The sequence below is a fragment of the Mustela lutreola genome, chromosome 15 (assembly GCF_030435805.1).
Source record: "Mustela lutreola isolate mMusLut2 chromosome 15, mMusLut2.pri, whole genome shotgun sequence".
Classification (NCBI taxonomy): Eukaryota; Metazoa; Chordata; class Mammalia; order Carnivora; family Mustelidae; genus Mustela; species Mustela lutreola.
In genome coordinates this window covers 63939495-64011583 of record NC_081304.1, presented here as the reverse complement: position 1 = coordinate 64011583, position 72089 = coordinate 63939495, and positions in this window count along the sequence as shown.

The window sequence follows — 72089 nt, the reverse complement described above, 5'->3', positions numbered from 1 at the left end:
CCGCCAAGTCCTCTGCGAGCTCACTTCCAGATTCCGCAATTAGCAAAGCCCCTTCTCCGGGCCTCCCCAGCCCCCCGGCCCTCCCCCTCCGTCCTGGGCGCGGGCCCAGTGCACGGGCGCCCACGAAGCCCCGGGTGCCTGCGCCGGCGCTGAGCGACCTCCTAGCCTGGCTCCCCGAGCGGGTGTCCGCGTGCTGCCTGGCTGCAAAAAGATCATCAGCCTTAAACCCTGGCTGCACTCTTGGGTCACTTCGCTGCCTTCCTCATTGTGCCCAAAGCCGGGAACCAGCTTCCCCAGCACAGGCCTGGGCTGAGATGCCTGCCCGCGATCTGTTTGAGCAGTCTCCTAGTCTCCAGGCAGGGTCCGCCATTGCATGATGGCACCCGCGAATCACTTCGACCTGGATGTTTGGGTTTTTTGTTTGTTTTTTGGTTATTGGTTATTACATGACCTCCATGGTAGGTGCTCCACAAAGGGAGTGAAAAGAGGACGCCTGATACATACACATATGGCCATTCTAGAAAAAGAGCTTGGGGTTCTCTCGGAAGCGTGGCATTGGTCCTTGCACTATGGTTTAATAGAAAAGGGATTATGCACCAACTTACTTAAATGAGTATAGTTTGAAATCGTTTACTGAGAATAAATATTTAAAACAGTAATATTTTAACTAAATCTATCATCAATCATAAATCTATTACACGAAGGTTACAGGCAATTTAAATGCAATAGCACTCTCTTCAGGGTTTTAAATAATCCGTGTCTGTCTTGGCACATGAGAATGCAAAGATAGGAAATGGTATCAGCAATTTATCCTAAAGGAGTGGCCTCCAGCTAAAAACTCAGCTTTGAAAAATGCAGAAAAGCAGCAAACGTTTACGTAACCTCTTGGTGACCAGAGGCGTGCTTTTTGCCCCTCATCATCTCTTTCGTGGTTCTGCGGCCCTTGGCGCTCAGTAGTTTAGTGTCTTATTCTCTGGAATAGGCCATTGAAGAAATACCAGGTCCAGAGAAGAAGGTCCTGCTGGGTGTCTGAAGAAAGTACAACCTTTTAGATGAAGCTTTCTGGGGAATTTGTTAGTGGTTTGGTCTGCTTCTGATAGGAAGGGAAATTTTAGTTTTAAAGATTTTATTTATTTATTTGATAGAGATCACAAGTAGGAAGAGAGGCAGGCAGAGAGAGAGGAAGAAACAGGCTCCCTGCTGAGGAGTGAGCCTGATGTGGGGCTCGATCCCAGGACCCTGGAATCATGACCTGAGCCGAAGGCAGAGGCTTTAATTCACTCTGCCACCCAGGTGCCCAAGGTAAATTTTTTTTAAAGATTTTGTTTATTTATTTGACAAACAGAGATCACAAGTAGGCAGAGAGCAGGCAGAGAGAGAAGTGGAAGCAGGCTCCCTGCTGAGCAGAGAGCTAGACATGGAGCTCAATCCCAGGACCCTTGGATCATGACCTGAGCCGAACGCAAAGGCCCAGTGAGCCAAACTCACTGAGCCACTCGGGTGCCCCAGGAAGGAAATTTTTATAAGAGTATTTTCTCTTTTAATCTATTTTGAGTTTTGGTTTGTGGTTCTTTCTGACTTCCATTGAAGATGGAATTACTTCTGAGGTTGGTTGTCAGGAACCGCATATCAAATCGACTTATCTTTTTAGCAATAAATAAATAAATAAATAAATAAATAAATAAAAGCTCAAGTGTTGGTATAAAGCTATTATGCTTTTCAAAATCCCGAACTATAATTCATGTATCGTGGTCATTCTTTATCACATCAAACAGGAGAGAGGTGGCAGAAACACACTTTCAGGTTAATATTTTTACAAAGAAGATTGACTTATGAACCTACTTTGTTATTCCCTTTCATTCAATTTCCCTGTACCTCCTTTTCTATGAATTGTAATGGTAAACCATCATTATTTTTATTGTTGGCACGTGAGAATTAGAGATCAATGCCCAAAGTGAAAGCAGAAGGCAGGTTTATTAAAGCAACAGCACACTATCTAAGGGAGAGCAGGTGGTATTCCATGAGGTGGAGCTGGCCCTTACTTTCTTTTGGGATTGGATGAAGAATATTTTAATCAGCAGTGAAGGTCAAAATGACAAACTTCCAGGATCAGAGTAAACATATGGGATTAAAAAATAAAAAATAAAAAAAAGATTTTTTTGAAAGGACTTTTTTTTAAAAGTACTTTAAACAAGTCCTTTTTAAGAGACAGTTGGCTGCTTAAACCAAAAGTACAACTCACTGAGAGAATCGCCGCATTATTTATTGGGGTAGAAAGGACCTGGAATGTAGAAAGACCCATTCTGCAGAGGAAAAAAGAGAATCACTAACAGGCCTCATGCCTTGCACAGCTAGTGGCTAGAATCCCTGCCTCATGAGACCCTGTGCTAGAAGGCCGCTAGAACCATCTCAACTATGTTAGTCTATCTTGGAAGCCAACAAGTGTTTGCCCAATTAAGAGCACGGTAACAATCAGTCACATTATGTTATAATGATTGTCAATATCTTTAAAAGCCTTGTCAAATTCCTTTTTGAGTAACCCTCACCCCACCCTTAGAGAAATTTATCTGTGGTTCACCTCTTTGAAATACCTCATTGTTGTTCCACATTTACCATAGCCAAAGGAAAAAAAAAAAAGCTTTTTATTAACAAAGTGTTCAGAAAGGGGCGCCACTGTAAACAATGAGAGTTTTCGCTGCTGGGACAACTTTGTTGCAGAAACAGATGAAAGCAACCAGGTCAGACAGAGCCAAGGGCTGGAGGGATTTTTAAAATTACAAAAACCGAACCAAATCAAACCAAAACAAAAATCAAAACCAATGGCCAAGATTTCAAGTTTGGTACTAAAGGTATGATATTCTCCTAACACATGCGCGTGACTTGATCAATATATATATATATTTATATTTAAAGAAGAAGGAACTATTTGATGCAGCAAATCCACGTTGATTATAAATTACCAGATATGGGGATCCTGGGTGGCTCAGTGTTTTGGCCTCTGCCTTCGGCTCATGTCATGATTTCAGGGTCCTGGGATGGAGCGCCACATCGGGCTCTCTGCTCAGCGGGGAGCCTGCATTTCCCCCCCCCCCTCTATCTTTCTCTCTACCTCCTTGTGATCTGTCAAATGGGTAAAAAAGATCTTTAAAAAAAGAATTACTAGGTGTGAAATACATCGAGGGTATGGGAAGGAAAATGATTTCACCTGATCTACTAGGAAGTGGTTGAAGCCTGAATTAAAGTGCTATAAAAAGAGTAAAGACCTGGGAAATATATGGGGAAAAAATCCCTAGAAAAACAGCAATAATAACTGGCTGCTCTTTATTGATCCAGATCCTGCAGTAGGCAAAGAAGAGCTGGTTTTAGCCAGAGGATGATCTCCGTTTGTCTTCATGATCTGGCATTTCCTGAAAGCCAGGCATGGGGCTCTGCACTAGAGCTGCAAATGCTGGGGGGCCCTCACTGTCCCTTTTCTCTTCTCAGAGGGACAACGGGCATGTCCATGGTGCAGTGAGACAGGCTTTACCACAGGGAGATAAAAGACTGCCAAAGGAGGTTGGAGCTGGGAAAAGCCACTTAGGAACAGATTTTCAGGGGAGGTGATAGACAAGGGCAAAGCAAAGAGTGAGGATGATTGTGTCAAGTTTCAAAGTGCCAGGAGGCAGCACAGTGCATTCGGGAAACTACAGCAAGTTCATGACAACCGAGAGCTGATCTCTCAGCATCACCTGGGGATGGAGGCTGAGCCCAGGGGTTAAAAGTGGGGCTGAGATGGTTTGTATAGTATGCTGAGGAGGTGAGGTACTACACTGTATGGGCACAGGGAACTACCGGAGGATTTCAAATATCAGAATCGTAACCATAGTAGAGTATTTAATTGCATCCTAGCTTTCATCAAGGGTAAGATGCACTATAGTTTATGTTCGACTAAGAAAGTGAAATGCTGTCAGTTAAACTAAGATATATCCTCAAGTGCAAGTTGAATGCCACGTTAAGACATATTAAATTGGGGGGGGGGGACCAATATTAGAACAAGTAAATAGTGGAACTAGAATAATTAAGAAAGGTCGAACACTTCGATCAACTTTAAAAGTGATTATTGCTTACCATGTGCCCAAAACTATATTAAGTCTTAGAACAAGAGACGTTCTCATCTTGATTCCCTGCAGCTGCTAGACCCAGGTACAGAGGGCAGTAGCCAACTACCAGCAGGCCCCAAGTGCCATGTGCAGACTCTAAGAGCAACTGCCTTTGAGAGAGGAAACAGTTGAGAGTGGGCTTTCTGAGGTAGAGAATTATTAGCTGGGAAAATAGGAAAATTTACACAGAATCGGAATTGATGCCCCTACATGACAGAGTTGGTGAAACTTCCCTTCTCAGAGATCTTGAGTCTTCTCAGAAATGTATTTTTCATTTTGGACAGAACATTGGATAAACATGATCTGTTCGAGTTCCTGGTTCTCTCATGAGGACTGTTTCCTAGGCTTCAGGGGCACAAGAAAAGGGTTTTGAAAGTCCAGGGTAAATCCTGACAAAAGCAAAGCTCGGTATCTATGAAAAACTAACCACTCAGAAGAGAATAACAGATAAAAGCCCAGGCCGACCTGACCCTGCAGGATAGGTAAGGTAAGTCCGGAAACACGGGTAGAGGGGAAGTGCCCATCTCCTGCTAGAAGAGCTAGAGAAGACCCCTTCCCGAGAGACCACCAGGAGAGGAGAGCAGTAGGTGCTGATGATGAAGAATATTTTAATCAGCAGAGAAGGTCAAAATGACAAAGTTCCAGATTCAGAGTAAACATATGGGATTAAAAAAAAAAAAAACATTTTTTTGAAAGTGATGAAGTTCCAGAACCTAAGTCATGTTTGGTGGGGTGAGGTTCGGAGTTGACGACTAAAGAAAGAATTCTTAAGCCATCTTTGGTGCAAAATGGTGGTTTATTAAAGCACGGGAACAGGACCCATGGGCAGGAAGAGCTGCTGCCCCGGGCATGTGAGGAGTGGCTGGTTATATACACAGGAGTTGGGTAGGTGAGGACAAAGGGTTGTTCAGAAGGGCTATTGGGATAAAGAAGACTGTCAGGATATGGAAGGCCTGGTTACTATCTCACCAAGGCCACTTTCCCTCTAATGAGGCACTAACATAAAGACAATTGGGAGTCTCCTGGTGGAATGTTACATTCCTGCTATCAAACATTCTTGTTAGTGAGATTTAGGTCTTAAAAGAAATTTAACTTTATTTACTTTTCCTTCTACCTGCATCTCCTTCGGTTTTTTTATGGAGGGGAGGGTGACTTTAGGGCTTGAGGAACTGAGTTATGTATCTTTGGAAATTGGGCTATTGATAAGGCAACTTCTTTGTTATAAATCTCAAGGACATTTGTAAACCAAGAGAGACTCCTGCCTTGCAGGACTGTGATCTCTGCAAGATAACCATTTGCTCTTCTTTTAGGGCAGTCAGGGGTGCCTGTGAAATGTCACATATATTACCAAGGGGAGTGGGTGGAGAAGGGGTGCAAGGCGCCAGCCCCTGCTCTGTTCTCAGCCAGCCTCCTGCTCCCTCATCAAAAGGACGTTTTTTTTAAAGGACTTTAAACAAAAGTCCTTTTTAAGAGACAGTTGGCTGCTTAAACCAAAAGTACAACTCACTGAGAGAATCGCCACATTATTTATTGGGGTAGAAAGGACCTGGAATGTAGAAAGACCCATTCTGCAGAGGAAAAAAGAGAATCACTAACAGGCCTCATGCCTTGCACAGCCAGTGGCTAGAATCCCTGCCTCATGAGACCCTGTGCTAGAAGGCCGCTAGAACCATCTCAACTATGTTAGTCTATCTTGGAAGCCAACAAGTGTTTGCCCAATTAAGAGCACGGTAACAATCAGTCACATTATGTTATAATGACTGTCGATATCTTTAAAAGCCTTGTCAAGTTCCTTTTTGAGTAACCCTCACCCCACCCTTAGAGAAATTTATCTGTGGTTCACCTCTTTGAAATACCTCATTGTTGTTCCACATTTACCATAGCCAAAGGGGAAAAAAAAAAAGCTTTTTATTAACAAAGTGTTCAGAAAGGGGCGCCACTGTAAACAATGAGAGTTTTCGCTGCTGGGACAACTTTGTTGCAGAAAGAGCTGAAAGCAATCAGGTCAGACAGAGCCAAGGGCTGGAGCGATTTTTAAAATTACAAAAACCAAACCAAATCAAACCAAAACAAAAATCAAAACCAATGGCCAAGATTTCAAGTTTGCTACTAAAGGTATGACATTCTCCTAAGACATGCGCGTGACTTGATCAATATATTTATATATTTATATTTGAAGAAGAAGGAACTATTTGATGCAGCAAATCCACGTTGATTAAAAATTACCAGATATGGGGCTCCTGGGTGGCTCAGTGGTTTAGGCCTCTGCCTTGGCTCAGGTCATGGTTTCAGGGTCCTGGGATGGAGCCCCATATCAGGCTCTCTGCTCTGCGGGGAGCCTGCTTCTTCCTCTCTCTCTGCCTGCCTCTCTACCTACTTGTGATCTGTCAAATGGGTAAATAAGATCTTTAAAAAAAGAATTACTAGGTGTGAAATACATCGAGGGTATGGGAAGGAAAATGATTTCACCTGATCAGACTAGGAAGTGGTTGAAGCCTGAATTAAAGTGCTATAAAAAGAGTAAAGACCTGGGAAATGTATGGGGAAAAAATCCCTAGAAAAACAGCAATAATCACTGGCTGCTCTTTATTGATCCAGATCCTGCGGTAGGCAAAGAAGAGCTGGTTTTAGCCAGAGGATGATCTCTGTTTGTCTTCATGATCTGGCATTTCCTGCAAGCCAGGCATGGGGCTCTGCACTAGAGCTGCAAATGCTGGGGGGCCCTCACTGTCCCTTTTCGCTTCTCAGTGGGACAACGGATATGTCCATGGTGCAGTGAGACAGGCTTTACCACGGGGATATAAAAGACTGCCAAGGGAGGTTGGAGCTGGGAAAAGCCACTTAGGAACAGATTTTCAGGGGAGGTGATAGACAAGGGCAAAGCAAAGAGTGAGGATGATTGTGTCAAGTTTCAAAGTGCCAGGAGGCAGCACAGTGCATTCGGGAAACTACAGCAAGTTCATGACAACCGAGAGCTGATCTCTCAGCATCACTTGGGGATGGAGGCTGAGCCCAGGGGTTAAAAGTGGGGCTGAGATGGTTTGTATAGTATGCCGAGGAGGTGAGGTACTACACTGTATGGGCACAGGGAACTACCGGAGGATTTCAAATATCAGAATCGTAACCATAGTAGAGTATTTAATTGCATCCTAGCTTTCATCAAGGGTAAGATGCACTATAGTTTATGTTCGACTAAAAAAGTGAAATGCTGTCAGTTAAACTAAGATATATCCTCAAGTGCAAGTTGAATGCCACGTTAAGACATATTAAACTGGGGGGGGGACCAATATTAGAACAAGTAAATAGTGGAACTAGAATAATTAAGAAAGGTCGAACACTTCGATCAACTTTAAAAGTGATTATTGCTTACCATGTGCCCAAAACTATATTAAGTCTTAGAACAAGAGACGTTCTCATCTTGATTCCCTGCAGCTGCTAGACCCAGGTACAGAGGGCAGTAGCCAACTACCAGCAGGCCCCAAGTGCCATGTGCAGACTCTAAGAGCAACTGCCTTTGAGAGAGGAAACAGTTGAGAGTGGGCTTTCTGAGGTAGAGAATTATTAGCTGGGAAAATGGGAAAATTTACACAGAATCGGAATTGATGCCCCTACATGACAGAGTTGGTGAAACTACCCTTCTCAGAGATCTTGAGGCTCCTCAGAAATGTATTTTTCATTTTGGACCAAACATTCATGATAAATATGATCTGTTTGAGTTCCTGGTTCTCTCATCAGGACTGTTTCTTAGGGTTCAGTGGAACAAGAAAAGGGTTTTGATAGTCCAGAGTAAATCCTGACAAAAGCAAAACACAGTATCTATGAATAACTAACCACTCAGAAGAGAACAACAGATAAAAGGCCTGGCCAACTGACCCTGCACGATAGGTAAGGTTGGTCCGCCAACAGGGGTAGAGGGGTTATGCCCATCTCCTGCTAGAAGAGCTAGAGAAGACCCCTTCCCGAGAGACCACCAGGAGAGGAGAGCAGTAGGTGCTGCTGATGAAGAATATTTTAATCAGCAGAGAAGGTCAAAATGACAAAGTTCCAGGATCAGAGTAAACCTATGGGATTAAAAAATAAAAAATTAAAAAAAAGATTTTTTTTAAAGGTTTTTTTTTTTAAAGGACTTTAAACAAAAGTCCTTTTTAAGAGACAGTTGGCTGCTTAAACCAAAAGTACAACTCACTGAGAGAATCGCTGCATTATTTATTGGGGTAGAAATGACCTGGAATGTAGAAAGACCCATTCTGCAGAGGAAAAAATAGAATCACTAACAGGCCTCATGCCTTGCGCAGCCAATGGCTAGAATCCCTGCTTCATGAGACCATTTTAAAAGCTGTACTCATAATGGAACGGAATGTGTCCTTTCCCTATAATTTTATATATGTCATTAATTTGCTTCAAAGCCCAGTAGCACTGGGAGCAGAAACTGGGACCAAAGAGTGAGCACCCTGTTTGACAAGAGGGACCAGCCACCTCTTCTTCAGATGCAGGGGGAGCCCTGGCGTGCTGACTCCTCCCTTCTTCCTTTCCCCTTTCCTCCCTCCCTCCTTCTTCTCTTCCCCTCTCTCCTTCCCTGGTGGTGCCCTTTCCCGATGCCCACTTCATCCCTTTTCCTTTCTTACATGCCTGTCTTCTAGAGTTTCTTCTCTCCTGCCAATTACTTCCCTTCGTCTGAATCTCCTCTTTGGTCCCTTTGTCCCCGCTCTCTGCTCCTCCTCCCCTTCCCTGGCCCCTGTTCAGCTCCATCCAGACTGCAGGCAGAGCTGGACTAACACGCTCACTCGCTAGCTCAGCCACCCTCCAGAAAAGTCACTCTTCGGTGGCCACCTTCCTGACCCCCTGGTCCTTTCTCCACTTATTCAGCTATTGCTCTGAAGTCTGAGGAGGACAGAGCGGGGCTGCCACAGAATCAGGCCAGAGGAGAAACCAAACCATGTGTCCACACTGTCCCCCAGTACTGCTGCTCTGAGAGCTTTCTGAGTCCTCAACAGGGTTAGGATTTAGGGGCTTCTTCAGAACCGGGAGTGAAAACAGCCATAGGTCAAAAGAAAAGCTATGGCCCCCACAGAAAAATAATAATCACAAATGAAAACTAAGTTAGCTCTGAAGTCCCAAAGTCAAAAAATTGCCTTGAATCTGTCACTATCAAGCACCCAAGGCCTCACTCTCTGGGTTCTGCGTGCCCTGGGAATGGCAGGAGGCTTTGACCCCCTTCCCTCTTCATCAACTCCCAAAGAACGTCCTCTGAGGTGGTCTTCAAACTTCCTCTGAGAAACTGTCTCTGGGAACTCTAGGCCCTTGGCTGATGGGACGAATGAGGGTGATGTCAGGACCTGATGGGAAGCTTTACCAGGAGATGGTGGCTTCTGGATGCAGTCCTCAGGTCCCATGGTCTGGGTGAGATCTGGGTCTTTGAGTGGAGGAGGACAGATGAGATTTCAGATTTTGAGTTGATTCTGGGATGATTAGTGCTTTGGAGGGCATTGGGTGAAGGTATTTTGCACACGGGAAGGACACGAATTTGGGGAGCCAGAGAGTGGACTGTTAAGAGCTGACCTGCATTTCCCCCAGAAACCTTGCTGCTGTCCTTATCTCTGGTACCACAGAACGTGACCTTATTTGGAACTAGAGTCCTTACAGATGCAATCACATTACAGTGAGGTCCTTAGAGTGGGCCCTAATCTCCTGTAACTGACCTCCTTATGTAAAGGGAAAATCTGGACAGAGAGATTCCCCTACTGTCAGTGGTGGGCAGTGCATGAACTTCTAGAACCCTGACAGTAGTGGAAAAAAGACTCAGGCTGGGCACTAGGTAAATGGGAGCTCTAGTGGAATTTCAGATGAAGATGCTGTGGACCTCGGCTTCCCAGGTCATAGTGACGTTAGGATTTCAAATTCAAGTCAGAGATGAAAGAAACATCTGGACTCGGTCCTCAGGTACACGCAGTATTCTGAACTGAGGCTAGAACCAGAGACCATTCTAATGAAAGGCCTCCACAGGTGGGCTCCGACTCAGTTTCCTGTATATTCATTCATGAAACCGCTCTGCGGGTCAACATGCAGAACAAAACCATTTAATAAACGTGACAATGAGGAGAGGAAAGGGACGCCAGAAGGCATGTAAATGTGGAGAGAGGAAGAGCCAGGGTGGAAAAACCGAGAATCCCTCCCTGTGCTCCTTGCTGCCAGGGAGGTCTGAGGGACTAGTTTCCACCTGGGATCCCAAGTCCAGAACAAAAGTGGTGGGGCCACACCACGGGATGAGGGAAGGGGGTCCTCGGCACCCGCGTGTGCGGGTGCCAAACGATGGGGGCTATTGCGCTCGCTGGCGGGGGGCACCTCGCGTGGCTCCGTCCCCTGCCCCACCCCATGGCTGCCCCGGTACGGCGCGGCATCCGGGGTGATCCCGCTGCCCCGGGGGGTCGCGGTAGGCTGGGTCCCGAGACCCCAGCAAGCTCGCGGCCCGCGCTTTCTGCTCCAGGTAAGGGCGCGGCGCAGTGTAACTTTACCTGCTCGCAAAGGGTAGTCCAGAGAAGCCATCGGGCGGGGCGGGGCAGCGGGCCTCGGGAGCAGAACAGAGCGGCCACAGGGGCTGGGCTGGGTGCGGGAGTGCAGGGGCGGCGAGTCTGGGAGGGTCCTGCAGTCCCGGCTGGGCCGCAGCACAGCACCGGGGCGCTTCGCGCCCCTCTTCCGCCAGCCTCTCCACCTCCTCTCAGACTCTCTGCCGCATCCTTTGCGAGCTCACTTCCCGCTTCCGGAATTAGCAAAGCCCCTTCTCCGGGCCGCCCCCCCCGCCCCCGCCCCCCTCCTTCCTGAGGCGGAGGCCCGGGCCTGGGCACCGGGTGAAGCCCTGGGGGCCTTTGAGTGTGGCCAGCAGCGGCGCTCAGCAGCCTCCTAGCCTGGCTTCCTGAGCAGGTGTCTGTGCGATGCCTGGCTGCAAAAAGATCATCAGCCCTAAACCCCGGCTGCACTCTCCGGTCACTTCGCTGACTTCCTAATTGTGCCCAAAGCCGGGAACCAGCTTCCCCAGCACAGGCCTGGGCTGAGATGCCTGCCCGCAATCTGTTTGAGCAGTCTCCTAGTCTCCAGGCAGGGTCCGCCATTGCATGATGGCATGCGCAAATCACTTCGATCTGGATGTTTGGGTTTTTTGTTTGTTTTTTGGTTATTGGTTATTACATGACCTCCATGGTAGGTGCTCCACAAAGGGAGTGAAAAGAGGAAGCCTGATATGTACGCATATGGCCATTCTAGAAAAAGAGCTTGGGGTTCTCTCGGAAGCGTGGCATTGGTCCTTGCACTATGGTTTAATAGAAAAGGGATTATGCACCAACTTACTTAAATGAGCATAGTTTGAAATCGTTTACTGAGAATAAATATTTAAAATAGTTATATTTTAACTAAATCGATCATCAATCAAATCTATTGCACGAAGGTTACAGGCAATTTAAATGCAATAGCACTCTCTTCAGGGTTTTAAATAATCCGTGTCTGTCTTGGCACATGAGATTGCAAAGATAGGAAATGGTTTGTAAAAGATCATATAACAGCTTTTATTATACGGTATCAGCAATTTATCCTAAAGGAGCTGCCACCAGCTAAAAACTCAGCTTTGAAAAATGCAGAAAAGCAGCAAACATTTACGTACCCTCTTGGTGACCAGAGGCGTGCTTTGTCCCCCTCATCATCTCTTTCGTGGTTCTGAGGCCCATGGCGCTCAGTAGTTTAGTGTCTTATTCTCTGGAATAGGCCATTGAAGAAATACCAGGCCCAGAGAAGAAGGTCCTGCTGGGTGTCTGAAGAAAGTACAACCTTTTAGATGAAGCTTTCTGGGGAATTTGTTAGTGGTTTGGTCTGCTTCTGATAGGAAGGGAAATTTTATTTTTAAAGATTTTATTTATTTATTTGATAGAGATCACAAGTAGGAAGAGAGGCAGGCAGAGAGAGAGGAAGAAACAGGCTCCCTGCTGAGGAGTGAGCCTGATGTGGGGCTCGATCCCAGGACCCTGGAATCATGACCTGAGCCGAAGGCAGAGGCTTTAACTCACTCTGCCACCCAGGTGCCCAAGGGAATTTTTTTTTTAAAGGTTTTATTTATTTATTTGACAGACAGAGATCACAAGTAGGCATAGAGCAGGCAGAGAGAGAAGTGGAAGCAGGCTCCCTGCTGAGCAGAGAGCCAGACATGGGGCTCAATCCCAGGACCCTAGGATCATGACCTGAGCCGAACGCAAAGGCCCAGTGAGCCAAACTCACTGAGCCACTCGGGTGCCCCAGGAAGGGAAATTTTTTTAAGAGTATTTTCTCTTTGAATCTATTTAGAGGTTTGGTTTGTGGTTCTTTCTGACTTCTCATGAAGATGGAATTACTTATAAGGTTGTTTGTCAGGAACCGCATATCAAATCGAGCTATCTTGTTAGCAATAAATACATAAATATAAAAGCTCAAGTGTTGGTATAAAGCTATTATGCTTTTAAAAACCCTGAACTATAATTCATGTATCGTGGTCATTCTTTATCATATCAAACAGGAGAGAGGTGGCAGAAACGCACTTTCAGGTTAATTTTTTTACAAGGAAAATTGACTAATGAACCTACTTTGTTATTCCCTTTCATTCAATTTCCCTGTACCTCCTTTTCTATGCATTGTAATGGTAAACCATCATTATTTTTATTGTTGGCCCGTGAGAATTAGAGATCAATGCCCAAAGTGAAAGCAGAAGGCAGGTTTATTAAAGCAACAGGCTTTAATTAACAGGCTTACCCAACCCTCTGCCCCTTACCCTCAAAACTCTCAGTTTGTTTCTCAGAGTCTCTCATCGTTTGTCTCCCCCTCCAATTTCCCCCCACTCACTTCTCCTCTTGATCACCCAGTGTCTTCTGTGTTATTCTTTATGCTCCACAATTAAGTGAAACCATATGAAAATTGACAATCTCTGCTTGAATTATTTCACTCAGGATTATCTCCTCCAGTCCCGTCCATGTTGATACAAAAGTTGGGTATCCTTCCTTTCAGAAGGAAGTATAATACTCCATTGTAAAAATGGATCATATCTTCTTTATCCGTTCATCCATTGAAGGTCATCTTGGTTCTTTCCAAAGTTTAATGACTGTGGCCATTGCTGCTATAAACATTAGGGTACAGATGTCCATTCTTTTCACTGCATCTGTATCTTAGGGGTAAATACTCAGTAGTGCAATTGCAGGGTCATAGGGTAGCTCTAATTTTAATTTCTTAAGGAGTCTCCGCACTGTATCCCAAATTAGCTGCACCAACTGGCATTCTCACCAATAGTGTAAGAGGGTTCCCCATTCTCCACATCCTCTCCAACACTTGTTGTTTATTGCCTTCTTAATTTTGGCCCTTCTAACTGTGTAAGGTGGTATCCCAATGTGCTTTTGATTTGAATCTCCCTGATGGCTAATGATGATGAACATTTTCTCATGCATCTGTTTGCCATTTGTATGTCTTCTTTGGAGAAGTGTCTGTTCATGTCTTCTGCCCATTTTTTGACATGATTATCTGTTTTGTGTGTGTTGAGTTTGAGGATTTCTTTATAGATCTTGGATATCAGCCCTTTATCTGTAATGTCCTTTGTGAAAATCTCCCATTCAGTGGGTTGTCTCTTCATTTTGTTGACTGTTTCCTTTGCTGTGCAGAAACTTTTGATCTTGATGAAGTCCCAAAAGTTCATTTTTGCTTTTGTTTCCTTTGTCTTTGGGGACATGTCTTGAAAGAATTTGCTGTGGCCAGTGTCCAAGAGGTTACTGCCTATGTTCTCCTCTACGATTTTGATAGATTCCTGCCTCACGTTGAGGTCTTTTGTCCATTTCGAATTTATCTTTATGTATGGTATAAGAGAATGGTTGAGTGTCATTCTTCCATACATAGCTGTCCAATTTTTCCAGCACCATTGATTGAAGAGGCTGTCTTTTTTCCACTGTATAATTTTCTCTGCTTTGTCAAAGATTTTTTGACCATAGAGTTGATGGTCCATATCTGGGCACTCTACTCTGTTCCGCTGGTCTGCATGTCTGTTTTTATGGCAGTGTCATGCTGTCTTGGTGAACACAGCTTTGTAGTAAAGCTTGAAATTAGGCAACATGAAGCCCCCAGTTTTGCTTTTTCTTTTTCAACATTCCCTTAGCATTTCAGGGTCTCTTCTGGTTCCATACAAATTGTTTGGAATTGTTTGTTGTTGTTTGTTCCAGCTCTTTGAAAAGTTCCAGTGGAATTTTGATCAGGATAGCACTGAAAGTGTAGATGGCTCTAGGCAGTATAGACATTTTCACAATGTTTATTCTTCCAATCCATGCATGTGGATTGTGTCTTCTTCAGTTTCTTTCATGAGTATTCTGTAGTTCCTCAAGTACATTTACCTCTTTGGTTACGTTTATTCCAAGGTATTTTATGGTTCTTGGTGCTATAGGAAATGGAATCAATTCTCTAATTTCCCTTTCTATGGAAATCAACTGATTTCTGTACATTAATTATGTATCCTGCCACATTACTGAATTGCTGTTATGACTTCTAGTAGCTGGGGGGTGGAGTCTTTTGGGTTTTCTATATAAAGTATCATGTCATCTTCAAAGAGAGAGAGTTTGACTTATTTTTTGCCAATTTGAATACCTTTTATTTCTTTGTGTTGTCTGATTGTAGTTTCTAGGACTTTTAGTACTGTGTTGAATAACAGGGTTTAGAGTGGACATCCTTGTCGTGTTCCTGATTTCAGTTGGTAGGCTGTCAGCTTTTCCCGTTTGAGGATGGTATTCACTGTGGGTTTTTCATAGATAGATTTTATGAAGTTGAGGAATGTTCCCTGTATCCCTGTACTTTGAAGTGTTTTAATCAGGAGTGGATGCTGTATCTTGCCAAATGCTTTTTCTGCATCAATTGAGAGGACCATGTGGTTATTCTCTCTTCTTTTATTGATTTGTTCTATCACATTTACTGATTTGTGAATGTTTAACTACCCTTGTATCCCATGGATAAATCCAACCTGGTCATGGTGGATAATCTTTTTAGTGTACTGTTGGATCCTATTAGCTAGGATCTTGTTGAGAATCTTGGCATCCATATTCATCAGGGGTATTGGTCTGAAATTCTCCTTTGGGTGGGTGTCTTTGCCTGGTTTGGCCTTCTGTTTCTATTTTTGGAAGCAGCTTCAGAAGAATAGGTGTTATTTCTTCTTTGAAAGTTTAGTAGAATTCTCCAGGGAATTCACCAGGTCCTGGGCTCTTGTTTTTTGGGAGGTCTTTGATGACTGCTTCGATCTTCTAACTAGATATTGGTCTATTCAAGTTGTCAATTTCTTCCTGATTCAGTTTTGGAAGTTTATAGGTTCCTAGGAATGCATCTATTTTGTCTAGGTTGCCTAACTTATTGGCATATAACTGTTACAACTGTTGATAATAATTTCTGATGATTGTTTCTATTTCCTTGCTATTGGTCATGATCTTTCCCTTTTCATTCATAATTTTATTAATTTGGGTATTCTCTCTTTTCCTTTGGATTAGTTTGGCCAGTAGTTTATTAATCTTATTGATTCTTTCAAAATTCAGCTTCTAGTTTCATTGATGTGTTCTACTGTATCTCTAGGTTCTATCTCATTGATCTCTGCATTAATCTTGATTATTTCCCTTCTTGCATGTGTGTTTGGCTTAATTTGTTGTTGATTCTCCTGGTCTTTAAGGTGTAAAGAGAGATGGTTTATTCTGGAGTTTTCGATTTTTTTGAGGGAGCCTGGTGGGAAGAGTTGTTTTTTACCTTAAAAGGTTTGTTCTGGAACCATCATGGCAACTCTTTTCCATGGGAATGGCAATGCAAATGCATTATGATAGATCTAGGGGTTATTCTGGGGTAGAGGTAGAAGAGGAGAGAACATTTTAAGTACCAGTGTCTCCTGGTTTGTTAGGCCCAGGGTCTCAGAAGTCACAAATTCAGGAGGTTGTGCCCTCAGTCTTCTAATGTGTAACCCATTTTTCACCATCCTTGCCTCCAACTCATCTCTCACTGCCCACACATTCAGATATAGGGGAATATTGATTGACAAAATATTAATTGCCAAATAACAGTAGTTGGAGAATAAGAAAAATGCAGGCACCTGATTATATAATATTACTTAAATAAAATATGTTTTTATAAGTGCTATTGGAAGTAAATTCCTCAATACTTTAATCACACAGAATGATGGAATCCTAGATTTTTTTTCTTGTATTTACTAAGAAAATGATCATGCCTCAAGTATATTAAAATGGAATAGGGAAAATTAAAAAATTGTTTTAAGTTGATTTGAGTGTGCTGTGCGTATGTGAGAGAGAAAGAGAAAGAGAGAAAAAGAGAAAGGGAAAGACAGAGAGGTGGCTGCAGGGAATTGATGAGTTGCAGGATAGATTTTAAAGTTTTGTCTTTTGCTTTCTACATTTTCTTTTCCTTAGGTTCAAGAGAACAATCAGTAATATCTCAGATGCCTGCTGGTAACATCAGCAGAAAGAGTGAGAGGTTCCCAGAAAATTAAAGATGAGATATAGTTTTCCTGACATAAGAAAAGTCATTTTTTGTCCCCAGCTATTTTCAATGATCTCTACCCCACCTGTGTACTTGCCCAAGCACACTTCTTCCAAACCTTCCTGGGAGGTTCTTACAAAGAAATGCAAAAACCTCACTAGTTAAGGATTTTGAGGGAACAAGGCAATGGGAAAACTAACAGTCACCACCAGACCAGGAAATAGCCTAAGCTATTGAGACAATAAATCAGTGGTAAAACTCCTAGTGCTATTTCAGAAGTAATCAAGGCCTTGTATTCCTTGTCCCAGAAAATGAGCCCAAGACCCCATCTAGTTTATATCTGCTCTTGAAGCCTGCAGAGTCCCTTTCCCTTGTCCAACATTTACCTCTGCTTTATTCTAACGTTGAAGTCTCTGCCCTCGGTGGAATACAAGCTTCATTCAGGTGAACATGCAATACATATTGCACAAATACATATGTGGATGTGCATGCATCCACAACCTTATGACCAACCATACACGGGATAATAAAACTCTCCCTTCTGAGTATTCATCTTAAATATTAAATAAAAATCTCTCTCCTGTTCAAACAGTCAAGGCTTTGGAACTTATTCCCTGTGATCTCCTTGTATGTTGTAAACAAAGATTCCTTTGTTTGACAACTCCACCTGTTTCTGTGATTCACCAAAGACTGACCTCAGTTAGTTCAGTTACTCTAATGGCTTTCACTCCTCTGATTCTACCTCTGCAAGTCTCCAAATTTAACTATTTTTTTTCTCCCAATTCTGTATGTTCTTGTCTTTAAACTGCAACTCTGAACAGATGATTTGCTTGTTTAAAAAAAAAATCAAGAAAAGGGAGTAGTAGTCAACATTGTTACTTTGAACTTCCTGCCCTAAGGGGCTCTCCTGTTGTTTCTCTTTGACTTCCTGGAGTAAAACGACAGAAATTTGCCAATACATCACTCCCCAATCCAGATTACTGACAGAACAGTTTATACTCTTAGAAAAATATTAGTTTAAAAGATCATATAATTAAATACTTAAGCATGTAGTGTAATATAGTGGTTTACAAGAAATATATTTTGGTCATCTGAATATTTGGTTTTCAACCATGGCTACTGACTCACAGCTCCTAAAACTCTTGGAATTTACTGTGATAATGGTGAGAGAGGTGTGTTTTGTTATGTTAATGAAGTGACCTTCAGACCTCACTCAAGGCAAGGGCTGTTTGCCTGAAGGACCAACCACTTGGTGAAAGCCTTCATAACTTTTTGCCCAACATGCCTCCCCTTCCCCCCAATTCATCATTATCTGGGGAGGGAAGAGGAGCTGGAGATTAGATCAGCAAATGACAATGATTTAGTCAGTCATGACTATGTCATGAAGCCTCCACAGAAAACCTGAAAGGACTGGGTTCAGAAAGCTTTTAGTTTGTTAAATGTATGAAAAGGCAGGAAGAGTGGCAGTCTTACAGAAGGTAATAGAAGCTCTGTGCCCATTCTCCATACCTTGCCCTGTGCACTTCTTTATCTATCTATTGATTTAAATCTTCCATTATATCTTTTAATAAGCTGGCAAACATAAATTAAGTATTTTTCTGAATTTTGTGAGTCCCTGTAGCAAATTAAAAGAACGTAAGAAGTAGGCCCCTGGGACCTCCAACCTGTAGTTGCTCAGTCACAAGCACAGGTAATAATCTGGAGCCTACAGTGAGACTGGCATCTGAGGTGGGGTTGGAGATAGTCTTGGAGGACTGATCCCGTAACTGATGAAATCTTACGCTATGTTCAGGTAGATAGTGTCAGAATTTAGTTGAATTCTTGGAGATCCTGCTGTTGTCTGAAAATTATTTGGCATTGTTGGTATGATGTCCTAAAACCCAAAAAGATATAGCTACCTCAAAATAAGAATAAGGTTGACAGCTTATATATAATAAGTGAGTATATCAGGGATTTAAAATATACCCAATAAATAATATAAGGAAGTAAGGAAAGAGTTTGAAATAAAAACAAGAATAAGAACCTAGTGGTACTAATAGATTAAATATATGTAATCTAGTTGAATTAAGAATACAATAGATAGAATACATAATGGATTCAATAGAGATAAGAAGTCACTTAAGGATATAGTCATCTGGATACCAGCAAAGCATTAAAATTATCAATATAAAAGAGGTGTAAGATGTAGGGGATGTGTGTGGAACAAAAGCTAGAGAAAAAATTAGATTTCCTTACTACTCAGGGCCTGTTGACAAGTCCTTGATGTTCCTCTGGGGACTCAGCTGCTTCAATGTGGACACGTCCACTCAGGGCAAAAAGCATTCTTAGTCCACCCCCCAGCATACTGAAAATCTACTTTCACATGTAAAAATTACTTTGGAAACTTATTTATCTCTACTTCCCACCCATGCCCTCAAGATATACATTGGCAATCATCTCCCAAGCATATACCCACTGATACACATCGGAAGAGTCTCTTCCCTAAGTTTTTACTAAATAGTAATAAATGACCTTTCCCTAACAATAGCTAGCCCCCTCAAAGTCCTGGAAACCTTGTTTATAAAATACCTTGGAGGCTTGTGCTATCCCTAACCTCCTCCCAAATTGAAAGTATATAATCAGCCACTCTTCATGACCCCCCCCTCTCTCTCTCTACTCCAAATAAATAAATAAGTATTTTTTAAATAAAATAAAATAAATGACCTTTTTTAAATGAAAGAAGAAAAAAGGAAAGAAATATTTGAATATTAATGTACATCTATTTCTCAAGCATAAAATAGTCAAGACACTGGATTAAAACTTACATACAGGAAAAGAAAGAAAATATTCATAACTATAGTTGACTCTATGAATCCCACACTAGGACATGCATACCAAAGACAAAAAAAAATCATAAGTGTTAGAGAGGAAAAAAGAATTCATTAATAAAGAAACAAGAATCAGACTGACAGAAAATTTTTAAATAGCATCAGATATAAAAAAGAATGAAGTAATAGCTTTATTATCTTGAAAAAAATAATCACAAATGTAAACTTTTAGATCCTTATAAAATGTCATTGGAATAGGAAGGCATAATAAAAAAATTTTTTCAGGAATACAGACCACAGATAATTTGCCTTAATTTGTGTAGGCAGCACTTAAATACTAATATTATTTTAACAATTAAAATGTACTCTATGACCTATGGGGTGGGGGAAAAGAGGATGACCAAGTCATCTTGAAATAATTTAGTTTTATGAAAAAAGTAAAAAGATCGAAAAAAAGACTTGAAGAAAAGAGAGATAAAACATATGCATAATAAAAATAAATAAATAAATAAACAACTGGTGTGCCTGGGTGACTTAGTCGGTTCAAGTGTCTGCCTTTAGCTCAGGTCATGATCCCAGGGTCCTGGTATTGAACCCTGCATCAGGCTCCCTGCTCAGTGGAAGGTCTGCTTCTCCCTCCCATTGAGAAAAGAAATTTGACTTATTTATTTGAGAGAGATAATCTTTAAATTTTACTTATTTATTTGAGAGAGATTGAGAAAAGAAAAACATGCACACAGCAGGGGGAATAACAGAGGGAGAGGGAGAAGCACCCCCACTGAGCAGGGAACCCCCTGTGGGGCTCTATCCACGGACCCGGGTATTATCACCTGAGTTATAGTTAGACACTTAACTGACTGAGCCACTCAGGTACCCCAATGAATACAATCTTTAAAATAATAATAATAATAATAATAAAGAAATAATATTTCAGATAGTATGATTTTTTAATGTAAGACTTGGTATAAAAACAGGATGACATACTTGTCTAATTATAGCAAAAGACTTTGATAAGTTTAGATGCAGTAGTACATAAAAAATTTAACTTCTTTCATTAACTGATAATTTAATTAGATTAAATTAAGAGACATCAAAATTTAGAGAATCTAATAGTCCTGATCGATTAATAAATGTAGCCATCCTGACCCCAAAACAATAGTCTTCAGTAAGTATATAAGCATAAGTTGAACATTTACACAAACAGGCCATTATTTAGGCCAGAAGTATACGCTAATAAATTCCTAGAGTTAACTATCAGGCTATATTTTCCAAGAATAAGGCAATAAAATTAGAAAGCAATGACCAAAATATTAAATTCATATAATTGGAAGTTAAGTTCATACCTACAAAGAAATAGTACAGCTAATTCAGAAATTTTTAGAATTACAGTACTTTGGTAATATCAACTCTCAAAATGAGTAACGGACAGGTGGGGCTATGGAGGAAGAGATCCATAGGGAACTTTGTGAACAGGCTCTCAGAAATCCCCAAAATGTGGTGTGGGAAAACCAGAGTAAAGAGATAAATTGGACCACCCTACCCCAGGGAAGACCACCCTGATCTAGGCATGTGGGATGGAGGACCACCCTGCCCTAGGTGTATGGGGTGGGTCATGTGGGGTGGGTGTCTCTATGATAATCACCTGTAACCAAAAAAGAATAATCAGACCCGAAAAAGGAGGTAAGCCACTGAAGGAGTTATTGATAGAGATGTTAAAAGGATTAAAGTTGCCTGGTTACCTTTTTATAAAAAATAAACCCTGGAGGCACTCATTGTTAACTGTGTGGGGACCTCTCTTAGTTGTGAGAGCTTTTTCTATATATTCACTTGATAAACTTCTGTCACTTACTCACTCTCCATTGCCCACGAGATTCCTTCTTTGACTCCAAGAGACAAGAACCTAGCTCTCCCACATCATTCCCTAGAGTTAAGTATCAGGCTATATTTTCCAATGATAAGGCAATAAAACTAGAATATAATGACCAAAATATTAAGTCCATGTAACTGGAAGTTAACTTGATACCTAAAAAGAAATAATACAGCTAATTCAGAAATATTTAGAATTACTGTACTATGGTAATATCATTTGTGAAAATAAGTGACAATAATTAAAGGTATGAAGGAAATCTAAAGGTTTAATTGTATTAATTCAAAAGAAAAACAAAACAATACAACAAAAACACCAAAGCATAAAACAACAAAACAAAACAAAAAGACTATAAAGGCAAAACCTAAGAATGACAGCAGTAATAACAAAATGTTATAGAAACAAACAAATTTTTGGAATAGATTAATAAAAAAGATTTGACCAATGAGTACTGGTCAGGAATACTCAGAGATGATGAAGATAAAATAAAATACTAAATGAAATGTATAAAAACTAAATTATAGACCTAAGAGACTGATTAAAAATGCTTCTAGAAAAAGAGTCTAATTTTAAGACAATAAAATTAATAGCACCATAGAGAAAACTGTATTTGTGACATAGGGGATCAATTAGAGATGATAAAGTATTTCCTTAAATATCAAAGGTAACAATTAGACGCAGTGGCTCAGTCAGCTAAGCCTCTGCCTTCACCTCATATCATGATCCCAAGGCCCTGAGACTGAGCTTGACTCCCTGCTTGGTGGGGAACCTGCTTCTTCTTTTCCCTCTCCCTCTGCAGCTTCCCCTGCTTGCGCTTGTTCTCTCTCTCTCTCTCTCTCTAAATAAAATTTTAAAAGTTAAAAAAATTAAGAAATAAGCATCAAAGATTAATCCATAAGGTAAACATATTTATTAAAGTGATTAATTAATTTATATTAAAATTAAATATTTCCTTGCAATTAAGTACAGTGTGGAGAAAAAGTTAATAGACAACTGACATAGGAATGAACAATACTTAAAATATTTAAAACTGACAAGGAATTATTAGATTTAGGCTCCATGATGATCTCTATGTATGTGCATATAAAACACCTTAAAATACTTTGTAGGAATGTGCTACAGGAAATTAAAGAGACAGGGAGATAAAGGGGGAAAAAATAGCTCAACTTGAAATGACTAGTTGGTTGCCACTGTGTTTTATTTACATTTTCCACCACTTTTTTGGTCAATGAAATTATTTTACATGTATCTATTATTATCTTGTAGGACATGTTATACTAATATCATTATTAATGAATATGAGAATAAGAATATGATGCCTCATTTCATCATAATTGTTAAAAATGATCCCTGAAGCTGGTAAATGCAGGAAGCCAGAAACAGAAATAATAATTACCACCAGTTCAAAAGCTTGTCCACCTGGAACCCGTAAGAAAATCCAACTAGATCCTGAAAATAATGAGTGATTTGAGGAAAATGGACAGGGATATAGATTTCCAGGTGCTTTTTACTTATAATGGCAATAGCAACTTAGACAATGTAATGGAAAAAAAATCTATTAATTGGCAGTAGGAAAATTATTAAAAAAATATAAACCATAAGCCAATGAACTTGGGAAAATTATGAAGAATCTACATCAACATAAAAAGAAACAATATGAATTTGCCAAGGCACATTCACATTTTTAAAAATAAGTTAAAGGGGGAACAATATGCCATAATACATATATCAATGTTTTTCATAGAAGTTTAGTATAAAAAATAAACATTTTAAATAATTTATTTGGAAAATGATATCACATATCTGAAAAACTTGGAAGAAGAAATGGATAACCATGACTAAACAAATGTAGCAGGAAAATGATTTACAATAATAGATAAAAGCTATTCAAAAATGCAGTGAATATTGGCCAAAGCTTAGAAAAATCAATAAAATATAAAATATAAAATGAATTCATAAGTGAAAAATAGAATCCTATTAAATCTAATTTGGAAAGAACTAATAATTTTTTTTTGCCTGAATCTGCTCTGCCTTTCACTAGGTGGGACACTGACCAAGCCCACTCAGCTCCTCTCTCATGCCCAGTAATAGTAAAGTCAGGGACATTAATTACTTCTGGGATGAATTTTAACCACTGTGGATAGGATGCAGAAGCCAGTGGGTTAAACAGATTCTTTCTTGTTTCAGGAAAATAATTCTGAGATGTATTCTGTGCATTAGGATTGATGCTCAGTTGTCTACAATCATAATCCGCTCAGTCTGAACTCATATATGTTTCTCCTGGACCACTTAGCTCTTCTCATTCTCTCCTCTTCCACGTGATCAAATACCAAAATAATTATTTAGGTTGTGTATGCAAGTCCTGATTTTGAAGGGAAACTCAGTTACAGAAAGAGATGAAAATAAAGATACAGGGAAAAAAATGATGCACTTGGGTGACTCAATTAGATAAGCACCTGACTCTTGATTTCAGCTCAGGTTGTTATCTCAGGGCGATGAGACGAAGCCCCTATAGGCTCTGTGCTGGGCAAGGAGGTTGCTTAAGATTCTCTCTTCTTATCCCTTTCCTTCCACCCCTCACCTCCCATGCTGTCTTTCTCTTAAATAATAAGCACTGCTGAACTATCTTAGATTCTGTACCTTCTCTCCAGACATGAACCTATCACTGGCTTTAACTCTTGAAAAATTCATTAGACAAATTAATGTGGTGAAGAAAGCAATATGAGAAAGCCTATTAATCTGATGAGCATGGAACTGAACAAACCCTATAGATACTTTCCCTTTGACTTCTAGCCTATCGATACCTACAGTGAGTCACATACACTCAAGATTATTGTTTTTATTGTATACTTCATATATTCATTAATTTTTGACTCGTTAAAATTTGTTGAAGTGTTAAACTATGGTAATAAACAAACTTTTAATTAACTTTTCCTCCTATGATACAAATATAACTTGCACTTGAACTTTAGCTAATTTTATGTTCTAAAATTGTCAAAACAAAATGATCAAGGTTTCTAGATTATTTACTGTATTTTCTACTATGTAATATTGTTCTATCTCTTCTGTATAAAGAAAATGAATGCTTGGGGCTCTTGGGTGTCTCAGTGCGTTAAAGCCTCTACCTTCTGCTCAGGTCATGATCCCAGAGTCCTGGGATAGAGCCCCACATCAGGCTCTCTGCTCAGCAGGGACCCTGCTTCCCTTCCTTTCTCTCTGCCTGCCTCTCTGTCTACTTGTGATCTCTGTCTGTCAAATAAATAAATAAAATCTTAAAAAAAAAGAAAATGAATGCTTGTTAACTAAATGAATGCTTTACTGAACAAATTAAATATGGCAGTAGCATTTTATTTTATCATGCTTTACATAGTAAACTATAATATTATATCACTGGTCTACAAATATTCTACTCACATAGTGAGTTGGAAGCTTTTAGCAAAAGAATTCTTCCTCCTGATTGTAGTATAAAAGCCACAGAAATATACAGAAGACTCCTAGGATAGAAAGTTAAATCCAGTTATCCGTGATGCCTTGAGTAGGACCTGACCTATGTATGTCCTGGGATGCACTAGTAACTGTTACATGTGATAGGATTATATTTAATATATACAGTTTCATTTACTTCACAAAGGAGATATAAACTTGAGAATAAAATATTTGATGAATCTATAAAGTCTATATCTATTTGTAACCAATGTGGTAGAATTAAGATGTTAATTTGAAAAAAAAAATTCATTGAACACATACACATATTCAATTGTTTTTATATATATAAACAGCATTATTTATTTATGTAAATAAATGCATTGTCAGTAAAATCCATTTACTTATCAATCATAAGGGTAATTTTAAGTACTAAGAATAAGAAATATGTGAAAAGATAAGTGTTCAAGAGTGCAGTTTGTGGTAATTAATACAATATGATAGGCTCATAAATAAAGATATATTACTTGAACTTAAAAGCTTCTATAATTAAGCGATGCCCACTTGAAATTTGTAATTAGTCTTGCTGCAGTTTTTCCTTGCACTTACTGCCCTTCCCCAGAAGTTCATTAAGAATTTCTGTGAATGTCCTTATGTTTAATCACATTCATGGATTCCACTGCTGCTCACAAAACAAAGTCAAAAAGAGAAGTAACTCTATGTGGCACTCCATCCACAAGCAATACATTCATAAATAATTAAAAAGCTCTCTACTTCATTTGTTACCCATTTAGCTGATAATTTAAATGAGTAACTGAGGCCATTTTATCATCATTTTTAATAGAATGCGACTCAGAAACTTCACAGTGTTATTTAAGAAGAAATGTTCCTGTGTTAAGGTTTTTATTTTTTTTAAATCAACAAAATAATTTTCAAGTATTAAAAGCAAATGTCTCCTTTTCCTCCAAGTTTCCTTGCTATGTCCAAGTTATAAATAAATACATTACAATCGTATTTTGAGTAGTAGATAAAAACAAATGGTTTGAAACTGTCTGTGGGTTGAGTGTCTGGGTTAACTTGTATAAATATCTGAACTCAATGTATTTAGACTTTATTAGATGGTTTATTTTAGACTATTTAAAAATACATGCTCAGATAATGACTTAACATTATTTTATTCATTTTAATAAATAATTTTATTTAATTATGTTTAGATATTTATTTATTAAATTAATGATTTAATATTTAATACTCTAAATTTGAAATATTTTAAATTATAAAAAATATTTATTTAATTAAATTGATATATTTAATATAAATATTTAGTAAATTATTTAATCATTATTATAATTATGCAATACATTATGTATTGTGTAATAATTGCATTTTAATAAATAAATAAATGTATTATTTACATTATTTTATTTTATTTTATTTAGTTGACAAAGAGAGGGAGAACACAAGCAAAGGGAGCTGCAGGCAGAGGGAGAGGGAGAAGTAGGCTCCCAGCTGAGCAGAAAGATCACCCTGGGGTTCCATCCCACGACCCTGGGATCACCACCTGAGTCGAAGGCAGATGCTTAACTGACTGAGCCATCCAGATGCCCAAGGCTTTGTATTCTTAGCTTCTAAATATTGATGCTGCTTCATCTCTGGAGTTAGTAAATTGATGTTGAGAATTCATATCAAAGAATTGATAGTAGCTGTTAAACAGAAACATGTAATTTAGGGGAAAAAAAAGAACAGAAGGAAGAGAAAGGCCAAAAGTCAAAAGCACATTAATATAAAATTTAATTAGATAAATAAAGCTGATATTCCTAAAGGGGCCTAATAAAAGAGCTGCAAAGAGCTGATAGGATTAGGAAAATTGTCCACTCCTGGTCATTTCATAATTTTAAACTATTCCTTATTAATAAATATACTTAGTTCCAGAAACACAACCACATAAGGACATTTCCACCAAGTTTCCTCTAACAGCATTTAAAAATTAGATGTTCAAACAATGTAGTTCATTATATGTTGCATCTGTATCTTAAAGTTTAAACACTTTCTGTGACACATTTTCTAACTATTAAAATTAATATATATATATATATATATACACCTTATCACTAAATGGAAATATATATATATATATATATATATATATATATAAACATTATCCCTAAATGAAACCTTTCTTTGTTTATTAGCTTAAATAGGTAAATTAGCAACAACAACAACAACAAACAGCTAATATTATAGAGATAGGAACAATTTACCTTTTCATTCATTGCTATTTTCTAAAAATTCCTATTTTATTTTTTTCTCAAGTCTGTTATAACAATTTTCTAAATCTCCTACCTTATTCAACTTTTTTCTTTTAGTGGAAATCTCTATTTCATATTTATTTTCTCTTCCTCCACTCTTTGCTCTAATAATTCAATGTATTATTAGATTTTCTGTTTTTCTCTTTATCCAGATATATCTTTTCTTTCTTTCTTTCTTTTTTAAATAATTTGATTTGCTGGCATTTTACATCAGTACATGCTTTCTTATGGATGTTAGAAATGTCTGTGGAACTACTAGAAGAATAAACTTTTTACCTTTAAGAAGTTTATAGTCTAGAGTGCCTGGGTGGCTCAGTTGGTTAAGTGTCTTCCTTCAGCTTAGGTCATGATGCCAGGGTACTAGGATCCAGTCCTGCATCAGCTGCCTGCTCAACGAGGAGTCTGGTTCTTCCTCTCCCTCTGCCCCTTCCCGCCCACTCTCTCTCTCTCTCTAATAAATAAATAAAATCTTTAAAAAAAGACTGAAATCTGAGACTGAATTACTAAATTCAGTCTTAATATAAGACAGCTAAACAAAGCAATGATCACAACTGGAAAATTTAGTCAGATCATGGTTTAACATTTTTGGTTGACACAGGACTTCTTTCAGTAACACCTTTCCCTAAATATCAATTTCTATTTAAGGCAAAATTTTTGACAAGAAATTCAGATCCTTCTCATCATTTTCATATCAATTTAATGTGACATCCTCGGAGTATATAATCAAATATGTAATTATTCTATCTGTTGCCTTGTATATTGCCTGTATCTTTTTCAGACTCAAAGTTCCATTGAGGTAGAGCTTTTTTGTTTTGTTTTTTTTTAAAGCAGAGATTTTTAAAATGTTTGATATATACAAGATGCTTAATAAGTGTTTACAAAACCTATGTATTTCAGAAGCCTTAAACAGGCTTTAAAATAATGTAGGTGATATTAGTAGTCATATCAAACAATTTGTAGGTTTCAGTCATGTAAATAACTACATTTCTCAGAGACAGAGAAACATACAAATGATCTGGGTCCAGTAGGATAATGCTAGCATGTGTTGTAAATTCTCTTATATGACCCTATTCTTGCAAGAATTGGTGATGTGGCAGAAAAAAAGGTATCACTATCTTATACTTTATTATTTAAAGAGATTTATGGAAGTTGTTAATTTCTTACATTACCCCTTTGTTTCAGTGGACCCAATTTCCGTGGTAATGGTGAGAGGAAAGTAGGCACTTTAGGCAGCAGCAAAAATCTCATACAAGGCACTATAAAATAAGGCTTGTTCTAAATCATGGGTCTGTCCAAAGGGGAATGTTAAGGGGGAGGATGGATAATGGATGCATTGTGGACTTATAACTATAAGATTAATATTGTTATGCCCCAATAATGGGTCTATGATTATAGGAGCGAGACTGATGTAAAGCGAAGGTCAAGCAAAGCTTTATTTCATGCCAAGCATCAAGAATCTAACCGAACATTCAGGGCCACACCTCTTACAAGAGAAAGCAACCCTTCTCTGTTTCACAGTCTAGCTGTTAAGGGCAAAGGCCATGCAGTCAGGCCTGGCCACGCACAGGTGACCAATGAGATTTTAACACACACAGGAAACTCCACAGTGAGGCTAGGTGACCAATTGAGGTTCAATTTACCCTTGTATAGACATTTGACCCAGCCTATTACACCTTGATTAGGATTGGTGCCAAAAAGGTTCCCAAAGGGTGGAGGAGTGGGGCATACTCCTTAGTATCTAGGGAGACAAAATGCAAACACCGCCACCCCCCCTTCCCCCCACAGATTGATGTCTCCACCTGGCCTGACCCACCCTTGTATATGTGCTTTGTTACCTGGAGCTGATTTCCAGGACTTGTTTTTAAGTGAATCCCCTGGGGGAAGGGGAGCAAGGACAGTTTAAGGGTTAACCTCAATGAAAGCCTCTTGCTAAAATATAAAAATATAAAATAGGTCCTTACATTACAACAACTCAGTAGGGAAAGTCCCAGTGTGGTGATAAAAGAAGTGATGTAACTTGCATTGCACATTTTATTTTTAAAACGTGTAAGTTGTATTTTTCCCTGCCATGACATCATACTTTATCTTCATCTCTGTCTACTAGTTTAAAACTAGTTAAACAAACTCAACAATTTTTTAAAAAAATATTGTATTTATTTATTTGAGAGCAAAAGCCAGAGAGAGAGAGAGAGAGAGAGAGAGCATGATCAATATGGGGCTCGATCCCAGGACTCTTGAGATCATGATCTGAGCCAAAGGCAGACACTTAACTGACTGAGCAAATGAGACTCCCACAAACTCAACAATTTTATAAAATTTTTATTTGTTGGGGTGCCTGGCTGGATCAGTCAGTAAAACATGTAACTCTTGATCTTGGGGTTGTACATTTGAAATCCACCTTGGGTGTAGAGGTTTTTAAAAATAAAATCTTTAAAAAATATTTTTTCATTTTTTTATCTAAGCCATTGTATGGCAGTGTTGATCACTATATTGTATACCTGAAACTAATATTAACCTTATTTTAACTAACTGGAATTTAAATAAAAACTTTAAAAATAAAATAAAAATAATAATCATAAAAATAAAAAATAGGAAAAATTATTTGGCAGGCAATTTTCTTAATTGCATTATTATTTATTATTATCATAGTCTGTGTGTGTCGGTGGGAAGTGGCTGGTATTACAGTGAGTTCCATATCTGTGTTACACTGAGGTCCATGTCTGTAGTCAGTCTTTTTTTTTCTTTTAATTTATTCTCAGTGATCCAAAATTCATTGTTTATGCACCACACCCAGTGCTTCATGCAATAAATTCCCTCCTTAATACCCACCACTGGGCTCACCCAACCACCTGCCACCCTCCTCTTCAAAACCCTCCGTTTGTTTCTCAGAGTCCACAGTATCTCATGGTTTGTCTCTCTCTCCGATTTCCCCCAGCACACTTCTCTCCATCTCCCAGTGTCCTCCATGTTATTCCTTATGTATTGAGTCTTATAAAAACTTTTATTTCTTTCCCTATTCTGCTTTTCATATGCTTACCTTAGATGTTAAAATGTTATAAACCTCTCCTGCTGGTCCATTTTCTCTCTCTGCTCTCATGATTTCTCATGCTCTCCCTGCCAACCCCACATGCCTTACAATATCTGGATATGATTAATCTCTTCCTGAGCTACTTTATTCTACTCTGCCATATGGTTGCCCTTCCCCCTTCTGTACCATAACTTCTATCCCCTGCATTTGTGCTTTAACAATACCTAATTCTTTTCACTACATCTGTATCATTGAGGTCAATTCTCGGTAGTGCAATCGCTGGGTCATAGGCTAGCTCTATTTTACTGGAAAGAAGGGCCATATGCACCCCAGTGTTCGTAGCAGCAATGTCCACAATAGCCATTCTGTTGAAAGAGCCAAGATCCCCTTCAACAGACAAACTGATAAAGAAGATGGGATCTATGGATACAATGGAATATCACTCAGCCATCAGAAAGGATGAATACCCAACTTTTGCATCAACATGGATGGGACTGGAGGAGATTATGCAAAGTGAAATAAGTCAAGCAGAGAAAGTCAATCATCATATTGTTTCACTTATTTGTGGAACCTAAGGAATAGCATGGAGGACATTAGGAGAAGGAAAGGAAAAATGAAGTGGGGGAACTGGAGGGGGAAATGAAACATGAAAAACTATGGACTCCAAGAAACAAACTGAGGGTTTTAAAGATGAGAAGGATGTGGGGATGGGTGAGCCTGGTGATGGGTATTAAGGAGGGCACATATTGCATAGGGCACTGGGTGTTTTACACAAACAATGAATCATGGAACACTACTTCAAAAACTAATGATGTATTGTATGGTAACCAACATAACGTAATTTAAAAAAAAAAAAGGAGGGGGACAATACCTAACACTCAATCTTTGCTAGTTTCTTGTTTACCTCCTTTTAAGAGTAAGCTCATTAGTGGTTTTTTGTTTGTTTGTTTGTTTGTTTTGTCTCAACTAAAAGAAGAAAAATAATACACATTATTTTGAAAACTTTTTGAACAGTGTACAAACCTTAGTCAAGTCCACAATGTCTCATCTCTTATTCCTCCTAACATGGCTAAGTTGAAAAACCCTTTATCTGGGAAAAGATCATTCTCCTGCCACCTTGTGTAAGATTTTGGCTTTAGCTTAGATTATCCTTTCTTTCCTTTTCTGAAAATAAGTTGAAAATATTAATAGCCTCAGTTTCTTCTTCCAAAATATGACTGCTTCTTTACCAAGTGCAAAAGCAACCCATTTTGACCATAGTAAACAGCTTGGACCTACTTTTTTGGCTCACTGTTTTAGTGAGACAAGTGGAGTGAAGATGACACACCATTTCCAAATGTATTAATAATTGGTAGACCATACTTCTAAATTGAAGTTTTGTTGCCATACAACTATGACCAGACTCGCTATAATTACAGAGGTAAATTCTTTATATTTACTATATTTGAAATTATCATATAATACCATAATAAAATTATGATTATGTGAAGAGTCTGTAATATTAAGAAGATGACTTTGAAGTTATTGCTTATCTAAATGAAATTTCCCATTTTATAATCTTGCATAAGCTTCCGTTGTCATTTCCTATTTAAAATCTATTAGAAGGAAATCTTATTCTCCCTTAAGTGGGAAGTCAAATGTGGAACAAATTCATCCCAAAGGAACTGATTCTATATTCCACTGAAGACCAGGTGGCTTCCATGTGGCATTTAGCCTCTTGCATATTGTTCATCGCCTACAACATCGCTCTTTAGTAAACTAATTCAACTCAATTAGAGACATTGTCTTCAAGGAATAACATCATAAAGACTAGAATCAGAATCATACTTTTGGGAAAATTGGGCCCAGGTTTTTTTGTTTTGTTTTGTTTTAAGATTTTATTTATTTATTTATTTGACAGACAGAGACCACAAGTAGGCAGAGAGGCAGAGAGAGAGGGGGAAGCAGGCTCCCTGCTGAACAGAGAGCCTGATGCGGAGCTCGATCCCAGGACCCTGAGATCATGGCCTGAGCCGAAGGCAGAGGCTTATCCCACTGAGCCACCCAGGCGCCCCTGGGCCCAGGTTTTGATGGCTTCTTTCCTCAATCTTATAAAACCTATTTGAACTCTACTGGATGCCAGAACTGCTTAAAAATATTTGGTCCCTTGTAATTTTAACCTTCCAGTATTCAATGCACCCGATCTATGTAATATCCTATAGTATTTTTGTCAAATGAAGATTCTCAAAGTGTGTTTCTTGGGAGACACTTTTCAATTGGTTGCTTACATTTCTGCATTTATTATTTGTTCTAGACTATCCTTTGAAGATGGCTGTATTGAATAGACTTGGAAGACAGAAATAGTATCTTTTTTTAACTTAACCTGTTGTGTTTGCAAATATTACCTGCCTCTGTTTTGATTCTTCTTGTGGGAACTGAGGCTCAGAACTGATATATAACTCCCACCCCTACACACACACACACACACACACACACACACACACATAAAACTGTTAATATTCTGACTACCTCTATTGCTGTGAATAATAAACTATATTATTTCTGAACCATGAGTCTGCGTCTTCTATCAACACCCAAGAAACCACGGCAGACTCATACACCAGCTTTCAAATAAGGGAAAATAATCTCAGATGCTTTATATTTTTTGATAGTGTTACCTACTTCTGAACATATGACTGAACACATATAAAGCAGGAGCCAAGATCATTTAGAGCTTCTTCTGTGGAAGAACTATGCATTCACTAGTAAACAAAAGTAGTTTCATCTTTTTTTTTTTTCCTTCCTGGAAACCATTTCCTCTCTCACACTGTTGCTCAAATTGGATGGAGTCTAAGGTCCTTTGAGGAAATTTTTGTTTAATGACTCAAAATAAAATAGGAAGAGTCCAAAGTGCTAAAAATAATTCTAGATAAAAGGTATAAGATCATGCCAGAAAGGATAGTAATTTTATCTAACAACTGCCTGTTCACCCCTTTATTTGTTCATTAACTAATCTCCAAATTCCTGACTAAATACATTTTGTAAGCCAGAATGTGAGCTAAAAATTGGGATTTTATAAAAGATTTCATTTGAAATCCAGTTAGTTAACCTATATGGTTGTATTAGTTTCATGTGTACAATATAACATATAACACTCAGTGCTCATCATGACAAGTGCCCTAATTAATCCCCATCACTTATTTAATCCATCTCTCCTTTCAGATCCTCTCAAGTAACCATCAGTTTGTTCTCCGTAATGAAATGTCTGTTTCTTGCTTTGTTTCTCTTTCTATGTCTCATTATTTTCCCCTTTGCTTGTTTGTTTTGTTTCTTTTATTCCATATATAAGTAAAGGTATTTGTCTTTCTCTGACTGACTTATTTCACTTTTAGCATTATACTGTCTAGTTCCATCCATGTTATTGCAAATGGCAAGATTTCAGTCTTTTTTTATGGCTGAATAATATTCCATTGTATATACATACCACTTATTCTTTATTCATTCATCAATTGATGGATACTTGGGCTCTTTCCATATCTTAGCTTTATAAATAATGCTGCTATAAACATAGGGGTGCTAGCATCCCTTTGAATAAGTTTTCTTATATTCATTGGGTAAATACACACCAACAGGATTGTTGGATCACAAAGGACTTCTATTTTTAAATTTTATGGAAATTCCATACTGTTTTCCAATATGGCTGTATCAGTTTGCATCACCACCAACAGTTCACAATTGTTACTTTTTCTTTCTTTTTCTTTTTTTTTTTTTTAAGAATTTATTCATTTGACTGAGAGAGAGATCACAAGTAGAGAGAGAGAGGAGGGAGCAGGCTCCATGCCTGGCAGAGAGCCCGATGTGGGACTTGATCCCAGGACCCTGAGATCATGACCTGAGCTGAAGGCAGAGGCTTAACCCACTGAGCCACCCAGGCACCCCCCACAAGTGTTACTTTTTCACATCCTCTCCAACACCTTTTGTTTCTTGTAGTGTTGATTTTAGCCATTCTGACAGGTGTGAGGTGGTATCTCTTTCTAGTTTTGCTTTGCAATTTCCTGATGATACATGATGATGGACATCTTTTCATGTATCTACTGAACATTTGAATGTGTTCTTTGGGGAAACACTTGTTCATGTCTTCTATCCATGTTTTTATTGGATTATTTGTTTTTGGATGTTGACTAAAAACTGGAAATTAAGTAACACACAAGACAGGTTTCCTTGAGCTTAAATTTTATTTGCATGAGTATCATTAACAGGAAAAAATATGCATATGTGTATGTACAAGTGTGTTTATGTATACATCTATCTATCTATCCTCTATCCCCTGTCTTCTAATTGTGGTAAATCCTGTAAGGTGGGGAATGAGATATTCCGAAGGAATATGCTGCTGGATATGTTGGGTAAGCAAATTTAATTGCACTCAGATTCATTGGATATAAGTGAATCACTCAAATGAGTTATTTAATATTATATAGAAACAAATTAAAATTTTATGTAGTTGAAAATAATAGGTAGTTAAAATAATTTTTGTTGTTTGTTGTTTCTGTGTCTTTTTTTGTTTATATATACTATGGTGTGAATGTTTATGTCTCCCAAAATCATATTATGAAATCTAACTCTGGAAGTGATAGTATTAAAACATAGGGGCCTTTGGGAGGTGATTAGGTCATAAGTGGAATTACAGTCCTTTTAAAGGAGACCCCAGAGAGTTCTCTTGCTTCATTCATCATGTACATTTACAGTGAGAAGATAGCCATCTATGAGGAAGTGGGTTCCCCCTGGATCTGCCCATTCCTTAATTTTGAACTTCTCAGTTCTAGAACTGTGAGAAATAAATTCCTGTTCTTTATAAGCTATTCAGTCTATATCATGTCTGTTATAGCAGCTGCATGCAGAAGGACAATATGACCTAAAACGAGAGCAATAAATATAAAGTTTCAGTAAAGTCAGTTGGTACAATGTTTTTTTTTTACTTAGAGAAGACATGCTACTTCATGTTAAACCTTGATATTGTATGTGTTTCTTGAAGGGCCACTTCTTACTCCTTTGTATGTTTTCCACAAAGTCCAGGATGATGCCTTACATAAAGGTAATATTTTATAAATACTGTTGGAAATATATACCTCTCTAAAATCCTATTTTGCCTACAGATTACTTGGATCCACTTTGCCTTGTGTAGAATACTTGAAATATATTAAGAACAGAATGTCTCTCTATATAACATTTAGAATCATCTTTAGTTTATGACTCCTGACTCATTTGTTTATGAAGTGATACTTACTGCAAGAACACTGAAGTTTGTAATATAATTTTTGAATTAATCACCAGGCTAGTTTATTATAAATTATGAAAAAATAACTTCTCATGTTGGTTTAATTCTGCACTTATATTATGGACATGGCATTTTCATTAAAATAAAGTAGAAAATAGAAATAAATAATAAGTGAAAAATATAAAATAATAAATAAAAATATAAAAGTAAAACTCTTGTGAAATGTTAAACTTTTCTTACTTATTTTGTTTTGTTTTTCCTCTACCATGCTGGCAAAGCTGTATTTTGCAGATAGATACAATTTTCTAGTTGCTAGGTTTGTTACTGTTGCAAAAATTTTCAAAATATAAGAAGTTGAATAGTCATGGATTGTTTACTAAACTCCTTATCTACACATATAAAAATAAAACAATGATTGTGACCTGGGTATTTCTAAAATTGTATTCTGTTTTTCCAAATTATGTTTTACAATGTAATTAATAAAGATTCTGCATATATTAACACCCATCCCCTTCTATCTCATCTGTATGTCCATTACAGAGCATGTATGATTTCTATTCATTGCTATGTTGTGGTGAAGAGATTGTCTGAAGTAGTCCTATATTTATGCAGGTAGATCTTAAGCTACAGGGCTCTTGTTTATTTCCTTGTTCGTGATCAGTATGTCTGAAAGATGGTAACTATTGCATCAGGTATGAAGATTAAAAAATATTATTGGTGCCTGATACACTGTGATGAAATATGTAAGTCGATTTATAATTTGTTAATTAAATTAGAAAAGAAATTCCTTTGTATTTGTTCTTTATTAAGAGTTTTTTTTTTTAAACGAATTCCTTGGGATGGTTTTTGTGTAATATATATCACATGCCTCAACCTTTAAATTTGAATGTAGAAAAGAGTTATCAGAATGAGCCTAGAAAATATTGTTATGAAATATTTTTGTTCTGTTATATTATGTTAACTTGGGAAATAATTGTAGTTATTTTTATTAGCATTTCCTACTTTCCACATGCCCTTACAGATGAGATATCATGTTTTTCCTACTCTTTTTATCGTGGTTGTTATATTCTTCACGATCAATAACAATCAGTGAAAATTCATAACATTAATTTTCTTTGGGAAAGTGATATTTTAGCAAGAATCCATGACCAAAAATTTTAGCTGTTTTTCATCCAGTAGGTGAGACTATCAATGTTCCCGAAATTTCAAGAAATAGAACTTATTAATTGTGTTGGTTAATGTTTATTGTCTCTGAACTTAGAGGTGCATAATTCAATTTAAAATTTATTTTGAATTGAAAGCAAGATCTTACTGAAGTTTAGTCATCCCACTTTATATCAGGCCTCCAGTACATTCTAATTTATTTATAGAAAATATCATAAACATGAATGTCACTTTTCCTATTGCATTTATACTGAAACTGCAATGACTCAAAGATGTCAGATCTGAAAAACGCTACCTTTCTATAATTTCTGTTTCCTAGGAGGAATGGATATACCATTTTAGCACAATTATCCAACAGTATTCAAAACCACCATGAATTTTAAAACATAGTTATTACACCCTAAAAATCAAGTATGAAAATGTATAAACAACGAAGTCTCTATCTGTAAGTGAAATACTCCCACACAGACTGGTTTTAAAACTTTCTAACTTATGGAATTTGATAGCACAGACTCAGGGTAGTAGTTTCAGTGCCTACAGTATACTTTCAGGGAGAGAGTAATGTAGGCTCTGAGTCACTTTCTGCCTAGAGATGACCTAATAGTGGTTCTGGCATTGTTTGTTTGTTTGTTTTTGAAAATACTTTTCTGGGCGTCATTCAGAAAATGCAGAGTTTGGCAATCTATATAAATTAAGGATGATCTTTTTGAATGTTTGTCTTTCACTACATCAAATTAACATAATTGGACAGAAATTCCACTAAATTAAGCATTGTTAGGAAACGTGTAAATTGGAGCTGCTCAAATTAGTTGCTCTTTGAACTGTGTGCTGTTGGTTCAGGATTAGATAAGGAGTTTGAAGGAAAACCTAAATCATTGCTTCCTTTTTTGAGAGAGTCTTAGCATATTTTCTTAAAATTAGCTGAAATAAACAATGTGTTTAGTCGCAAAGTGATTTGCATTTTTGCACAAACTCCCTATCTCCTTGAGAATTATAACAAATATTTCATGAAACATCATTGATCTTTACTTTGTTACACTGCTGTAAAGTACATTCAGAGTTGCCAGTTAAAAGTGTTAGTGTTGAGATGAAATGTCATGCATTTTTCTTCACTTCCATGCAAATGAACACAGTTATTTATTAAGACACAATGAAGAAAAAAAAATTGACAATGAGTTCCAGATTTTAAAAATCACTTGCCATTCAATCCAAATTGTGAGTTTGATTGGTTACCGAACACTTTATAATGCACCCCTGGTAATTTTACAGAGATTATTTTTTTCTTACCAATTCTTGATTATTCTGTCTTGCAATGCAGAGAAAGCTAACTAATTTAAAATAAACTTCCGTTAATTTTGATTGTTATAAACTTAAAATTGATTAATTTCCATATACAGAGTTTAAAATGTTCACAATTTACATTAAATATATATTCTGTGTATACCTTGGAAAAATTATACTGAAAATTGAAATTAAAATGATGTTGTATATAGCTGCAAGAAGCCGCCTGTCCCATTTGATCTTACTATATAAGTTGTGTCAGGTAATTTATAATATCCCTACTGCATAACAAATCTATTTTTTGTTGGAATGGGTAGTAATGTTTGTTCTTATTTCTAAATAAGAGTTGGTCTATGAGTGCATCTGCAACTGTATTTTTCCTAAGTGGCTTCATGGTCTTGAACTGAGAAAGCTCAGAACATTAAACATCAAAATAATATAATTTGACATAATTAGACATCAAGGAAATGCAATCAAAATGACACTGAAATATCACTACACACTTATCAGAATGGCTAAAATAAAATATAATGACAAGACCAAAAGAAAAAAATATACCATTTGATGATACACAATGGCAAGTTGTACCATAACGTAACTATCTCAGGCTAGTGTAGTGTTAAATTTGTTTTTCTAAGCAATGTTTTGGGTCACTTACCACTTTTCAAGGATTTAAAGTGCTATCATTTTACTTAAAACTGTGAAATTTGGTCAGATTTAAATTTCAATTTATGTTAAAACATTCTGTAAACTGTGTTAAACGTTGACATTTGTTCCCTCTGTTCAGTGAATAACACTATATCATATTTTGAAAAATACACTAATTTTCATTTTGAAAAATATCCCTTTTTCCTCTTATGGTAATTATTAATATGAATTAATAGTAGAATTTGATATGGTTCCATATGACCATAAATCCTTTATTGTATATTATCAAATTTAATAATGAATATAATGTACTTCTTTGGACAATTTTTAAAGACCAGTCTACTGTTAAAAAAAAAAATGGAGACGCACTTCTTCAGTTCACACAAATTTCATTTTATTATATATAACTTCAGATAAATTTCAACAAATCATAATTTATTAAAATTATGTCTACTTAAAAATCTCATAGAAGAGTAAAACCATCAAAAATAAAAATAAACACACACAACACACACAGATCACCCATGTATTGGCAAATCACAATTGCTGTAACAATACATTAGGCATTCCACAGTTAAGGGCTATCAAAATTTCCATCAGTGACAAAAAGATTTGTATCCAAATGGACTGAATTTCCAGAATCCAAGAAAAAGTCTCCTAGGGTTTATTTAAAGATAAATATTTGAACAAATACTTCTTAAATTTAGGAAATTCAGAACATACGATTAAAGAATATTTGCAGTGCAGACTATATTCAATCCTTCCTTCAAAATCTGCCTTTGAGTACATAATTCTGTTTTCTCTATCTAAATTGAGCTGTCGTCCAAGGAAGTTTTCTAAAATGTGTATCTCTGTGTGATAAATGTTCTAAGACCTAACATGCTTCATTGTATTTTTACTGTGCTCTCAAATTTAATCAATAATTTGCCTTGATGTATAATATCTAGTTTCAAATATCTTTTCCATCTATACAAACACCCAGCTGTCTCCTTTATATGCTATTACTATTGAGAATTCTGCTGTCAGTATTATTCTTGTACATTTTAGGTGATCTATTCTTCTCGTGGGCATCATTTATGCTCTTCTCTGTTTTTGATATTCTTAAAACTCACCATAATATATATGAGTGGTTTTTTTTAAAAGATTTTATTTATTTATTTGACAGAGAGAAATCACAAGTAGTTGGAGAGACAGGCAGAGAGAGAGAGAGGAGGAAGCAGGCTCCCTGCCAAGCAGAGATCCCCATGCGGGACACGATCCCAGGACCCTGAGATCATGACCTGAGCCGAATGCAGCGGCTTAACCCACTGAGTCACCCAGGCGTCCTATATGAGTGGTTTTTTGTGAGTGTGGTTTTTGTTTTGTTTTGTTTCTGATTTCTGATGTTTGGCATCATTTTAAGTCTGGTATCTTTTATCTTTCTTTAATTCTCCAAAATTTATCTCAGTACTTATTTAAATATTTTCTTTATTTTTTTCTCTTCTGCTGCATTTGTGCAGAAGTCATTAATTTGTTTGTTTGTTTGTTTGTTTTTCCCAACTCACTTATTCATTTTACAGCTATATTCATCTTAGTCTCCATTTATTGTATTCTTTATTTCAACAATTTTCACTTAATTTATATTCACAGTATAGTATCTTTCTTTTCTTTGTATATGTATATCATTATTTTATCATATACTTTTAAGCTATTTTTAAAAATATTTTATTTATATATTTAACATTGAGAAATCACAAGTAGGCAGAGAGGCGGGCAGAGAGAGAGGAAGGGAAGCAGGCTACCTGCTGAGCAGAAAGCCTGATGTGGGGCTTGATACCAGGACCCTGAGATCATGACTTGAACCGAAGGCAGCGGCTTAACCCTCTGAGCCACCCAGGTGCCCCTTTTAAGCTATTTTTAAAAAGTACAGTCATTCTTTTTTTTTAAGATTTTATTTATTTATTTATTTGACAGAGAGAGATCACAAGTAGACGGAGGGCAGGCAGAGAGAGAGAGAGATAGAGAAGCAGACTCCCTGCTGAGCAGAGAGCCTGATGCAGGATTTGATCCCAGGGCCCTGAGATCATGACCTGAGCTGAAGGCAGTGGCTTAATCCACTGAGCCACCTAGGCGCCACTAAGCTATATTTTAAATTCCTGTTCCAATAACACTTGGATTGCCATATAAAGTTAACCACATCATCTTTTTTAGGTAAGTAATTGTACTTTTTATGTGCATAGCTATTTTGGTCCATGAGTTCAGCTCCTCTTAGGATCATCAAATCTCTGTAAAGTCTGGGTATGCTAGGATTTTCTAAGCAACAATAAAATACATTGAAACCTGGTAGCTTAATTATAATAATGTTTTCTTTCTCAATCATTCACAATAGCATTACATTCTGAGTAGCTTCCTTCTATATTGCAGCTATAGTGTTTGGAAAAACTTGAATTGTGATATCACTGTGATAATGTGAATTAGTCAGGGTTTTTCAGAGAATCGGGAAGAGAAAAAAAAAGGAAGATATTCTCCAGGGCCAACTCTAGAAGTGACTATTAAAACATCTGTCCAAATTCAATTGAACAAAACTCAGAAATGCCGTCTCCAGTGAAACACAAAGAAGATTATATATAGTTCTGGGCACACACATCTCATTTGACCCAAAGATGTACATCAATGAAAGACTGAAGGCCAATCACCACTCCATGGGAGAATTTAAAAACAAATTTACTAATGTAGCCAAGAATTCAGAATCACAAATACTTCAGAACTAATAATAACTGCCTTCACTTGATGTTATTCTATAAGATAAATCCTACGTTTAAGTTTCAATTTTAAATTCTTACAATTTTAAATTCTTAAATCCTTATGAAGAAGCATCATTTGGAGGGAGCAGTTTTCATAATTTATCATCCATCAGCCTTTTTTTTAAAGATTTTATTTATTTATTGGACACACAGAGAGAGAGAGAGAGATTACAAGTAAGCAGAGAGGCAGGCAAGCGGGGAGGGAAGCAGGCTTCCTTTTGAGCAGAGCCCGATGTGGGGCTGGATCCCAGGACCCAGAGACCATGACTTGAGATGAAGGTAGAAGCTTAACCCACCACCCACGTGATGAGAGAGCCCCTCAGGTGCCCCTCATCCATCAGTCTTAATTGTTTGGAGGAAAATGTGTGGATGAATAATTCCTTAGGGAGCTAATCTCTCTAAAGAATTTTCAAGTCTTTACTCCTTCAAGGTTTTTGCACAGTTCTGATAGCCTCTAAACATCCAGCTGATTTCTACAGTGACAGGCCTGTTAAAACCTGTCCTCAAACCAGGAATAGAGCATGAAACATACCAGTCAAGAGCAACTTTGAGTCTTTTAAGGAATTTATCATCATTTCTTTGTTTTTTGTTCATATCTGAAATAGTTCTATATTACACTTGCATAATTTCTCCAGAGCTGACTTTGAAGGAGGCATTCAGTTCCAGCTACTTCCATATTTTGGCAAGAACTATAATTCTATATTAAAAAAAAACATATTTTAGAGCGCCTGGGTGGCTCAGTGGGTTAAAATCTCTGCCTTCGGCTCAGGTCATGATTCCAGGTTCCTGGGATTGAGTCCCACAGTGGGCTCTCTTCTCAGCAGGGAGCCTGCTTCCATTCCTCTCTCTCTGCCTGCCTCTCTGCCTTCCTGTGATCTCTGTCAAGTAAATAAATAAAATTTTTTAAAAAACATATTTTATAACAGTTATTCGTGTTTATTAACTAAGATATCACAATACAAATAATACAAACAGTTGCTCTTTATTAATACCTTCAACCAAGATCAAAAAAATAAGTCATATTTTCTCCAAAAATTTTATATCATCTGATAGGTCAGATATACATAAAAATACATTTAAAGTTTTTAAAATATCAGCAAATATTTTCATTTAAATGCAAATTTCAAAGAAAATCTACTTTTCCACACACGACGTTTTATCCTATTTTTTTAAAATTTTGTCTACAACTGATAAATTATTTAGCGAGACTATAAATGTTAGATCGAAAAAATGAATAATAGATGTACGTTCAAATTATTATGTTCCATTAAAAATGATTTAGTCTTTGATGAACATCTGTTTGGTAATATGTTGTATCCAGATATAGTAATTTAATGACATATATAAAATTATAGAGAAATGACACCTTCCGTTCCATTATGAGTAGAGCTTTTAAAATGCTATTTGTCACAACCTCTCATCTTGTCATTATGTAGCATTATGTAGCATTTAAAAAATATATACTCTTCACTTTGAAGTCTTTTAGAAATCTAAAATATGACATTCTATGGTTTGTGTTTCCTTATTCCTTTATTGCCAATTTGAACAAATCCACATGCTTTGATTCAAAGGTAATAAATTCCTCTTATTTGGAAAAATGATGTTTATTTTTGTTCTCTCACCTGTAGCAGGTGGTTTCATTTTAGCACACTTCAGAGTTATAATTTCATGCTTATTAAAAACATTTATTATGATCTACATAGATGAATGAAACTTTTATTTTATTAAATTATTTGCCAAAAAATCTGTTATTTTTAAAAATGTATTTCCTTTTAAGGGTTATTTTAGAGCATTGAGAGAGGATCTAGGAGTGTGGTATTATGCAATTTTTAAGTAGGTTTGAAATGGTTATTTATATGATTGTTTCTTTAAGGCTTATGTATATTGTCCATTATATGCTATAAAATATTTTGAAAGTAAATTTAAGGTATGTTTTACATAGTTTATTTTTTGGAAAAAAATATTGAAATGACTTATGAAATTCAGTATACTCTCAACTTTAATTTATTCTGAAATTTACCAATTGTCTACTGAACCTATTATATGGCAGATATTACTTCAGACTACACTGGTAAATGAAATACTTGGCTTTGTAGAACTTTTATTTTAATGGGTTAAACAATTAAAAGCTATAAACCTTAATAAAAATTGCATAGTGTATTCAAAAATGATGAGTACAATGGGGAAAAAGAAAATTTAGATCAGGGTGAGAAAAATCAAGGTTGTTAGGCAGGGGATGGGGAGTTAAAAATTTCAATAGGAAGATCAGGGTAGTTACAGTGAAGCTGACAATTGAACAAAGGTATGGAATGGTGATGAAGTTGCCCAGAACTATCAGCAATAAGGTCACTCCAGATAAAGGAATTGGCTATCTTGAAGGCCATAAGGTTAGATCGTGTCTGGCATATCTGAGGAATAGCAAGGAGGCCACTGAGAGGGACTGAAGAGTAGCAGGGAAAGAGGTCACAGTGGTTAAATGAGTGGCTGGATCATGGAAAAGTTTAGAAGTCATTGTAAAACTCTGGCTTTTATATTTGGATACTTACTGTGTGATAGAATTTCTGTTAATAACTGAGAGTTCAAATGTCCATAAAATTTCAAGGATTCTTATTCTAGTAAGACAGAATAAAGAAAAAGAGTTCATATTGTCACATGGTGTAACAAATGCTCGGAGATCCAAGTGTAGGAAGCTATGGGAGCACAGAAGAAGGCACTAAAATCACACCAATATATTTGATGACTGTGACTGTATATAAATTTTATTTTCTAGATTTTTAATAGTCATGGAATCACACAGTATATACTATTCATTGCCTGGCTTTTCTTTTCTCAGCATCATTACTTTGAGAATCTCCAATTGTAAATAGTTCATTTTGATGTTGAAAAGTAATCTCTTTAATGAATAGATCATAATTTGTCTTTGCTCTATGGATGGACATTGATGAACATTTGCACTGTTTTCAAATCTTAGAAATAAAGCTGCTATGATATTCATATACAAGTCCTTGTATGAACATAGGGTTTGTTTCTCTTGGTTAAATGCCTAGAAGTAAAATGGCTATTTGTGTAACTGCAACATATTTTGCATTTAAAATAATTTTCAAACTATTTTCCAAAGTGGTGGTATCATGATATATGCCAACAACAGTTTAGATTTTTTGATGCTTCTCAATCTAGCTCAGACGAAGTACAATTAGCCTTTATAATTTTAGCCATTCTAATAGATATGTAAGCATGTCTCATTATGATTTTAATTTGTATTTCTTTAATGTCTAAATGTTGAGAAATTTGTCATGTGCTTATAAGCCATCCATATACTTTTGGTGACATGTCTCTGCAATAATTTTCTTCACATGTAAAATTGGATACTCTGGTTATTAGTAAGGTTTTTTATTTTTATTCATTTTTTAATAATCAGAGTAGATGTCCATTATCAGATATATAATTTGCAAACCCCTTCTCCATCTTTACGGTTTCTCAATGGAGCTTTGATAGCTGTGTCTTTCAAGAAATATGCTACTTCTTTCCTGGTACACAGAAGTATGACTAGAACATTATCAATGTTGACCTTTGCAAAGAAAATCATGGCTTAAGATATATGTAGTCTGCGGTTGTTGGGAGTGTTCTGTAATATCAAGCATATCTAGTTAGTTGATAATTTTGTTCAAGTCTTACATATCTTACCAATTTGATGACCATTTGTCTATATAATCTTAAAATAAAGGTGTTGAAATTTTTTTTCCATTTCTCTTCTAAGGGAGAAGTTATGATTTTTGTTCTTAGTTTTTCCCTATATATCCACAAATCTGTTATTAACTATTAAAAGTCAAGAATTATTATACTCCCTGAGGAATTCATCCTTTTACTCTTCTGTAATTTTGACTGGATCTTTATGTCTGATAATGAAATTTGCTTTAAAATAACTTTTCATTATCTTGATATAACCACCAAACTTATAGTGTGATTAGTGTTAATATAGCATATTTTTTCTTTTACTTTTTAAAGCACTTCTATATTTAATCATGACAAGAAACAAAAGAGCTTTTTAGTTATGAAAGCATCATTCTAAATTAACTTTTTTTTTTTAATGAAGGAGTAGCAATTTTTGTTAAGGGACCTAAACTGAAAGTAGGTTTAGAAATTTATTTATTTATTTATTTATTTATTTAGTAAAAGATTTTATTTTGTTTATTGACAGCAAGAGAGAGAGAGAGAGAGAGAGAGAGAGAGAGAGGAAGCGCACAAGCGGGGGAATCAAGTGCAAAGGGAGAAAAAGAAGCAAGATCCTTGGGGTACAAGTAGTCCCATGCAGGGCTGGATCCCTGTACACTGGAATCATGACCTCAGCCAAAGGCAAACATCTGCTTAAACAACTGAGTCATCCAGGCACCCCTAGAAAATTAAAAAAAAAAAAGACCTTTCAAAAACATTTTGTTTCTTTCTTTCTTTTTTAATATTTTATTTATTTGACAGACAGAGAGATAGGAAGAGGAACTATAAGCAGGGCAGAGGGAAAAGGAGAAGCAGGTTTGCCACTGAGCAGAGAGCCTGATATGGGGCTCCATATCAGGACCCTGGGATCATGACCTGAAAAGAAGGGACACTTATGGAGGAAGCCACCCAGACACCTATTTTCTTTGTTTTTAATATATGGCAACTGATGCTTCCCAGCCACGAGGAGCATATTACCCATTGATTAAATCTTTGATAACAACCTATTTAAAAGGGTGTGTAAATATATACTTACTCAGATTTATACACTTTGTGTTTTCTTCATAGTTTGGGGCTGGACCCCATGGTCACAACACTGCTTCCAGTCTTTGCCTTCCCATCTTTTGATACCAGGTATTTGGTCAGCAAAGCAAATTAGTATCAAAATTAATAAGCCCTTGGCACCATATCTCTGGAGCAGGGGTTGCTCTTAGCCAAGGCCCAGAGCAGTTGATTTCCCCTCGCTAGTGCTATAGCCCCAAGGACTAGGTCCCTGCCACCAGAACTCAGTCTTACATGTTATGCTAAGCAGACAAAACCAAAACAGGAAAGCTCCCACACCTTTAACTGGCAGGCCTCATCTCCCACTCCCTCGACGTCCAGGCAGTACCAGATGCCAGGGAGGGGTCTTGATCCAACATATGGGAGGGAAGGAAGTAGCCATGAGCAAGTACCTGCCTCTCTGTGCCTTTCTTTCATGAGCAGGTTGTAAGGAGGAGGAAGAGGAAGAGAGGTGAACTTCAAGGGGTGAAGGCCTCAGGTAGGCAGCTGGCTCCTGCCAGTAGGAATGGGACAAAGGAGAAGGCAGTGAGTCTTGCAGGGAGGGTGGGGGGCAAGGGTTACAGCTTATGATGGAATCTGGACAGGAGTAATAGGGATACTAGTCATTTGAGTTCAACATTGGCAAGCTGGGCTGGGTGTCAGGGCAGATAGGCCTCCCTGGGCAACGGCACATGAGAGAAGGTGGAATTCTTCTCTGAGGAGCAGGTGGAGCTTTGGATGTTGGGAAAGTATAGACAGTATTGTTCCAGGGCCAAGGACAGGTCCGGGTACTCCTGGTTTGAGGTCAAGGCCACAGTATGATCCAGGTCTTCTACCAGCAGCTTGGAGGTACCACATGTCAGCCACCCCTCATTATTGTGTATAAGTCCCTGGTGCACCTATTGGCTTATCCATCGAATGACTCCTTCAGCAGCTTGAAAACCACCTCCACTGGCACTCCAGGATATGGGAGGCTTCCAGAGTGAAGATTTTGCACAGGATCACCCCAAAAGACCAGAAGTCACTCTGGTGGATGTAGATCTGGTCAAACATGGCCTTACGGACCATCCACTTCACAGGCAGTCCACTGTTGGTTGTCTTTTTGTAGTAACTGATGTGGTGATATCTCTGGCAAGGCTGAAGTCTGAGATCTTCATCATGTTGTCCTTTGTCACCAGCACATCCCTGGTGGCCAGGACTTGGTGTATGCACTTCTTGGAGGCAAGGTACTCCATGCTTCAGGCTACCTGATAGGCACAGGATACCAGCTACCTGATAGGCACAGGATACCAGGTCCTTGTACGAGAGTTGCTCTGCTGCATTGTGGCTGATATTGTAACAGTACTCCAGGTCAGGAGGCCTCTGGGCCTGCAGGTACTCCTGTATGTTGTCTTTGGAGGCATATTCCATGAGAGTGTACGAAGAACCGTCCTGTGTGCAGAACCCAGCAGGTTGATGGTGTCCTTGTGCTGTCCAATCTTCTTCATCATCTCCATTTCTGAGATTAGGTTTGACAGGTCTTTCTCTGTTGCATCTGACTTCAACATCTTCACAGACACTTTAGTCAAATGGTTGGATTTGTCTTTGTCCAGCCCAATGGCCTCCTCCAACACCACATGCCCAAAGTAGGCCTGTCTTAGGGGTCTGCCTAAACTGCTTATAACCAGCATGTCTCAAGGCAGTTATGAACTCTAGATTATCCTCAAAAACATTAAACCACAAGCTAAAAATTCTCTTCACTAGGTGTCTGTTGCAGATCTAATTTTCTAATCCTTCATCATTTATCTTTTTCCTAATTCTTATTTTCAGTATAGTTTATTTTGCTTCCAGGTGGTTCCCCTGGTTTCTGTATGCTGTTTCATAGGGAAGAGTTATCCTGTCATAAAATTATTTCTTGAGCATTCATTACATCTCTCAATTAAAATGGGTTCTTTTATGGTATTGATTCATTTGAGTTTTCTCAAAATGGGAAGAATTTTCAAAATGGTGTTTTCCTCAAGGTTCAGAGTATGTCTTCGCCTCATCTTTACTGTTTTTGAAATTCACTTTTCAAATTCTTGTCCCTCTTTTTATCTTTTTAAATTAAAATGTTTTATTTTTACTATTTTTTTATTTGAGTATAGTTGATATTCAGTGTTACATTGGTTTCAGGTTTTCAATATCTCCATACATTATTCTATGATCACTACAAATATAGCCACCATCTGTCACCATATAACACTATTATAATATCATTCACTATATTCTCTACACTGTCCCATATCTCTTTTTAAAATCTCAGATTTTTATGTTTTCTATTATTCCAATTTTCGACCATCATTTTATTTGGTTACTTTAATAAAATATGCCTGATTACACACTCTTTGCTGAAAACCATAGCATTTGATTTATAGTAGTCTTCTTCTTCCTCTTTTTTTTTAAATTATCATATAATGTATTATTAGCCCCATGGGTACAGGTCTGTGAATCGCCAGGTTTACACACTTCACAGCACTCACCACAGCACATACCTTCTCCAATGTTCATAACCCCACCACCCTCTCCCTACCCTCCCCACCCCCCCGGAAACTCTCAGTTTGTTTTGTGAGATTCAGAGTCTGTTAAGGTTTGTCTCCCTCCCGATCCCATCTTGTTTCATTTACTCTTTTCCTGTCCCCCAAACCCCCCACATTGCACCTCCATTTCCTTATATCAGGGAGATCATATGATAGTGTCTTTCTCTGGTTGACTTATTTTGCTAAGCATAATACCCTCTAGTTCCATCCATGTCATCGCAAATGGCAAGATTTCATTTCTTTTGATGGCTGCATAATATTCCATCATATATATATATGATTATATATATATATATAATTATATAATTATATAAATATATATATCATTCATTTGTTGATGGACATCTAGGTTCTTTGCATAGTTTGGCTATTGTGGATATTGCTGCTATAAACATTTGGTGCACGTGCCCCTTTGATTTATATAGTAGTCTTCTTACCTCTATCAGAACCCCAGGAAGCTTTGTTTATTTATTTACTCACATAAACAGATGATCCAACACAATGTTTTTTGATGTTCAAATGTATTCTGTCTTACCGCTTAACACTATGCTTACTGCTCTCTTTCACTGTCTGACTAAATCCTCATCATCACTATGCCATTTAATCAGAAAGAACATTTGAATTCAGAGTTCTCTCCATATCAGGGAATGAAGACTCCACCCTTCTGTTTGTGCAGGTAAAATAAATGTTGATATTGTCTGTCCTGCACATACCCCATCCTGTTCACCAGAAATTCACCATCCAAATATATACAAAATAAAAACCATACCTCACCACTTCTATTACCACCCAGCATGCTAAAAACACCATCATATGTTCCTGAATTATTGACTTGATTGATAACCCCACTTCCACACATACTGCACTCCTTTCTCCCTGCAAATTTATTTTGGTACAGCAACTTAACCTAAAAATCAAGTCAGATGATTTTATTCTGCTGTTGAAAGTCTTTTGGTATCTTCCCCTTTCATATTAAATAAAAACTGAAGGCTTTTCAATGTACTGGAAGGTCATACATCAATACGTTCTTCCTCCCTCCACCACTATGAACTCCTCATTGGCCTCCTTGCTTTTCCTCAAAAGTAACAGACCAGCTGTTCACACAAAGTCTATATACTTACTTGCTCTGCCTAGAGCAATCTTTTCCTTTAATATTTGTATAACACCCTCCTTCACTTCCTGGGTCTTTGTGCAAATAACATCTCATAAATGAGATATAACCACCCAACACAAAATAAAATTAACTTTCCTCCCAGCATTCTCCAATGGCTTTTACCTTTCTTGTATTTCTTTGTAACACTTATCACCATCAACCATCAATCATTATTCTATTACTGGTTTATTTCCTTATTTGAGACAGAGAGAGAGAGAATTGGGAGGGGGCACAGAGGAAGAAGAAAACACCCCACTGCCTAGAAAGCCTGCTGGGAAGTTACATCCCAGGACCATGAGATCATGACCCAAGCCAGAGGCAGTCACTCAATGGACTGAGCCACTGAGGTGCCCCTCTATTATTGTTTTATTTCACTATTATATTTCAAAAGAATGTAAGCTCTTTGTGGTCAGGTATTTTATATGTTTTATTAATTGAAGTATTCTCAGAAAGGTAGCTGGCAGATTGTAAGGGATCACTAAACTGTATTTTGTTATTATTATTGGGCTCCTTTATGGGCTTTACCTCTTACTCTAGAAGTCTATCCTTCAGATGTAAGCAAATGAGTAAAAAGCCTATATTAAGTGGATATTTTAAAAGCTAAATGAATGGCTTAATAGTTGTATATAGGGGGAAAGGGAACATATTTTCCACAGTTTAGAAGTGGAGTTCTTTTATAGAGTTCTTGTACAAGCCTACACTATTGAACAATAATGGGCAGTTGTACATTACAATTATACAAACACTTTGGTCATTTATATCCTTTTTTTGTAATGCATGACTGGATCATTTAATTCCTTAGGAGCATTATAGCATTTCAACTTTTCATTTTCAATAAACTTATTGGGGTTGCTACCTTTTTTATTCAAATGGAGAAATAGTCATTATTTAATCTAAATAAAGTGTTATTGATTGTGTTGTTTTCTAGGAATGAGTCGCACATCCTAGTTTAAAAGTTTTGTTAAATTCCAAAGTCTGTCACCAATAAAAGCCTTTTGTAGATTAGTAACTTGATCAAAACAGAAAAGTTATGTAAGACTCAATTGTTATACTATCTTTGTTTCCATCTTGCATTGTAATAACACCCATCTTAACTCTATTTAAGACAAGTCATCGCCAGATGGCTTTCTGGCATTGATTGCATGATATGAAATCTAGTATAACTAAAGGTTTTTGGTTTTAGTAGCATATAAATCAATTTAGAAAAATATATGTATTTGAATATAAGATAAAGTTTCAAATTATTTGGCAAGAGCAAACTAAACTGTTTTTGTAAATTTTTATTTTCTAAAATTTCATTGAGCTCTTTTGCAATAAGAAACAAGTTACAAAAAATTAAGGTTTATTTACCCCAATTCAAAATTATTAGGAATATAATCATAGAGGTTGAAGTATTTAAAATATTGAACCCAAAATATTTTATTAGGCAAATTCATGAATGCTGAGCATTCACTGTTAAAATATACTAATACTATTGATAGACTGGTAGAAGCCTAAAATCAAATATTTATTAAATATTTATATCCATATCTTTTCATGGCTTGGTAATTCATTTCTCTAGCATTAAATAATATTCTATTGTTTGCATGTACTACACTTTATTTGACCTTTCACCTATGGAAGGATATCTTGGTTGCTTCCAAGCGTTTGTCAGTTATGAATAAAACTACTATAGACATCTTTGTGGGTATAGATTTCATCTTCTTTGGATAAATACCAAGAACTGCTACTGCTGAATCATCTGGAAGAATATGTTTAGTTTTGTAAGAAACTGCCAAGTTGTTTTCCATTCTTTATTCTCAATAGACATGGAAGAACATTCCTTTTGCTCCACATCCTCACCAACATTTCGTGTTCTGTTGTCAGTGTTCTGGATTCTGGGTATGTACTGGTGTCTCTTTTTTGTTTTAATTTGCATTTTCCTGATGACATATGATGTGAAGCATCTTTTTATATGCTTATTTGCCATCTGTAATATTTTCTTTTGTGAGGTATTGGCTAAGGTCTTTGGTTCATTTTTAATCAAGTTTTTCCCCCATTGTTTAGTTAAGGGGTCTTTGTGTATTTTTGATTAACAGTCCTTTGCCAGATGTGTATTTTGCAAATTTTTTCTCATAGTCTGTGCTTTGCCTTTTCATTCTCTTGGCATTGTGTTTCACAGATTAGACACTTTTAAATTCAGTGCTTGTGCTTTTGTAGCTAAAGTTATTTCCAAAACCAATGTCATTTAAATTTTCTTCTATATTACCTTCTACATGTTTCATGTTTAGGTTTATAATCCAATCTGAGTTAATTTTTGTGAAGAGTGTATGATGATATCTGCCTGGATTTATTTTATTTTATTATTTTATTGTATTTTTATTTTATATTTTTACATTTAGCTTCACCATTACTCCAGAACCATTTGTTTAAAAGATTGTATTTTGCTTTCTTGTATTGCTTTTGCTTATATTAAATATAAAATATAATTGATAATATATATTCTGTTCCTTTAATCTAGTCTTTCTGTGGTATGACAATATCTTTCTTACAATTATCGTTATGGTAAACTTTTTAAAAAAGATCTTATTTATTTATTTGACAGAGAGAGAGATCACAAATAGGCAGAGAGACAGACAGAGAGAGAGATGAGGAGAAGCAGGCTCCCTGCTGAGCAGAGAGCCCTATGCGGGACTCGATCCCAGGCCCCTGGGATCATGACATGAGCCGAAGGTAGAGGCTTAACCCACTGAGCCACCCAGGCGCCCCATCATTTTGGTAAACTTTGAAGTCAGTCCTCAGTCTTTGTTCTCCTTCAATACTATGTTGACTATTGTGAGTCTTTGCCTCTCCATATAAACATTAAAATAAGTTTGTTAATATTTAAAAAAGAACTTGCTGGAATGCATTAATTGTATAGATAAACTTGGAAAGCAGTGACCTCTTGAGCTTAGCAGGAGATAGACCATGGACATCGGTTGTCACAGTGGTGCCTCTGGAAGAACCTATTGCAAATCCGTAGGCAAAATGAGACCTCAAGGATCTGAGAGAATGTCTAAGAAGTACTTGATACATCCCTTGGGTATGGTTTATTGAAGTGTCCACCTGTCTGAAAGCTGGGGAATCTAGATAAGGGAGGGAAAATTAGTTATGATAAAACATATCAACAAACATGAATAAATTTTGTAAAACTAATTGTCATGGCTCATATACAGTATGACCAACAGAGGGACCATCAAAAGGAAAGCATCCGTTATGTTTATTGTGAAATTTTTTATTCAAAATAAAGCAATGAGAAGGGAAGGCACAATGAGAAAATTACCATTTTTTAAATGATAAACTTCTTACAAAATGGAACAGGTATTATATTCTAAGTAGTATATTGAAAAGTAAAACATTGGGGCGCCTGGGTGGTTCAGTGGTTTGGGCTGCTGCCTTCGGCTCGGGTCATGATCTCAGGGTCCTGGGATCGAGACCCGCATCGGGCTCTCTGCTCTGCAGGAAGCCTGCTTCCCTCTTTCTATCTCTCTCTCTCTCTGCCTGCCTCTCTGCCTACTTGTGATCTCTGTCTGTCAAATAAATAAATAAAATCTTTAAAAAAAAATAAAAGAAAAGTAAAACATTAAAAAATAAAATTTTAATTTAAAAAAATTATGTAATTTTTAAAAAAGGTTAAAAATAGCAGAACCATTTTTCTTATAACTCGAAAATACATTGTATATATATCTATCAAAAATAACTTGTCGGGCGCCTGGGTGGCTCAGTGGGTTAAGCCAATGCCTTTGGCTCATGTTATGATCTCAGGGTCCAGGGATCGATCCCCAAATCGATCTCTCTGCTTAGCGGGGAGCCTGCTACCTCCTCTCTATCTCTGCCTGCCTCTCTGCCTACTTGTAATCTCTGTCAGTCAAATAAATAAATAAAATCTTAAAAAAAAAAAAACTTGTCATGGGGGTGCCTGGGTGTCTCAGTGGGTTAAAGCCTCTGCCTTCGGCTCAGGTCATGATCCCAGGATCCTTGGATTGAGTCCCACATTGGGCTCTCAGCTCAGCAGGGAGCCTGCTTCTTCCTCTCTCTCTGCCTGACTCTGCCTACTTGTGATCTCTGTCAAATAAATAAATAAAATCTTTTATAAAAAAAAATTTAAAAAAATAACTTGTCATGTCTGGAATCAGGAGCATATGGAAAAAAATAATATCTAAGGACAATACTTCTGCCATGTTTTGTGCCTTGTTAATATTTTTAAACAGTCAGGCAACTTTTAGCTTTATTGAAATACCTGCTAAGATACCAGCAGTGCCTTTTGGAGCCCGATGAATATAAAAATTAATTGCAAATATTCAAAATGTTTACTATGGTGTGACTATTTAGGGCCACCACCAAGTATGTTTCAGAAGTAAGCATAACTGTTACTCTTCTGTAAGGCAAAAGGGCATATTTTCAGGAGTTCCATCTGCTGTACCAGGAGGTGAATCAAGTAATGATTTTTGTCTATAAAATAATTCACTTTTCAATCTAACATTCCTCATTCCACATTATAATAATAAAAATTAGGAGGAGACTAAAACAAACAAACAACTACAACTACAACAACCAGCTTTTCCTTCAGTGGAAAAGTAAATATAACCTTATGAGTAGCCTGAAATTTATTTTTAAATATTTTAAGATAAGCGTTTTTGTTAGAAAACCATATATTTTATATTACTAAGAAATAACAGGCAAAGTTTTATTAACTTCTAAAAAGTCTAGTTACTTCTATTTATCTATTAACTCATCTCTTTATGAAGTAGAACATGATCACAACTATTGTATCTACCCAAGTTTGTATGCTTAGGTTATTTTATGTTTGCTATTTCCTTGCTTAATTTTTACAATATTTGATACATAATAGTATCTTTAAGTCCTTCTATGGTTTCACAGAATTTGTTTGAACTTCATAAAAATGTACCATACTTTCGCACTGTCTTTGTTTTACTTCTCTATTAACTTTCCAAGATTTATTCACTTTAGAGTGTGTAGCTATCATTTATTTTTATTCCTCCATAATGCTATGTTTACAAATTTGTATTTATCTGTACTTTTAAAAATATCTTAATTATATACCATTTCTCATCTCACGTAACACTCATGTTACTTCTACACTTATCAGATATTAAGTAACTGAAAACCACAACTCAGCAACAATATAGCACAATTTTTCAAAATTAAATGGCTTACCACAATTCTTTAATTCTATCCTTTATTTGTATTAGATGACCCTTCATTCTGGTATTTGGCATTGTTCATATGGAGGAAAGCTTATAAGTTGATATTCCATAAATAGAAGGATTTATTATGATTGATTAATTATTTTCATTTAGAATGCATAGAATATGGTTGATTTAATATTTCTTTCTTACTCTCTGCCTGGAACATAGTGCTATCTATGTAATAGCCACTAAAATATTAAGTTAATCACCTAGACTTTAAACTTTATATGAATAGGAATAACATACAGAACTCTTCTCAGATTGGGACACCTGGATGGCTCAGTCAGTTAAACACCTGAGCCTTTAGCTCAGGTCATGATCTTAGGGTCCTGGGATTCAGTTCTGCAACAGATTCCCTGCTTAGCCAGGAGTTTGCTTCTCCCTCACCCTGCTGCTCCCCCTGCTTGTGCTCTCTCTCACTCTCTCTCTTACAAATAAATAAAATTTAAAAAAATGTATTCTTCTCAGATAGCTAATATAGAATATCGTCTTTGTATTCATCAAAGGGAAAGTGCCATATAATAATGAAATTCAGACTACTTCAAATTCATTTTTTAACCAGTAAGAAAGTACTGGAAACAAGCCAAAAATGTCTTTAATGAATTAAAGAAATAGATTGATTTTCAATATATTAATGTTTCTAGAATAAATTGCAAGATTTTTATACTAGATATCAGTGTAAATATTCATTATACAAGGATATTATAAAAATAAACCTGAGAAAACTACTTGACATATATGATGACAAAAACGAGTTTGACAAAAGTCAGTTTGGGTAAAACTTACAACACCTACCACCTGAAACTCTTGTTCTATAATTTAATTATTTTAATTTACAAAAATACAAAAATAATATATCAGAGTAAGTCTATTGATAGCTTTGAAGTTATGCTCTGGTTGTGCACTGTTTACTATTGAAAGGGGAATCAAATATGTGATGCTTATGGTGTGACTATATTAAAATTCAAAAGTTCAGAAGCATGCGAGGAATAGAATAAAGACAAAAGATGACCCTTACTTATCCTAAAGATAGACAATGGTATATATGTGCTAGTTGGGGAGAGAATCCAGTCAGTAGATGGAGGATGTGGTAGTGGAAAAAAAAAGACACAACGTTTTGGTTGAACGTTTAGCACTATATTTAACAAAGTGAAATTGTGTGTTAATAGCCTTGAGTAAAATCCAAAAAATATTTTCAATTCATTGAAGATTATTTAGGAAAAACTTGAAAAATACAACTTGATAAGGATTCCAATAAAAGATTCATAAGCAATACAAGTTTCAGAATTTTTAGTATATTTTCCCTAAAAAGCCATTTGATTTAAATTAAAAAGAATTCTATTTACCTGCCACTTAAATAAGAGGAAATTATTGGGTTTTGTAATAAGTCAATAAAATAAATTAACATATCTTTAGAAAACAGACATGCACACTAATTTAAAAATAATAGTGCTTAGGCTGTTTAGCAAACATTTGTAAAATTCCTTGTCATCAGCTAGCTCTGGAGTTCTGCTAGGTGAGTAAGGCCATGTATGTTACTGCTCAGAGTACTGACGCAAAGCAATTGTCCCCTTCACATCCATTTTTTGCTGTTGATATGTCATGCTATGTTGTTTAGAGATACATAGATGGCCCTACATGAAGGCCATTTTTTGTGTGTATACGGGTGACTGTGATTTAACTTTCAAATAAGATGGCTCCTGATTTACAATGATTCAACTTACGATATATTTGGCAATGATGTGAAAGTGAAAGTGATTCAGTAGAAACTGTACTTTGGATTTTGAATTTGGGTCTTTATAAAAAGGGCCAGTGACATGTGGAATGGTGCCGTCTTGTGATGCTGGGCAGGGGCAGTGAGCCACAGCTCCCAGTCAGCTAGAAGATTACAGGGATGAACACCTGATATTCTTACAACCACTCTATATATAACCATTCTTCTTTTTTTAGTGTAATATTTAATAAATTGCATGTGATATTTGATACTTTGTTATAAAATAGGCTTTGCTTAAGATGATTTTGCCCAAATGCAGGCAAATGTAAGTGTTCTGAGTATGTTTAAATAAGATTAAGGTAAGCTATGATATTTGATAGTTTAGAGGTATTAGATGCATTTTCAATTTTTTATGTGTTTCTCTGTACATAGCCCCATTGTAAGCTGAGGAACATCTCTATATGTAAATGTAGCCTTGGTATGGCTTACATATTATTGGCATGAAACATCTAGAACAGTACGTGTGCCATATGATTGTCTACAACAACACACAAGTTTCTTGAAAACTTGTGCCAAAGGGGTTATGTCTTTAAGGATTCTTATTTCAGAAGGGTTCTCTCAAACGTAAGATTTTTCAGAAGTTAAGTGAAAATCTGACCAAACTAAACATTTTGCCATTTTCCCAAGTGAGCAAAGATAGCTAAAATCTATCTGCCATTTTCAACACTGTACTCAACGACTGTATTTCTAATTTAAGAACAGATTATTTATATCAAAACCACATGATGGTCTAAACTTACACAATATTCATAAATCTCACTCAGAGCCTTGGACACTTTTATTTGTTGAGTCTATATGGTACTACGGACATACATATTTTTTGACCTCATAGCTTCATGTATATCTATACTTTTGAAAATACATGCATCATAGTTCCATTGTAAAATGTCTGGGTTATAAAATGAGCTATGCTATCAAAATGGTAATAAGAACATATAAATGGCCTGATGTAATGAACTGGACCAGATTGCCAGATATCACATTTCATACCAGAAAGATTCAGTGGTAAGTTTTAAAATGGCCAGCTATACTTCGACTGAATTATAACTCATTTAACTTCTTTCTTTGTGTCCAGTATTATAGTAAATAAGTACTTTGGACAGATGTAAATATGCTGTAATAAAAAATGTTTTTCTTCTTTCGTTTAGTCCTTTTTACTTGTAAGACTAGCCACAAATACCATGCCTCCCCCAAAATAATTTGCAATCCAAATTTATCTCTAAATGAATTTATTGCACAGAAAATATATATATATATATATATATATATATATATATATATACACTTACAGTAGACATGTTCAAAAATAGTTACACAACAGCAGGGCCCTAAATGTAAGCAGTATAGTTGTTTTGTTTTGTTTTGTTTTTTTCTTTTAAAAAAAAAAGAGGTTATGTGAAATATTGGAATTTTATTTCGAGGCCTAGTATTTCAAGACAGTTAACCACACTTACGGTGTCAACAGCCTCTTGTTGGCAGTATGATTTTATTGGCTCCATGGAATAACAGCAACAATTTACTATTGCTTCTTTCTTTTATGACACACACAGAAAAAAAAATTGACACATTTGCTCAAGACCAACCAGAATCATTTTAACCTATCAAAATTGATGGGAGGCCTTCACTGCCAAAGTCACTGCTGGGTTTTCACAATTCATTGCAGACAATCTGCTACTCCCATTATGATAAGAGAAGAGTCATAATCAGGGAAGAAAGCTAGATTAATACTTGTAATTATCATTGAATTATTTAGCCTGCTATAGGATTATTATTATTAGTGTCATTTGATAATTTTCTCTCATTTTATTAAACACAACTGTGAGTAATTTCCCTACCTAATATATCTCTGTATTGGCTGACTAGCTAGCAAACATTCATGAAAATATCCATTAGCCACACATATAAAATGCTGCATTCTGATGCTGTTGAATCAGAACATACCACTACCTGATCCTGTAGCTCTTTGAGGATTTGCAAATCAATTAATTCTATGTTTATTGGATTCTTCCCATACAATTAGAAAATTTATAATAGAGTCCATGAACATTATTAGTTTTACCATTTTAAGCCAGCAATCACACTTTGATTTTTACAACAAAAGCAGAAATATAAACACACACATTTGGATCAGTTTTCTGTTAGTCTGTCTGGACTTCAAAATCCTATTCCTCAAGATAATGCACACCAAAGTTCTGGATTAAACAAGAAATTAGATGGCACCTGAACACTTGGTTTAATATTCTCCAAAGGACTATGCAACCTATTTCTTACATTATGACATTGTTTTACAAAGATCCACACTTTTATAATATTAGTATTTTTAATAATCAATAAAGTCAATTAATCATGATTAAATATCAAACATAAAAATTTCTACTTTTGCTTTTGCCCCCTCCATTTAGAACTTATTTATAGCCTGATAATTCAAAGGTCCCTATGTTTATGAAAATCTGGACAGAAATAGCTCTAAGATCCCATTCAGAACTTGATATTACTCTAAGTCTTTTGGCTCCATTTATCCTGAGAGCAAAGAGTAGGACAAAGGATTTGAGTACTGTTAGTTTATCTGGGAGATTATCCAAGGTAGAAAAGAATGGGAAAATGAGACAGTGAAGAAGCAACTTTGTCAAAGAGGTACATTGTTGATATAATTGTCGTGGATAGAAAATGAAGGCTTGCTTTTACTGAAAGGTCCTGAGAAACTTCTTTAAGTTGTCCTCATGAAGACCAGAAAACTGACAATTTTATCTATGGTTCTTATTTCCACTTCTCTGAGAGCTGTCCACAGAGGACATTAACTCTCCTACACTTTTGGGTTGTGTTGGAGACATTCTAAAATGAGAGAGAGAACATGAGATGCTATCAGTGTTGAGTAACTGCAATTTCCCATGGAACTATCCACCACAGGTTTGGCTATAATCAGGTGTTGGGCCTTGATATCAGAGGGATTTGAGGCAGTATCATTTTAGGTTAATCATTATATCTGAAATTTTGAAAAACTTCAACTGATGAAACTTTGATTATAAATCTATAAATATAACAAAAAATCTACAGTATTCAGATTATTTTCATGTTACAAAATACTGAACTGAAAGAATTTGGTCATATAACAACGTGTAAGAAGTAGAACTTAGGTTTAGGTTAGAACTCAGGATGCCTTTGAGACTCAGTTAAGAAATTGAATGGAGGGACGCCTGGGTGGCTCAGTGGGTTAAGCCACTGTCTTCGGCTCAGTTCATGATTCCAGGGTCCTGGGACCGAGCCCCAAATCGGGCTCTCTGCTCAGCAGGGAGCCTGCTTCCTCCTCTCTCTCTGCCTGCCTCTCTGCCTGCTTGTCATCTCTCTCTGTCAAATAAATAAATAAAATCTTAAAAAAAAAGAAATTGAATGGATTTTTGACTATCTTATAGGTTTGCTAAAAATCAGTGACTTTGTGTAGACGTGTGGCTATGCAGGAATTTTTAACTTTCTCTAAGAAGTTATTAGATTTGATTATATAATGGCAGTAAAGGATGGGGAAAAGCAAAGTACAAACCCCATAAAGACAAAGACACTGAGTATGAGAAAAGAGTAATAGATAAGAAGAATCAATGCATTTGAGGAAAATGGGAATTGAAATACACAATGATTGTTGATTTTTTTAGATGGAGAAAACAAAAGTAGCTTGCAAGAAGGAAATAACAGAAGACATGTTGTGATGTGAGACAAAATCCTGGAAAAGGCAGTAACGTGGAATAAAAGAGTAGGGAGAGCATATCAGGTATTTTGGATAGGAAGGTGTTAGGAGATAATTGCTTGATAAATTTTATATGGCCCACTTAAATGCACAGATTTCTCTTCTTTAATTTATATGGAGAACAGGGTGTCCTTTCTATTCCCTTTCAGAGCACCAGAGGTGTATTCTTTCAGACTGAAAACTGAAAAGCTCAGGACTCAGTTGCTTAAGCACAGCTGAGAGGGCATATTTCATTTAAGATTTACATTTTGCTGTATGTAGTAGACTTTCAAAAGTGGTTTAACCATATTTTTTCATTTAACAAGAAGACTACAGAGAGTGTTTTCTGGTGTTGGTTCAGCGTCTTAAGAAAGTCAAGTGAACTATCTTAGAGGTTTTCATGGCTTTTTATTCACAGTTGCAAAAATTGCTGTTGGAGTTCTCACTATTAAGCCCACATTTCTGGCAGAAAGATAGAGGTAAAAGAGAATGATATATTGTACGACTGATACTTTGTCATATGGTTACAATATAACTAGAAAAGAGACAATAAAATATTTGATGTTGTTTTAAGTTTCCTTGTTGTCAATCCCTCAGTGCTTTCTGAGATTAAAGAAAAAGTAGATGGATATTGACCTGGCAACTATCAACACCTGTCAGTCTCTCTTGGATAACCAATATCTCTATAATCTCTTCTTCCCAGTAAAAAAAATAAAATAAAATATATTCATAACCCACACTGTGCCATCTCAAGTTACTGCACCAAGATAAAATTACAATGATTTTCAGTTGTTCCAAATGGACAGAATACCCTTCCTTATGATATCATGTCTTATAAGATAAGATAGATAATTGACTTGCTACCAATATACCCAGATGTGACTGTGGAAGAGACAGGTAAAAATAATAATATTTATTTATTCCTTGGGTTGACTCTGTTTACACAGATGCATTAGTATTAGAAAAGATTGGTTTGGGACATTGGAATGAATTTACTTAATGGGTCTGTATGTAATTGGGTTGGAGGAAATTTTTAACTTCTACAAAAATTATTAGAATTCTATCTTATTCTCTTTTGTTAATTTTCACATGTTAACAAAGCCAATGTTTTTGTCTAGCAGACAAGATCTTAAATCCTAACAATACTCAATTTTTTCCTTTTTTTTTTTTAAGTTTGAGAGTTTCATGTTCTCTCATGCTGCTTTAAATACAACTCAAAAAAAAAAAAAAGGAGCTAAATGGGGCAGTAAGACCAGACTTTTTATTTTATTTTATTTATCTTATTTTTAATTAAAAAATTAAAGATTGTATTTATTTATTTGAGAGAGAGAGCATGAGTGGGGCAGGGGTAGGTAGCTGCAGAGAGAGACTACATTTGAAGCCCCATATGGAGCTCGATCCCAGGATCCTGACTGAGATCATGACCAGAGACAAAGGCAGATACATGTGCAAAATCCCTTTTTTTCTGGGAAACAATACTTTACAAGAGATGTTTGAAAAAGTACTGGGGAATCAACTTTAATCAGAGATACAAAAATTTAATTGACTTTTGTAAAGCTACAGGGATCCAAATGATGGGAATCCCAGCCCGTTTAGGTTGTAGACCACAGAGTATTCTTCTCTGTAATATTTTATTTTCTTCCATGTCTACTAACTCCAGTCCAAGTTCACTGATCTCTTTTTAGATAGTGCAAAACATGTCAAAGAATACCAAACGAGTGCCCAATATTCTACATGTATTACATCATTTCTAACATATAGAAGTGTGTTATCAAGGCTGGTTCTGTGAACGAACATAGTTACGCTAAAGTGTGTTTTGTTCTCCAAGAAATTAAATGCATGATTATCACACAATTATAAAATACTTGTGTCAAGAATTTTTATTCAAAAATTAATAAGAAGCAGATGTTAAAACTAGTTCACATGGTTATTTGGGATATAAGCAGAGTTGTGCAGCAGAAGTGCTCTGGGCCCATAATTTGGGTTATAGAATTTATGTTTTCTAATGAAATATCACTAACTTGCATTATTGTTAACAAGAATCTTGTGCATTACCATCAGTTTTCTACATTATAACCTCTTGCTCTACAGTTTGTAAATAACTTTGTCAATAGCAAGCTAATAAACAGGGTGACTCCAATGGATTGAGATAATCTCCAGAGTTTCTGCTACATAATGCCCAGGACTCCATTGAAAGGACACCTAAGAATTTATTTTGCCCAAAAATTTGATCATTTTTTTCACTGTCCTTACCTATTTTCCAAACCTAGTCTTTTTGCTTCACCTTTCAGTCTACGGACAACCCTGTATCTGACTGACTTGTTAATTCTGGGAATGTCTTGCAGATTAATTTGCTTGCCAGAGGTGGTTCCTCTAATTGATGTCTAAGAACCTTAATTAGTTAAGAAACCTTTTTTTAACATTTTCATTGCTATTTATTTTTATTATTATTGCTAATATCTCTATTATAAATAATTCACAAGGGCATCTTTCTGACAAAAGACAAAGAGCTGGCTACTAGTAGAAAAAGTACATTTCACTCTGTCAGTGAAAGTGGTAAAGGGATTTGAGAAAATAAGGCAAAGCACTGGAATTATGTGTTAAAACTTTAAATATTATAGACACATTTACTTAATTTCTAATACTGTTGTTGCTTATAATTAAATAAGATGTTTACCATGAACCACGCATTACAGCAAATATATTGTTTATACAGATTAAATTTTTATCAAAAGGGACGCCTGGGTGGCTCAGTTGGTTAAGCAGCTGCCTTTGGCTCAGGTCATGATCCCAGCGTCCTGGGATCGAGTCCCACATCGGGCTCCTTGCTCGGCCGAGAGCCTGCTTCTCCCTCTGCCTCTGCCTGCCATTCTGTCTGCCTGTGCTTGCTCTCTCGCCCACTCTCTCTGATAAATAAATAAATCTTAAAATAAATAAATAAATTTTCATCAAAATTATTGTAGGATCATGATCAGCATTTTGCAGATGAGAAAAGTGAAATTTAGAAAAGTATGTCTCTTCAAATCCCTCATACAATATCTGGCCTAGATAGAAGGATATACTATCACAATTGAGGAAGATAATTGAGATTACTTAAAATGATAAACTTTACTGTATAGGGTTTTTTTAAAAGTTTGCCACAGATTCAGATTCTTTTAAAATATATATCTATTTTGTGTAAAGAGAATGCACTGAGAAGTAAAAAGAAAGTGATATATCAGTGCTACCAACTAATGGCTATAATATCATCACCTTATTTATGAACAATGAAACAGTGTGCAATATTTAAATAAATTTAAATAAATTCCTATTTATTTATTATTAAAGAAATTCCTCTAACAAACAGTATGTTTTGAAGGTTGCTAGCAGGAAAGTGTTGTACTTCATGGAAGTAATCAGAAAATATGATCTAAATTTCTGCTTTCAAGGGCGCCTGGGTGGCTCAGTGGGTTAAAATTCTTTCAAGAAGCTATAACAGTAAGTACTGAGCATTAGTTATTATATGCAATGGATGAATAACTGAAATCTACTTTTGAAACTAAAGGTACACTATATGTTAACTAATTGAATTTTTAAAAGTTCATTAAAAAAAACCACTATTTTATAAAACAATATTCCCAACAGACTCTTTTGCTTTAAAATACTCACTCTGTAATGAGAGTCATTACTTTTGTCTAGCCAATTCTTACATCACTGTTTATCCCTTCCCTGCTTTATCCCTTCCCTTTATCAATAAAGGCTCACTTGGGTTACCTAGAAGCCATGAGAAAGCTTGTAATAGATTTGGCTGGTTTTCACCAGCAATTTGACCACCATGTGCACAGGGAAGTCTATTGATAAAGGCTTTATTGCAATAAATTGCAAATACATGGATGATTTTGAATTCTCTTTCTTGAGGTCTTGTTTCATGAGAATAAATTTAGGGTGGCTTATTGGAATGGATGTTATTAACATATTTTCATAGTTCTAAGTACATGGAATTGTAAAATAGATTAATGAGTGTGGCATGACTGACAACCGTCCTCATTTTGAAATCAAATTACAGTGTACTGAGCTGAGGAGGCAAAGCAGATTTCGGATTATGAGTGAAATAATTTTAAAAAGTCTTAGGGGTATGATCAGACTATTGGGTAATTCAGCAGAAAAATATCGACTGATTGAGATTCTGTGTACCCTGATTTCAGAGAGAAGTTAAGATAAATAAGTAACACGAGGAGACTAGGAAGCCAAACATAAGTGATAATTTTGTGCCAGGGTGTGTATACATCTGTTTATCTTCTTGCTTTACCACTAAGGTTGCTCCTAGAGCAGAGTTTAAATATGTGTTGGAGCTAATCTCTGTGGATTACACAAGAAACCACATCCTACAGCTCTCCCTGAAACACCCCTTAGGATTTCAATGTAATTTGGTTTTTGCATTTTTAGAAATAACAAAATACTTTGCAAACTCATCTACTTTATTACCACCACAAGTGAGTCAGCTGACTCCACATTTTAACACAGTGACAGTCACAGAGTAATGGAGCAATGAGTAGAGTTATCAATATATGTGCTTTTAAGAAGTATGACATGGTAGCAGCTATTTCCAGGAACCAAAACATGGGTCAGCAGCTGTGCAGGAAAAGTGATGGAATAAATGACTCATTTCAGAGGAGTTCTATAACATATTAGTTCTATAATGTATCTTCAGCACCCAATTACCCACTTTGGTCTAAAGATAAGGATTTACAGTTAAGATCCCATTTATGATTTGACTGGTAGGGTCTGAATCATGTTTACTATTGTTTTGACTATTACTTGAAACCTATAGTAGTACTTGGGATATGTGTTGTGTATTCTGTGAACATGTGCTATTTTTAGATTAGATAATTCCTGTCTCGAACCCCTGTTAATTTGTTTGTTTTTGTTTATTTGATAGTGGTTTCAGTAAATGGATATATCTGAAAAATTGCAAAGCCACTATTAAAATAAGTTATTATTATATATAGCATGGAATTGCACATTCCTCCTTTGAATCTGACAGAGCTTCACCATATCCTTAACAATTTGGGAAAAACACGCTATTATTTTTCTTCATAAAATTTCTCCTGTTAGGCTGTGATGGTTGTCATCAGCAGTAACTCCTCTGAAGGCTTTGTCAAAAGAGTTGAAAAAATTGGAAAGGTGTGAATGAGCTGTTTGCTGAATATAAAGAAAAGAGCATTGAAGTACAATTCACACTCTTACTTCTCCTTCTATGCTTTCAGATGTTTGACATTTGAAAATTTTGCTTCTAGAAGAGATGCCCTATATAATTCTTACTTTAAGGAGCAAGTTGCTTTTATAATTTTTTTTATCATTCTACCATTCAAGTATTTCCATTTAAATTAAATTCAATACCATTTAAAAAAAAATCAAAAGTGCAGCCAGTATTCAATTCCTGGGCTAAATAATTTTAGAAAGCTTTGTGTTATTGAACCTACGGGGTTTTTCTGTAGTTTTAACTCTTTCTTTCTGTGATTTTTCCAATTAGTCACGTAAGTGACTGCAATATAACAGACATTGAGGATAAAGGACTGAATAGAACAATCCTTGGCTTCATGAAGTTGAGAATCTAGCAAGGGAGTCAAACAATTCAATCATTCAGAGACAATTTATTGAGTGCCTGGCCTAAGATGAGCACAACAAAACCCCAGCCCAGAGGAATCATTTTAATGGGAGAGATAGATAATAGGTAAGCCAACTTTAAAAAGAAAAAAATTGTACTGGGTTTTCCTTTAATAGTGATGCATATTTGAACTAAATAAGCACATTTTAAAAAGAGCAGTGATTGAGAAGAGGTTTTGTAACTGAGTGGTCTGAAAGGGCCTCCCTGAAAAAGTCTGTTTTGAACAGATTTCTGAATAATATCAGCTAGGAAGCTGCGTAAAAATCTCAGAGATGGGTGATTTTTCCAGTCAAAAAACTGTAAAGGCTCCAAACTCACAATACACCTGTAAGTTTCTCTAATAAAGTAACTTCTGACAAAGAATGAGAAGAAATAACTAACCCAGGTTTGAAAGAAAAGGGACAGACTTTCTATGGAATTAATATTTAATTAAAGCTCTAAAGGACAAAAATACAATAGAGCAAAATTCTGGTGACGCTGATATACCTAATGAAAGTTCATAAACAAGGTGTGGGTAGCAAAGAGTGTGTGGGAATGTTGGTAAGAACAGTGGGGAAGAGTCATCCCTGAACATGTTCTTAAATGAAGCAATTCTTGTGTTGTTTTAAAGGGTAAATTGGAGTTTGCCTAAGTGATTAGAGAAGGATGCCTCGGCTTATGGAAGTTCAAAGCCATAAAGATGTGATAAACTACTGCAGATATTTTCATGTATATTTGTTGTTGCTTCTAGTAATGGTGATCTAAAAACTCCTACTTAAGACAACTTAAAAATCCAGACAAAATAGCTTTTAAAGTTAAAAATATCAGAATGATTATAAAAATAAGTGAGGGATTACTGGGCCAAAATACGAAACACAATGAGAGTCTAGAGATACATGCCCTGAAGCCATTTTAGCTATGAGAGCATTAGAAACTGCTAAAACACACTGAGCTGTGTTTTTAATAGACACATGATACTAGAGAAACAAAATTCAAAATCCAGCAGCAATCAAATTTGAGGACTTTGGTACAACCCAAATTTAAGTTGAGATCCCCAAAGCACAAGGAGAAGCAGAAATAAGACTAGAGCCTACCTTGCCTTGTGTGTAAACTGAGAAAGTCAACCACTGAATTTGGAGTATGATTGTCTTGTAGAGTCTCAGATATAAGAGAAAATCCTGCCAAGGAGGACCATACCATTATTATAGCTCTTAATTATCCCTAATCAATAAGAGTTTCAAATATAATGTCTTGAACATAGCAAAATGGAACAAAGCACACAAAGAAAAACCATTAACAAGATTTGATAGACAAAATGGAATTAAGTATGATATTAAAATGATCAATAAATATTATAAAATGGCTTGATTACTCTGCTCAAAGAAATGAGAAGGGAAGCAAATTGAACAAAAAACTGAAACTAAAAAATGATATTGAGAAAGATTTTATAAATGAACCAAATGGATACTCTAGAACTTTAAAGATATGACAGCCAATTTAAGATACCACAGGGGTACCTGGGTGGCTCACTTAATTAAACCTCCAATTCGTTTTCCTTTTTTTTAACACCTTAATTTTATTTTATTTCTTTCATTTTGGCTCAGGTCATGATGTCAGGGTTGTGAAATAGAGCCCAGAGTTGGGCTCTGTGCTGAGCCTGGAGCCTGCTTAAGATTCTTTTCCCTTCTTTTTCTTTTCTTTTTTTTTTTTTTTTATAATTTTTTTATTTTTTATAAACATATATTTTTATCCCCAGGGGTACAGGTCTGTGAATCACCAGGTTTACACACTTCACAGCACTCACCAAATCACATACCCTCCCCAATGTCCATAATACCACCCCCTTCTCCCAAACACCCTCCCCCCAGCAACCCTCAGTTTGTTTTGTGAGATTAAGAGTCACTTATGGTTGGTCTCCCTCCCAATCCCATCTTCTTTCATTTATTCTTCTCGTACCCATTTAAGACCCCATGTTGCAACACCACTTCCTCATATCAGGGAGATCATATGATAGTTCTCTTTCTCCGCTTTTCTTATTACGCTAAGCATGATACGCTCTAGTTCCATCCATGTTGTCGCAAATGGCAAGATTTCATTTCTTTTGATGGCTGCATAGTATCCCATTGTGTATATATACCACATCTTCTTGATCCATTCATCTGTTGATGAACATCTAGGTTCTTTCCATAGTTTGGCTATTGTGGACATTGCTGCTATAAACATTCGAGTACATGTGCCCCTTTGGATCACTACGTTTGTATCTTTAGGGTAAATACCCAATAGTGCAATTGCTGGGTCATAGGGCAGTTCTATTTTCAACATTTTGAGGAACCTCCATGCTGTTTTCCAGAGACGTTGCACCAGCTTGCATTCCCACCAACAGTGTAGGAGGGTTCCCCTTTCTCCGCATCCTCGCCAGCATCTGTCATTTCCTGACTTGTTGATTTTAGCCATTCTGACTGGTGTGAGGTGATATCTCATTGTGGTTTTGATTTGTATTTCCCTGATGCCGAGTGATATGGAGCACTTTTTCATGTGTCTGTTGGCCATCTGGATGTCTTCTTTGCAGAAATATCTGTTCATGTCCTCTGCCCATTTCTTGATTGGATTATTTGTTCTTTGGGTGTTGAGTTTGCTAAGTTCTTTATAGATTCTGGACACTAGTCCTTTATCTGATATGTCATTTGCAAATATCTTCCTCCATTCTGTCAGTTGTCTTTTGATTTTGTTAACTGTTTCCTTTGCTGTGCAAAAGCTTTTGATCTTGATGAAATCCCAATAGTTCATTTTTGCCCTTGCTTCCCTTGCCTTTGGCGTTGTTCCTAGGAAGATGTTGCTGCGGCTGAGGTCGAAGAGGTTGCTGCCTGTGTTCTCCTCAAGGATTTTGATGGATTCCTTTCGCACATTGAGGTCCTTCATCCATTTTGAGTCTATTTTCGTGTGTGGTGTAAGGAAATGGTCCAATTTCATTTTTCTGCATGTGGCTGTCCAATTTTCCCAGCACCATTTATTGAAGAGGCTGTCTTTTTTCCATTGGACATTCTTTCCTGCTTTGTCAACGATTAGTTGACCATAGAGTTGAGAGTCTATTTCTGGGCTCTCTATTCTATTCCATTGATCTATGGGTCTGTTTTTGTGCCAGTACCATGCTGTCTTGATGATGACAGCTTTTTAATAGAGCCTAAAGTCCGGGATTGTGATGCCACCAACATTGGCTTTCTTTTTCAATATCCCTTTAGCTATTCGAGGTCTTTTCTGGTTCCATATACATTTTAGAATTATTTGTTCCATTTCTTTGAAAAAGATGGATGGTACTTTGATAGGAATTGCATTAAATGTGTAGATTGCTTTAGGTAGCATAGACATTTTCACAATATTTTTTCTTCCAATCCAGGAGCATGGAACATTTTTCCATTTCTTTGTGTCTTCCTCAATTTCTTTCATGAGCACTTTATAATTTTTTGAGTATAGATTCTGTGTCTCTTTGGTTAGGTTTATTCCTAGGTATCTTATGGTTTTCGGTGCAATTGTGAATGGGATTGACTCCTTAATTTCACTTTCTTCTGTCTTGCTGTTGGTGTAGAGAAATGCAACTGATTTCTGTGCATTGATTTTATATCCTGACACTTTACTGAATTCCTGTATAAGTTCTAGCAGTTTTGGAGTGGAGTCTTTTGGGTTTTCCACATATAGTATCATATCATCTGCGAAGAGTGATAATTTGACTTCTTCTTTGCCGATTTGGATGCCTTTAATTTCCTTTTGTTGTCTGATTGCTGAGGCTAGGACCTCTAGTACTATGTTGAATAGCAGTGGTGATAATGGACATCCCTGCCGTGTTCCTAAAATTAGCAGAAAAGCTTTCAGTTTTTCTCCATTGAGAATGATATTTGCGGTGGGTTTTTCATAGATGGCTTTGATGATATTGAGGTATGTGCCCTCTATCCCTACACTTTGAAGAGTTTTGATCAGGAAGGGATGCTGTACTTTGTCAAATGCTTTTTAAGCATCTATTGAGAGTATCATATGGTTCTTGTTCTTTCTTTTATTGATGTGTTGTATTACATTGACTGATTTGCGGATTTTGAACCAACCTTGCAGCCCTGGAATAAATCCCACTTGGTCGTGGTGAATAATCTTTCTAATGTACTGTTGAATCCTATTGGCTAGTATTTTGTTGAGTATTTTCGCATCTGTGTTCATCAAGGATATTGGTCTATAGCTCTCTTTTTTGGTGGGATCCTTGTCTGGTTTTGGGATCAAGGTGATGCTGGCTTCATAAAATGAGTTTGGAAGTTTTCCTTCCATTTCTATTTTTTGGAACAGTTTCAGGAGAATAGGAATTAGTTCTTCTTTAAATGTTTGGTAGAATTCCCCCGGGAAGCCGTCTGTCCCTGGGCTTTTGTTTGTTTGGAGATTTTTAATGACTGTTTCAATCTCCTTACTGGTTATGGGTCTGTTCAGGCTTTCTATTTCTTCCTGGTTCAGTTGTGGTAGTTTATATGTTTCTAGGAATGCATCCATTTCTTCCAGATTGTCAAATTTATTGGCATAGAGTTGCTCATAGTATGTTCTTATAATAGTTTGTATTTCTTTGGTGTTAGTTGTGATCTCTCCTCTTTCATTCATGATTTTATTTATTTGGGTCCTTTCTCTTTTCTTTTTGATAAGTCGGGCCAGGGGTTTATCAATTTTATTAATTCTTTCAAAGAACCAGCTCCTACTTTCGTTGATTTGTTCTATTGTTTTTTTGGTTTCTATTTCATTGATTTCTGCGCTGATCTTTATGATTTCTCTTCTCCTGCTTGGCTTAGGGTTTCTTTCTTCTTCTTTCTCCAGATCCTTTAGGTGTAGTGTTAGGTGTGTACCTGAGACCTTTCTTGTTTCTTGAAAAAGGCTTGTCCGCTATATATTTTCCTCTCAGGACTGCCTTTGTTGTGTCCCACAGATTTTGAACCTTTGTATTTTCATTATCATTTGTTTCCATGATTTATTTCAATTCTTCTTTAATTTCCCGGTTGACCCATTCATTCTTTAGAAGGATGCTTTTAGTCTCCATGTATTGGGGTTCTTTTCAAACTTCCTTTTGTGGTTGAGTTCTAGCTTTAGAGCATTGTGGTCTGAAAATATGCAGGGAATGATCCCAATCCTTTGATACCGGTTGAGTCCTGATTTAGGACCGAGGATGTGATCTATTCTGGAGAATGTTCCATGTGCACTAGAGAAGAATGTGTATTCTGTTGCTTTGGGATGAAATGTTCTGATATATCTGTGATGTCCATCTGGTCCAGTGTGTCGTTTAAGGCCTTTATTTCCTTGCTGATCTTTTGCTTGGATGATCTGTCCATTTCAGTGAGGGGAGTGTTAAAGTCCCCTACTATTATTGTATTATTGTTGATGTGTTTCTTTGATTTTGTTATTAATTGGTTTATATTGTTGGCTGCTCCCACATTAGGGGCATAGATATTTAAAATTGTTAAATCTTCTTGTTGGACAGACCCTTTGAGTATGATATATTGTCCTTCCTCATCTCTTATTATAGTTTTTGGCTTAAAATCTAATTGATCTGATATAAGGATTGCCACTGCTGCTTTCTTCTGATGTCCATTAGCATGGTAAATTCTTTTCCACCCCCTCACTTTAAATCTGGAGGTGTCTTCGGGCTTAAAATGAGTTTCTTGGAGGCAACATATAGATGGGTTTTGTTTTTTTATACATTCTGATAGCCTGTGTCTTTTGACAGGGGCATTTAGCCCATTAACATTCAGGGTAACTATTGAGAGATATGAATTTAGTGCCATTGTATTGCCTGTAAGGTGACTGTTACTGTATATGGTCTCTGTTCCTTTCTGATATACCACTTGTAGGCTCTTTGCTTAGAGGACCCCTTTCAATATTTCCTGTAGAGCTGGTTTGGTGTTTGCAAATTCTTTCAGTTGTTGTTTGTCCTGGAAGCTTTTAATCTCTCCTTCTATTTTCAATGATAGCCTAGCTGGATATAGTATTCTTGGCTGCATGTTTTTCTCATTTAGTGTTCTGAAAATGTCATGCCAGCTCTTTCTGGCCTGCCAGG